A 72,089-nucleotide genomic window follows, 5' to 3' on the forward strand; every position below is an offset into this window, starting at 1 on the left:
GAAACTAGCCGTTAGAGTGCTTTTTCTGCCCGTTCTGAACACTCTGCGCAGCCTGACAATATGACCGTTGGTGGGTTGGAGTCGACTCGCGCGATCAGGAGTCGACTCGGCTGTAGCGGGAGTCGACTCAAGCTTTTCCGGAGTCGACTCAGCAACTGTTCCAAATTTGAATTAAAGTTGCCTTCACGACTGGAAGTCGACTCGTCTTGACCTGGAGTCGACTCGTCAACTTCTGGAGCTGACTTGGCAATTTTGGAGTCGGCTCATCCACTGAAGTCCGTGGATCCAATTTTGAATTTTGTCCACTCGAGTCGACTCGACTGTCCTGGGAGTCGACTCGAATCTCAGAGCCCGAACTCCCGATCCTCTGTCTTTTGGCTCGTCCAGTCTTGGAGTCGACTCGAACTTCCTTGGAGTCGACTCGGCTCTCAGTTTCCGAAAGATGGTCTTCTGCCTTTTGACGTGAAGCTGTCTTGGAGTCGACTCGAGCTGTCTGGGAGTCGACTCGAATCTCAGAGGTAGTAACTTGGTTTTCTGTCTGTCTTGGGGTCGCGGTGTCTTGGAGTCGACTCGCGTATTGCGGGAGTCGACTCGAATCTCAGAGTCCATAAAATGCTCTCTGACTTTTTCTTTGTGTACCGCTGAGAGTCGACTCTTGCTTTCTCTGGAGTCGACTTGCCACCTATCGGAGTCGACTCGCGTTCCACTGGAGTCGACTCGAATCTCAGACCCGAAAACTGTTCTCTGACTTTTCTGCCTGTGACTGCTTGGAGTCGACTCTTACTTCCTTGGAGTCGACTCGGTGAACATCGGAGTCGACTCGCGCACTTCGGGAGTCGACTCGCTGACAGGTTCTGAGTTGAAGCTTTCTGTCCTTCTGTCTGTTCTCAGTCGGAGTCGACTCGTACTTATCTGGAGTCGACTCGAGCTCGTGCCAGTGAACTTGATACGCTTGGAGTCGACTCGTGATACGCGGGAGTCGACTCGAGTCTCAGACATTGGTTCAAACAGACTCCTTAACTTATCCAAAAATTATGAACCAAGTCTTGGGACACTTAGACAGGATTTTCACTGAAACACTCAATTGAATTCATTAGTAATCAAAAGATATACTCAAATGCTTTGAGCTCATCAAAATCAAATGGGGTTTTAATCAATCACTCCAATTAATTAATCATCTTGGTAAAGCATTAATTAGTGATCCACAACGTTTTAATTGCAAAATTATTTTAAAACCCAATTCACCCCCCCTCTTGAGTTGTCTATCTGGGCAACACAAGCCAAACTTTTGGAGGCTATAACTTCATGCGATGCCCGGTTGAGATTATCATTTTTTTAAAAAATTGGGTATCTTTTTGAGATCTATAACTTTGGATCAACCTCCTAGGAGGTTAAATGGGACGAAATTTCATTATTTAGGCCCTAAAATGGGTTGGTCAAATCGAAACTTTTCTTTTCAAGAAAAAATTGACTGAACATTATCTTCGAGTCAGTGAAAAATTAGGCAGAATGACAGAAAGTAAAGTTAATGTAGAAGTCGTAATTTACCTCCTACACAATTTTAGTATTTTTTTAGTTATTTCTATTAGTCCTTTTTTTTTTTGGAGATTTAGTGCTATTCAAACTAGAAGAGGAATCCAACCCAAATTGTGAAAGGAATGACTTCACTAGTATTATAAATAAGGGCTATGTATCTCAATTTAGGAGGTGTGGGTCATTACTGAAACAAAAAGATTTAAACCCTACTTTGGCAATTTTTCTATCTTCTTCAAATTTTCTTTTAAGATATTCGAGTTGAATGGGTTGAGAAAAATCTTCCTTCTTCCCAAATCAGATTAAGTTGGTATTAGAGTATCGATCCACAACATCTATGAGGGTCTTAGTTCATGGTCCAGATGCATGAGTAATATAAGCAATTAGGAGAAGGGTTATCCATGCTTCAAGTATATCGAAGGACAAAGGTAAGTATGACTACTAGTTCTTTCTCAATATATGATGAGACAAAGAGATGTCTCACACAACTAGAAAAGAAGATTGCCCAACTCACCAAGATCATCTCCAAATTGGTCATACGTTCAGCACAAGCACCAATAACTCCTGTTGTGAAGCTATCTCTTATATCTAAAGATAAAGATCCACCATCTAAAAAGGAGGATGAGCAACCTTCATATACATAAAATATTTCTTCAATCGTTTAAAATTGAAGCTCGAATCGAGACCCCTGTATACAACAAGATTGTCGATGTAGAAAAGCTACATAACTGGCAAGACCGGTTAGAGACCTACTTTACTATCTATAGATACTCTAGTGTCTAGAAGGCAGCATATGCCCACCTCAGGCTTTCTAGCCATGCTCTAACCTGGTGAAATTCATACATGAGGAACGACGACATTTCTAATCTGACATGGAGCAAATTCAAGAGCCTAATTAAGAAATAATTCTACCCAATTGGCCATGAGGAGGATCAGCGATCAAATGGCAATACCTACGATAGAAGTATGATCAGCCTGTCTATAACCAAGATCCATAAAAAAGCAATCTCACTCAAAATCTCCATCGACAACATACAGTTTTCATGAAGTACATTGGAGGTCTCTATGAGAGCATCTGAAAGGAGCTGAAACTCTTCAAAGTTGAAAATATCAGTAAAGCCTACGTAAAGTCCATAAGGATTGAGGAGAAGAATCAACCTAAGGAGGGTAAGAAGCAAGCCGACACGACTCAGAAAAATTACCGCAATCATTATAACCTCCATGGAAACAGCAAGAAAAAGTGTTGGAACCTTCATCCCGAGCTATAGCCAAAGAGAAAGAAATAGAAGGATGATAATTCCAAAAAGAATGGAAAGATGGTTCTCAATGTTGTAGAGGTTTAGAAGATTCCTAAGCTTAAGCAAACAGATTCCAAAATAAGCTTAATGGCAAGAAAACCTACGACAGCAACTGAAGCAAATCTAAAGGTACAAGAGGAACTCTTCCATTTGATGATCTAAGTGAAGCAGAGTATCATTGAGACTATTGTAGATTCTGAAAGCCAGAAAAACCTTATCTGTAAAAATTTGATTTAGAAGCTAGGGTTGCAAACCAAACTTTATCCACATCCTTATCCTCTTGGTTGGATTCAAAAGAATGTTGAGTTGAATATTACCAAGTAGTATACCTTCAATTTTGCCATAACTAAGGGGTATATTGATGAGTAACTTATGAAGTAGTTTCTTTGAATATTTGTCATGTTATCCTTAAGAGCTCATACCTTTGGGATCGAGATACAGTCTTCCACAAGCAGCAGAGGAAGTATTATCTCATAAAGGATGAAAAAAAGTTTATGGTCAGTGCCTCCAGAATATAAGGTAACATCGATCTTGCAACTACTGCCCAAGCGAAGCAACTTGTTAATGTCTACAACAAGTTTGTGATGATGGTACAAAAATGTTATAGTATTTATGATAGGCCAAGTTTCTAATTCTTGCTTCCACTAACCGATTTACCAAAATCGAGATTGATGAGGAGTCACCATAGTCATCATTGACCATGAAGTCCACATGCGAGAGAGCAGAGCAAGTGGTTCGCTAAAACCCAAGAGCAAAGAAAAGTCAAACCAAAAACCATCTCGAAGCAAAGCCAGATGGTTCGACCACGAGATAAAGAAGCAGATGTTTTTCCACCTTCAGTTCTAATTTAGTAGGAACCATATCTCCTAAACAAGGAGAGCTCTGATGCAAAAGAATCTCCGAACTCGATCCAGACCACTTTGACCATTACAAACAGGGCTAGACATGGTCCAAAAGCGAAATCCGCTACATCGGAAACCATCGCAGGCCAAACTTTTAGAGACCATAACATAATCACATGATGCCCAATTGAGAAATTTTTTTTTAAAAGATCTACAACTTTGGATCAACCTCCTAAAGGGTTAAATCGGACCAAAATTCTATCGTCGGGGCCCAAAACAAGCTGATCAAACTGAAACTTTTCTTTTCAAAAAAGACTTTGATCGGACGTTATTTTCAAATTTCTGAAAAATTAGACAGAGCAACAGAAATCAAAGTTAATATAGAATTCGAAACCTACCATCTATAGAATTTTATTTTTTTAGTTATTTCTATTAGCTATATTTATTTTTAGAGATCTAATCCTATTCGAACTAGGAAAGAAATTCAACCTAAATTATGAAAGGATGGACCTCACTAGTATTATAAATAAGGGCAATATACCTAAGTTTAAAAGGTGTGCATCATTAATGAAAGAAAAGGAGACTCAAACCCTATTTTCACAATTCCTTCATTATCTTCTAATTTTCTTTTGAAAGATTCGAATTGAGCAAATTGAGAAAAATGATGGGTTTGCCCTGCCGGATTTACTAATATACAAGTTTTTTAACGAAAAAGGAAAAAATGATAAATAAAATGGCTGTTTGTCACAATTTTGACATTTCTATTGGGAATATGTTGTTGTTTAATCCGATCTGTCCATTTTGGTATTTTGTTTTGGTGTTTTTAATTGATCAACAAAAATAAATCTTTTTTTAAGTTTATTTTGGTTCAATGTTTTGACGGATCGTGCAGTGCAATTCAATTGATTTTTTTATTTTGACCGTATGTGTATATGTATGTATGTATGTATATATATATCCTATTTATTTTATTTTTGGGTTGCTAACTGAACAGAAAATCATTTGTCCACTGCTTGGTGTTGGATTTTGGACGATTTTGACAGTTCCAGAGGCTGTTTCTCCTTCTAAGATTGAGGTTCTTGGGTTCCAAGCGTCCATGGTTGACGCTTCCAACCTCCACCCTTTTCTTCTGCTTTGGTGCAGAAATCCCTAAACTCTATCATGCTTAATTTTGAACTTACAGGCCTACATTTAGGGCTGTTAACGAGCCGAGCTGCTCGGGCTCGGCTCGGGCTCGGCTCGGTAAAAGCCCGGCTCGGGCTCGGCTCGTTAGTCAAACGAGCCCGAGCCCGAGCCTAATATGAGGCTCGTTTACATCCGAGCTCGAGCCCGAGCTCGAGCCCGAGCAGCTCACGAGCCCAAACGAGCTTGGGCCTTTGGCTATTTGCTGAATGCTGATTGATTGGTCTCCCATGGCCATGGGCCCACCCGGCCAGCCCACTCTCCAGCCGGACCAGCCCCCACCGTCCACCGACCCAGATCGTGATCACCACCACTCATCACTCATCAGCTCATGCATGGCATGCCCTAGTCTCCAGGTCTCCTCGACTCCTCCTGTGACCGTCTCCCTCTCGAGTCTCGGCCGCCTCTCCCAAGTCCCAGCCCTCCCCCGATTTCGGCCTCTCCCTGTCTCCCACTCGACTCCCAGCCCTCCCAGCCCTTCCGGCGACGACCCCCTTCCGGCGACACCCTATTTTGAGCTTACAAATGTGAGATTGTCATTGTCACTCAAATAGCACAACATTTGTCCTAGTTTATATTATTATTGTTCTAATAATTTAATATTCTGATCTTAGGCTGTGCGAATTGGAGATCTGGAGCTGTTTAGGACCGTCGCAGAGAAGTTTGCTGGCACTTTCTTGAAACTCTTGTGCTTTCAGGAAAGCGTTACCTGTTGCCATAGTGCTTGGAGTTGCAGGGCTAGCTGGCTTGTATTTCTACCTCAACAATGCCTACTAGTGTGAGCAAGGAGCATCATGAGGCTCCTCTTTTCTTCATTCTGAAACTGGTCGAGTCAATATTAGTATTCATAATGTACTGTCATCTGTAACAACAGAATAAGTTAATGTACTTATGTTTCCAATTTCAAGTTGTGAGGTTTCTGTTAAACAAGCAACAAATGCAAATTTCAGTGATCAAGAAGATAAAACCAAGAAATAAAATTCAACTATCATATGATCTGAATGACAAAATATATGCCTGTCAGCTGAGAACTATGAGAGGTTAATGAGTTCATTTGCAAATATTTGCACATCAAATATTCCGAATCAATGCCATTTGAGGCAAGTAAAGCTGTATAATGAACTTGAATGAACTAGAAATGCACATACAGTGATCTAATAGTTCTATGCAACTCTTCTCAGGTTCTCAGGATGGAAATCACCTACTTCCCTCAAAAACCTTCTGAAGGTCATTCAATTTTCTGTGACAGATGGTGAATGCCTGTTTCAAGGAAACAAGAAACAGACCACCGAGCTCGTACCGAGCCCGAGCCCGAGCCCGAGCTCGGGCTCGTTCAGGAGCTCGTAATTGAAACGAGCTTTACGAGCTCGAGCCCGAGCCTTTGCTTTACCAAGCGAGCCCGAGCCCGAGCCCAATACAGAGCTCGTTACCGAGCCCGAGCCCGAGCTACTGTGAAACGAGCCGAGCCGAGCTTTCCCAGGCTCGGGCTCGGCTCGGCTCGTTAACAGCCCTACCTACATTGACGGAGCCGGCTGTCTTCCCAGGGATCACCAAAAACAAAATTATTCATGCTTCTGCATTTCATTTCCAGCCACTTACAGGAGTTGAATTAGAAACTCAAGCCCAACAGTAGCTCTACTTCACAGATGAAACCTGTAGATAGAGTTTTTAATTGATTGCAGCAGTTTACGGAACGTGTCACTTTTCCACGTCCTGTTTTTACTCTGTAGAACTCTTACCCTATGCTTTATCCCAGCTATATTTATTAACCAAAGCAACCCAATAGCAAAATGTAACCATAAAGACACCCTTGTCTAACCCAATATTAATCATTGTTATAGCAGTTCTACACGGTGCAATGTAACCATGAAATGCAGATATATCCAATTTATCCAACAAGGAAAAAAGATGCATTCGACTATATGCTGCCATATCTTGAATTATACAAATCAAAAAGGCCGGCAAACAAAACAATAGGTTATTTGAATTTAAGATCAGTCTTAAATTCAAAAAGGTCACCATGCACAAGCTGATTCTTGTCATTTGGAGGTCCAACTCAATCATCTGCGTATCACATGAAACTTTTTATCAACAAATGTAACACAGAGAGTGGCAATCTTTAAGGCTAATCAAAAACGAATGACCATAGACATCATAGCTTAGCAAACATGAAGACAAACCCCTAAGAAACTGAACAATAACAGAAACACTTTGACGACCCAAAAAACAGCCGGAAAAAAGCCAACGGATAGCTGGTGTCCTTCATGTTTCCTAACTACTTATAGCTAGTTTGAAATCTGTGTCAAACAAAATTATAAGCATGCCCAATCTGTTTACTCTGTTAGCAATTGGCTAGAAAGCTGAAGTGTCATTACACTCATCCAGGAAATAAGCAGCCATATAATTACAAACAAATTATATTGTTAATATGGCTGCATCCCACACCCAGACTTTGAAATACTTGCTATACAACAATGTGAGGGCCTTTCATCTCCTAAAAGTAATTGGAAATAAGCCCATTGAATTCACCATCTTTGTATGCCAATGATTATTAATACAACAACACATGCACCAAGATGATTTGCAAAACTGAGAACCACTGGTTTAATATCTGCCACCACTGCAAATTGCCAGTTGGATGGAAGTGGCTCATCACCTCTGGCCAAGATCTCTGCCCCAAGCAGACAACATTTGGCATTTTGATTCCCAAAAACCATATTCCATCTGACTTTAGAATGGCCTCTTGGACAAAGGTATCTGGTCTTCTGAGCAGATGATGCATCATGCCTCAACTGCAGTGACAACTTCCTCATCAGTCGTATCAGATGTTACAATCTCTTCTGCCGGATCTCCATCTGGAACTTCACTTTCTCGTTCATGTTTCTTTTCTGTAGCATGCAATAATTTCTCTTTGAGCTTCATCATCAGCTCTTCTCGGACACCTTCATTCTCTGCAAAATAGTGTTTAATGGCATCTTTTCCACAGAAGCTATGGCCATTAAAACTGTAGTAAGCACCACCTCCTTTCGTAATGAACTTGTGTTTGCAGCCTAATTCTATTATCTCTGAGTCACGGCTTATCCCCTTTCCAAATTCAAGCTCAAACTGGGCAGTCTTGAATGGCGGAGCATGTTTGTTCTTCACAATCTTCACTAGAACTTGGCTTCCTACAGTCTGCCAAAAGACCAATTCATGTCATAACTTTCACAGCACTAACAAGCAAATTAAGTTAAATTTAGGCAACATATGGATAATACAGCATACTGAAAAGAAGCATTTGGAGAACAAATTTTGAAACCAATATGTGGTGATATTCAAAGCATCGCATGGTAAAGAAAATTTCACATGAAGGCAGCATAATTCAAGACTTCAAAATCAAACTTGTTACATCTCATTAAAGGAAGAGATTGCATGGTACAGCACATGTAAAGTGTTATGTCTTCATGCGCACCAGAGATGCTATCATGAATGCATAAACAGGACTACTTTTGTTAATAGAGGAAATAAGAGATGTTTTGCATTTCTACATCAATCTAAATGTTCCAATGTCTATTTAACCTTTTACTCATGAATTAGCAAATAAATCCAAGGCCAGCTTGACTTCTGTCAGCTGATTGGCACACTGGGGTAGGGTTGTTAATGAGCCGAGCTGCTCGGGCTCGGCTCGTTAGTCAAACGAGCCCAAGCCCGAGCCCAATATGAGGCTCGTTTACACCCAAGCCCGAGCAGCTCACGAGCCCAAACGAACTCTAGTCTCTCGCTGAAAGATCTTATTTCAGCACCATAATTCATAAAAATCTGACCACATAGAGAAAAATAGCCTGTTATCGAGCCCGGGCCCGAGCTCGAGCCCGATTACGAGCCCGAGCCCGAGCTCGAGCTCGGGCTCGTTCTGGAGCTCGTAATTGAAACAAGCTTTACAAGCTCAAGCCTGAGCCTTTGCTTTGCCAAGCAAGCCCGAGGGCTCGTAATCGGGCTCGAGCTCGGGCTCGTTCTGAAGCTCGTAATTGAAACAAGCTTTACAAGCTCAAGCCTGAGCCTTTGCTTTGCCAAGCAAGCCCGAGCTCGAGCCTAATACAGAGCTCATTACCGAGCCCGAGCTTCTGTGAAACGAGCCGAGCCGAGCTCTCCCAGGCTCGGGCTCGGCTCGGCTCGTTAACAGCCCTACACTGGGGTGAGGTTCCAAGTTTGATTCAGAAAGGTGGTGCTCCCATTATTGTATTGAGAACTCATTTTTGTGTCCAATTTCAGAAGATAAAGTCCTCTCCTAGATTCACCAACTGAAATCCATATGGCAGTAGATGGGTATTATACACTGCTCTCTGTGTTCCAAGTTGTCATTCTCACAATAGTCAATTATACAGCACAACAGATAGACCAACTAATACCCCTTTTATCATATTAATAGCAATAACTATTGACAAAGTAGTCATTTACCTCCTCACCCTTCTTAACCAAGCCAATTCTTTTAATATTCAGGCGAACTGATGCATAAAATTTCAAGGCATTGCCTCCAGACGTAACTTCAGTTGGTCCCCCAAATCCTCCAAACGTGCTTAGCTTTGATCGCACCTACACATAGAAGAATACTCAGCCTTCTAAATGGAAGAAATCTTAGATGCAGTTTAGAATATAAAATCCAAATGAAACCAATGCCAAATGTCAAGAATGTGCCATAGGTGGGCAAATATGTAACAGTAACTCACTAAAAATGCTAAAGGTGGAAGAAATCCTGGATGCAGTTTAGATTAACAAAGCCAAATGAAACTAACGCCACATGTACCATGCGCCAGCAAATATGTAACAGTAACTCTCAAAATGTTGAAGGAAATTTTCAATTTTTCGTTATAAGTTAAGACCTATCCTCACTTTGCAACAGCTTTCCACTGTTTCAATTCCATTGTCATTTATTTGAAGCAAAATGAGTGTCCTATTTAAGTGTTAAAGTGGGGAGATCCACAGCTACATTGGAACTAATTTGCAATTGACAAGGTCAGATGTAGCTTAAATGGAGATCTACCATAATATGCAACGACTGAGAAATATTATGAACAGCTCTTCAAGAAACTATAAATCATAGTAGTTCGCAGAAATGACATGGCATCGCATGGCAGAATGGCAACAATGAAGTGTAAATGGGCAACATATAATGCAGTCTAATTCCTTGACGGTGACAATGTGATCGCTATTGAATTAGGAAACAATTGCAGCCATTGCCTAAAAGACTAATGCTTCTGAAAAGTGCAGTCCCAGCACAGGTAATATTTGAATCCTGGGTTTCATCCTAGAGCAACAACTGCAACATATTCTGAAAAAATTTAAGCGAATGCCCAAAAGATTTCTTTATATATGCACGAAGTTATTTCAGATTTAGACATTTTTATGAAGATTAATCTTGTAAGTGCTAACACGACATTCAGCTGTCACAAAAACAATTGAAAAATCAGGGTTCATGGCCTGAGAACTTGTGGTTAAGATCGGAGGCCACATTGGAGAAATGCAGAACTTTTGGCCAGCTAATCATGTTCTATAAAGTTTCAATAATATAAGACACAAGTTTAATGAAAAGAACCTGTGAAATGCAAATATACCACAGCACTCCAAAATAAATCAGATAAAGTTTTGCGGTTTGTTTATGTCTACACAGCCCTTTAACAATTTCATAAAAGAGACACAGAAGATAATCACCTGATTAATAAAGACCAATATAGTCTGAGACAGAGAGAGAGAATGGCTCAACTTGCGAAGAGCCTGACTCATAAGCCTTGCTTGAAGAGCCATGTGGGCATCTCCCATCTCACCATCAAGCTCACTTTTGGGAACAAGGGCAGCTACCTGCGTTCCACAGGAAAAATTTTTGATGAACATAAAAATTGTCCAAATAAGCAAAATTACATCAAAAAACTAATAGTCGCATCCACCAAACTGTTTTATTATTTATACCATTTACATGTACCAACAAGAAATCAGATCAATACATAGATGTGATTCAGTGATTGGATGGAGGTATTCAATAAATCCTGTCAAGACTTGAAAATCAATATGCTCTTTTAACTTAGATGATTCATTTTATGCAGTGTCATATTAACATAATGTTCAGTGTATCATTTGCTTTGTATCCGATACTGTATCCCATATCATCTACAGAAGTTTTAAAAATTGTTGGCATGTGGCACCTTAATGCATGATACATTGTTGCGCAGCAATGCCCAAGCTATACCTGACAGGAAAATAAAACTACACTATACTACGGAAAAACTTCAAATCAGCGAACAAATGCACCACTAGTACAAGTTAGATTAAATGGCTAGGAGACAAACTAATACTTCTTACCATTATTTAGACAGCTAGACCACGCTAGAAACAGCAATTTTACTTTGAAGTTCACAAACTAATGTTACAAAATCAGCAAATGTATAATTTGAATTATATTTTTCAAGTGGTTCCACCAATGAAGCCAGGTGCCAAACTCGTAAGGCTCATAACCAACTAAGAAGTTTCACATTGTACATCATACAATATCCCTAAATCATGATATTGTAGTTTGACATGCAATAGGTGTTTCAAATAAACGCATCTCTTTCAGATGTCAAATGATACTAAAGTGGTTTTCTATCCTCAGGAACAAATAAACTTCAATGTTATCATTCAATCTCGAAGAATAATAATCCCTTACCAAGGCTTTCTAAAAATGCATATCATGAGAAACCAAATTGTCAATCATTATGGCTAATATTAAAGTAAATTATTACTGCTACTTTCTTAGCCTTAAAACAAACTGAAACAGTTCAGGCAATTCCTCCGTGCTACAATGTGAATGAAGCAAGCAGGAATCAGCCAAATGAACAGGTGTCTATAAGATTCATTCCTATTTATGAGACCTAACAGGTGTTCAAGCTCAACTGGACCTTCTTTGCCTAGTCCAAATTCAATAAAGCTGATGTTACATGCACCACTGCAAGATAATTTGGATTTTTTTCTGAAGGCAAAGGTTTCAACTTCGAGGATTTCATATACCAGCTCCAGTCCCTTACCACATGTCCTAGACATGTCATAAATTGTTGTATCATTTTATTGCAATATTTAATACTATTTTTTTGTTATTATTGCATCATGAATATCGATGAAATATGATGCATTTCCAGTTCTGTCCTTTTACCAGCTAAAGAATTTAGGCAGGTGAAACTGTTCCTCAGGTTCCAGATGAAATATGATGCATTTCCAGTTCTCTCCTTTTACCAGCAAAAGAATTTGGACAGGTCAAACTGTTCCTCAGGTTCCAGAATCTCAACTATGGGCAGGTCATAACTAATCCAGTTAGAATCCTAGACATCTTCGGCATACCAACACATAGCAGCAGAAAGGGATATAAGATAACATAAGTTAGTTCATAATGTGTTATCCGAGGAAGATGTCATTTCATGCTCAAACTAGAAATAAAGGGCAGCATGTTATCTTTGAGTTAATCAGAAAAGCAAGTGAATTTTTTGGGTTATCACTTGTTCGTAAAATTCCATGCCTAGGTAAATAATAATTAACAAGATTGTAGATCCAGTGAATCCATATTATAAAAACCAGGATATAAAGCAAATTACACTTTCAAAACAAATTTAATTGATACAACAAAACAAGAAGCCATATCCTATAAATTTAGCAGAAAAAGGACAGTCCAGTGCATGAGACCCCCACCACTACGGGTCTAGAAAGGGTCAGCTGTGCACAACCATACCCCATGTGTAGAAAGACTGTTTCCGTGTTTCGAACCTGTGATCTCCAAGTCACAATGGAATAACCTTACCGTTGCATGAAGGCTTACCCTCTATATCCAGTGAATTTAATTTAAGAAAGAAAAAAAAAGAAATTGTACATGGAGGCAAAACTGGATTGTGAAGACTTTAAGTAAATAACCAGAAACCTCTCAACTTACACTATCTAAAACCACAACATCAATAGAACCACTCCGAATTAGGGTGTCTATGAGACTAAGTGCCTGTTCACCACAATCTGGCTGTGAAAGAAGTAAATTATCAATTTTTACACCAATAGACTCCGCCAATGCTGGATCTAGAGCATGCTCAGCATCTACAAAAGCACAATAACCTAGAAAAAGAAGATGAAAGAAAGAACAAAGTTAATACATGCAGAAAGTACATACCATTAAATCTTTTTAAATCTGAAATATCTAAAAAGCCAAGAACATCTTGTTAAAATGCTTTAGTTGGTTTTCCCACATCAAAACAATTAGAGTATCCAAAAAGAGAGATATTCATAATCCATCCATATGGTCATTTTGCATACCCTCTATATAAATGTACTGAGACATGTCTTGTGCATCTATAGGTCTATTAAACTTCTTCGACAAAGAAAACAACTACAACAAAAGTCATCCATTACAGCAAGTGAGAATCTTGTCAACAAACTCTAAATAACAAACCGATCCCCTTCATCACAACTAATATTTTTTTACAGAATGGAGAGATTAGCATTCATATTCACTTCTCATACACAATATGCAAGGTTCTCCTTCAATTAGAACCTTTCTCCACTTTCGCTCCAAATATAGAGGTTCATTTTCATCGTAAATCTACATGGTAATTAAGGACTTAGACCCTGGCAGGTTATCTTCTAGAAACCAATATTTGATTGTCTAAGTTAGCCTGTTTGTGAATTACTGCAGAAGATGGGAGAGAATCGCAGCCAATTTGAGAGAGAAACCAAATCCTCAACATTACCTCCAGTCTTTTGTGCTTCAGCAATGACATGAAGTGCAAGAGTTGTTTTCCCAGAAGCCTCTGGACCATATATCTCAACAACACGTCCCTGCAAAAGGCCATATCAGATGAGCAAATTACATTAAACAGAAATAAAAATGGTATTACAAAGATAAATAATAGATTTTTTCATTGTGCATATGTTTTGAGAGAGTGGGAGGGAAGACCAAAATGGTATAAATTACCCACATTCAAATACTTGGGGATGCACCACCCAGGTTTGGACATGGGACCTCCTCCAATTGGAGGGGTATAAAAACTGGAGCATTTCCAAGATCATAAAAAGAGAGAGCAAATAACTAAAGGAGACAGTGAAAAGAGCATTTCTATTGCCAGATCAGCCAGTATAGATTCAATTATAAATGAATAATTAAGGTGGCACATAACAGAAGAACGTAGACCAGAAGGAAGAATCGCAACAAGATAGCAAAAAGAAATGACACAATAGAGATATAAGCAGCAAACTTTAACTTGCCGCTTTTGGTCATTTATGGAAAAAAAGAAATCAAAAAAAAGAAAGATTAGGAAGAATAAATGGACAAAAAAAGAGATTCTTGGAAACCAAAAGCATTTCACGTCAAAAAAAAAAAATGATTGATATGCGGCAAAAGAAACTCAACCAGGTCCTCACCTTGAATTTAGGACAGACTGTACAGACTACAGACCTTATGCATGATCATTACAAATCAGAACACAGAGTGCAAATAAGATTAGGACCAGCAAACTTTAACTTGCCACTTTTGGTCATTTATGGAAAAAAAGAAATTAAAGAGAAGAAAGATTAGGAAAAGAAAATGGACAAAAAAATAGATTATTGGAAACCATTCACATAAAAAAAATGATTGATATGTGGCAAAAGAAACTCAACCAGTTCCTCACTTTGAATTTAGGACAGACTGTACAGACTACAGACCTTATGCATGATCATTACAAATCAGAACACAGTACAAATATTTAGAATTATTATCTATTACTTTTAGAAGTCTAGTTTGTATTATATGCTTACTCTAGTACGGCTTTTGTAACACTAGATTTGTCGAGTGTTTCTTAACAGTTGGGTAAAGTCTAAAATATGCGTAATGGAATTTAACAAAAGAAGCACTTCCATTTGGGTTATTCAACAAAAATTTTGTAGACAAACAGGTGTAGAATTAGAAGCAAGGATGACTTATTTTGAGGTAAAAGAATTGGCCTGGGCCAGAGCCAAAATGGTGAATTATTTTCTTATGGTAGAATATACATGTTCTCCCCACCTACTACTTCTGCTCGGTGTTTCTTAATTTCTTCGCAATCAACGATGACATGTTATAGAATTAGCATGACATAGTATTAAAACGACAGTCTCTTTTCTTCCTCTAACAACTAGAATCATTTACAAAAACTTCACAAAGCTTATAAAGATTATAACAGAATATGATACCTGAGAAATGGAAAATGATGGCAACATTATGACAGCATGGTCCAGGAAAATGGCAACTTCAAGAAACAACTTGATACATTATAAATATTATAAATGTTTCCTCCCTCTCCAAGAAAATCCGACTCCTCAAATTTTTCAATCAAAATTTGGACAGAAAATAATTTGCCAATGATCAAATGGACATGTAAGGCAAAACATTCAACACCTCAGTGAGGCAAGCATAAGCTTCAAGGTGTAAGGCATATGCCTCATGTTTTTCTTATAATGTTTTGATCTGTAAGAAAAGCAAAACACTCAACACCTCAGTGAGGCAAGTATAAGCCTCAAGGTGTAAGGCATATGCCTCATGTTTTTCTTGTGATGTTTTGACCCGTCAGAAAAATAATGTAAAAACAAGGAGATAATAGATGTGAGTACTGTGTTGACTTCAACAGCAGAGTTTGAAAAGAACCGCATTGTAAATTCCAGAAGTGCATAAGCTTTACTTGTTTTTATATGTCAGCACATCTTGCATACTTTAAATCTGAACTTTGAGTTGAGACGTCATGCAACAATATAAATAAGACCCATATCTTTTCTTCTAGTAGTTGTGAAAGTAATCACAGCCAAGCATGTATACCTTATACAGGGCATTAAAGTGCAAAGTCTACGCCTTACATGACCTACTTAATTTGATACACCATGCATTATAAAATCACATGCATAAGCTTCAAGGCATTTTTGGAGAGCCATGCCTTGAGGCATGAGGCAAGACAAGCCTCAAATAGACCTTCTGCACAATGGATTTCAAAACTTGAACCCCTCATAGAGAAGTTATCCTCTATGTCTAATATGGAAGCTATATTCTCCATGAGAGAAAGTTATGCTTCATTCATGATATGCTAATATCAGTCATCTCTAATTAATATAAATAAACAACACCTCCTTTCTATTTGCCTTGCCACAAATTACAATATGCAACCTGCCATACCCCAAGGTGGTTCTCCCAGCTGGAACTAGAAGACCATATCCTAAATCTAAATTTGTCCATATAAAACAACCTTGGATTAGGGATCGCTTTGCCAATGTTTCAATTCAGAAGTAATCATTTCTTTAGTAGCACAGAACATTGAGATATTTTTAGATTCTATTGCTAATTGGAATAACATAGAAGATTAGTACTAACCAATGGAAAGAAGTTTCAATGTGCAAGTTAGAGGGACAGATTCAATCAGGATGGACCCAAGAGTATAATGAGTTATAGACATGGTCTAAAGAGCTGAAGTAAATCTTTAAGGTTGATTTTTTCCTCTCGATTATTCCCAATCTTGAACTGAATTTTACCAAACTTGTCCAAGTAAGGACGACAAAAACTGATATATAAAAAATCTGATAACTCAGTCTTGATTAAAGAAATTTAAAAAGAAGAGGTATCAAGCACTCAATCATAAAGGAGCATAAACATATCTTTTCTGAAAATGTCACCAATGTTGCATTTAATCTTTTAACTTGAAATGTGCCACACCAAAAGGGAGCTCAATGAAAACATTTGTCATGACTCCTAACAACTTCCAAGCTTAAGTCAAGCAAAAGAAACGAAGTCCTAAATGTACATTTTGAGAAGAACCACATAATTTCTCTTCAAACTGCCATCAAAGGTGAGTCAGGATTATTGAAAATATCATTAATGAAAAGGACAGATCTAGTGCTGTTGCTTATGGTATCACTTATGGAAGATATAGGAAAGGTCACTCTATCCAAATGCTCTGGTAGCAAAAGCCTAGGTTGCAGCGACACAGACTGATTAAGCAGCAATTACATGAACAAGAAAGATTTCTGATTCAATCAGGGCATTAAACGTAAATGAATGGCTGTATAACATACATATGCATAAAATATACAGTTCATCACAAAATGGTGGTATACCTATTATAACATTGGCTACATAACCATAGTGCTATCGGTGCATATGTTACATATATTGAATAATATATTACTGTCCACTATCCACTTACTAAGTTTATTAGTTCACCTTTCAAATTCTCATTATCAGTAACATGGTTTCAAAGCCTTTCCCTAGGTCACTTTTATAAACTCATACGGATATTGCAAAACTGACTCATCATTTGTCAGCCTCTATCATTCAACTGAGTATCAAATTGTTTTCTTCAAGCCTTGACCTCCACCAAAGCCAATCGTTGAAGCATCGCTAAAATTTGACGACCTATTGATGGTGAGACTGTAGAAATTGCCTTCAAGTCTGGATTAATTATACGTGTTCTGTTCTTTTATTTATAGAGTTCATCCCTTGGTCTAATCAGCACCAGGTCACTAAACTAGGATCCAACAAATAAATTTTCAAGTCATTTACTTCTAGCTGCTGATTAAGAAGAAACTACAATTTCTCAACAACCAAGTTATCATTTCGAGAGTTGGACTATTCCAGCAGCAAGTTTGATGAACCATAATAGTGTTAAAACTGAGCTTTTCTTCATTTCAGAGAATGGTCAAGAATGCAGAAATTAAAATAACTTTGCAAATACTTTCTTTAAAATTCTTAAGCTAATTGGGAAGTTTGAAAAACAAGCATATTGGAAGACCTTAATAAATAATATCTTTCAATATTTTATGATACTATTTTCTCTACATATCCCCATAGTTCTTTTTTTCTCCCTCATGCCGATTCAAACACTTGGACCCATGTCCAAAATCAATTTCGTTTGTATCCATGCAACAATGCTAATTTGTAAATTTTATGTTGTTTGTGGCAAGTGAGTGATTGTCATCTTCATTCATGATGCAGGAGCAGCAGGGGTCGACTCATGTGTAGCGGGGGTCGACTCATTGCTTTCATAAGTCAACTCGTGTTTAATGAGTCGTCCTTTGATCCTGGCAGCATGACAAAGTTGGTTTTGAATTAATTCTGGGAACAATATATGATTAATCAACCAGCATGCCATATACCATTGGAAAGCCCTACGCCTCTAGTTTCCAACGCATCTGATCTCATGCCATTTGAAGATCCCTAGAGAAAGTTATGGCATTTTTACTACAGCACGTCTGGACTAGCAGCGCTCAGCGAAGTGCATTTAATTTGGTCTTTTTCCAGCACATAGTTTCATTTCCCTAAGTATCTTTTGGTATTTCTAAATATTGGAACATGTAACAAGACTCCCATCAATGTGTTTCAGCGCTATTTTGTCTTACCTATGATTGGAGGAATGTTCCAAGATAGCATATAAAACTGGTACATGAATGAAATGAAAGAGGAGAGTTGTTATTTTTCAGAATTTCTTTCCAGCAAGCCTTTCTTACTTTTGTGAGTTGAGTGGCATCCTCCTACCAATCAAGCGCGTGGCTTGGTCGCATCGAGTGGCATCTGCGAATAGTAGCGTCGAGCGGCATCCGCTACCCTTGGTTGAGTGGCATCCCAGGATCATCTTTTTCCTTGGTTGAATTCTTTTGGTTTGGCCAAGACTTGCAGGCTTCAGCCTGCATCAAATTGGTATCATAGTAGGTTTTCCTGTTGTGGTGTCCTTTATTTCGAAATTGTTCGATCTTCTTCGTATCTTCGGGTCCTCTACAATGCCTCCACGGCGTCAAAGGAATCCTCCACGACGTCAAAGGGATACGGAGCGTGATGAAGTGCAAGCTGAATTTGATGCATTACGAGAATCAAATCAAGCATTGACAAACATGATAAATAAACTTTGTCAGCGGATTCAAGCTTCACCCACTCGAAGCCATAGAAGTCAAGAAAGTAAACACAATATCTTCTTCAACAACCACAACCAAAATGATCGTTCATCTTCTTCCAGTTCTGTTCCAAAATCTGGTGTCGCTGATCAATGGTCCATGGAACGCTTGACCCGTGCTTTAGAGAATACTGATCAAAGCATCCAAGTTCAAGTGCAAGACTTTGATGGCAAACTTGATACTTATGGCTATTGTGACTGGATGGCATCTTTAGAAGCTTTCTTTGATTGAAAATTTCTTACAGATGAGAGAAAGGTGCAGTTCGTGGCTACGAAGCTAAAGGGTCATGCTCTAATCTGGTGGCAACAATATCAGCGTAGCAGAGATCGAAGAGGAATCCCAAGAGTCAATACCTGGGCTGAGATGAAATTGAAGCTTGATAAGAAATTTCTTCTCCTGGATTATTCTCAAACTCTCTACCAAAAGTTCCATCAGTTGCATCAGCATGTGGAGCAATCTATTGGTGATTATACAGAGGAATTCTACAAGCTCATGAGTCGTGTGAGCTTACAAGAATCTGATGATCAATTGGTGGTCAGATATGTGAGTGGACTGAATTATAACCTCAAAGACGAGCTGATGATGCATTCGCTTCATTCTCTGGAGGAAGCATTTCAAAAGGCATTGAAGGCAGAAGAGAAAATAAAATGGAGTTCATACCGAAAGGGTGAAAGCTCAAAAGGGGTGAAAGAGAAGGGTAAGAAGTTGGCTCCTATCTCTGAAAAACAAACCCAACATCAGGGTGGAGGGAGTAAGGAAAGTGGGAAGTTTCATTCATCTTCCAACAAATGTTTTCGGTGTGGTGAATCTGGGCATAGATCCTATGAATGTCCAAAGAAGAAAGCTGAATTGCATCTCGTGGAAGAAGATGAAGAGCCAATTTATGATGAAGAGTCAGAGGTTGATCTTAATGAAGAATATTGTGAAGGTAATTGTGATGTGAAAAGTCTTGTAATCCGGCAAGTGCTGACTGTTCAAGAGACTGATAGATGGTTGAGGCATAACATTTTTAAAACCTATTGTCTTTCTTATGGAAAGAAATGCATCTTGATGATTGATTCGGAAAGTTGTGAGAACATGGTGTCAAAAGTAGTAATAGAAAAGCTGAAGCTTTCTTGTGAACACCATCCAAAGCCTTACAAGGTTTCCTGGTTCAAAAAGGGTGGAGAAATCATGGTGACTCACAGATGCAAAATAAAGTTTGTTGTTGGCAAGTATGAAGATGAAATTTATTTTGATGTGCTGCCCATGGATGCCTGTCATTTGCTTCTTGGCAGACCATGGCAGTTTGATAGGAATGCTTATCATGATGGGAAAAAGAACACTTACACTATTATCCACAACAAAGTGAAATATGTTTTGACCCCTATGAAAGACATTCCAAATAGTGTGCCTTCTTCGAACCAGATCAGATTATTATTTTACAAGGAATTTGAAGAGTCCTACAAAAAAGATGGTATTGTTTATCCTCTGGTTGCTGCAGAAAAAAGTGAAGAACTTGAAACAGAAGTTCCGGACGAAGTTCGAGGCTTATTGGATAGATTCAAAGGCTTAGCTCCTGCTGACCTTCCTGCTGGTTTACCCTTACTTCGAGACATTCAGCATCGAATTGATTTCATTCCAAGTGCTATTCTTCCTAATCTGCCTCATTATAGAATGTCTCCTAATGAGCATGCTGAATTACAAAGGCAAATCATTGATTTATTGCAAAAAGGATTGATTAGAGAATTACTTAGTCCTTACGCTGTCCCTGCCCTTTTAACTCCTAAGAAAGATAAAATATGGAGAATGTGTGTAAATAGTAGAGCTATAAACAAGATTACAATCAAGTATAGGTTTTCCATCTCTAGACTTAATAATATGCTGGATGAGTTGGCTGGTGCAAAGGTGTTTTCTAAGATTGATTTACGGAGTGGTTATCACCAAATCCAAATTAGAAAAGGTGATGAGTGAAAAACAGCCTTTAAAACCAAAGATGGTTTGTATGAGTGGCTGGTTATGCCATTTGGATTATCAAATTCCCCCAGCACTTTCATGAGGCTTATGATCCAAGTTTTGAAGAACTTCATGGGGAAGTATGTTGTGGTGTATTTTGATGACATCCTGATTTACAGCAAGGATAGTGTACAGCATGTGAATCACCTATCCAATGTTTTTAAAGTGCTCCATGAAAACCAGTTGTATGTGAATATGAAGAAGTGCTCTTTCATGACTAATCAAGTTGTATTTCCAGACTATATTGTTAGTGCAGATGGCATGAAGATGGATGACGAGAAGGGAAAGGCTATTCTTGATTGGCCTACGCCTAGAAGTTTGACTGATGTGAGAAGCTTTCATGGTTTGGCATCATTCTACAAGAAATTCATCCAACACTTCAGTACCATTGCTGCTCCAATGATGGATGTTCTAAAGAAGAAGAAATTTCAATGGACCAATGAGGCTGAAAGAAGTTTCCAAGAGTTAAAGTCCAAACTTGTTGAAGCACCGGTCCTAGCACTACCAGATTTCTCTAAGCCATTCCAAGTGGAATGTGATGCTTCCAAAGTTGGCATAGGAGCTGTTCTCTTGCAAGAGGGAAGATCTGTTGCTTATTTCAGTGAGAAATTCAGTAATGCAAAGCTGAAGTATTCAACCTATGACAAGGAGCTATATGCAATTGTTCAAGCCTTGCGGCATTGGGAACATTATCTTATTGGTGTCAAATTTGTGCTCTATTCCGATCATGAAGCTTTGAGATTCTTGAAGGGCCAAAAGAAGCTAAATTCTCGCCATGCTGGTTGGGTATCATACCTTGAGAAGCTTTCTTTTGTTCTACACCATAAAGTCGGTTCATCAAATAAAGTTGCTAATGCTTTGAGTCGACGGCATAGTTTGTTGACAACACTCTCTTATGAAATTACTGGCTTTGATCTCTTACCAGATTATTATGTTGCAAATCCATTCTTTAAAAGGGTGTTGCAGAATTTGAATAATGAGAAGAGTAAAGACTATTTGCTGATCAATGGCTATTTATTCAAAGGCAATCAACTTTGTTTGCTGGAGGGATCTTGGAGATTATTTGTTATTGCAGAATTACACGCTGGCGGACTTGGTGGACATTTTGGAAGGGACAAGACTGAAGCTCTTGTGAAGCTGCGATACTTTTGGCCTACCCTGAAGCGTGATATTTCTCGGTTTGTGCAAAATTGTCTTGTATGTCAAAAAGCCAAAGGGGGAGTCCAAAATACTGGTTATTATCAGCCCTTATGAGTCCCTAATGCTTCCTGGAAAGACTTATCAATGGACTTTGTTCTTGGTTTGCCTAGAACACAGCATGGGTTTGATTGCATTTTTGTGGTGGTGGATCGATTCTCCAAGACGGCTCACTTTATACCATGTAAAACCTCTACTGATGCATCTCACATAGCTACTTTGTTTTTCAGAGAAGTTGTTCGTCTACATGGTGTTCCAAAGTCCATAACTTCAGATCGTGATGTAAAGTTTGTTGATCACTTTTGAAGGACGCTGTGGAAACTTTTGGAAACTCGACTGCAATTCCCTAGTGCTTACCATCCTCAGACCGACGGACAAACTGAAGTAGTGAATAGATCCCTGGGGAACTTGCTGAGAAGCTTAGTGGGAGAGCACCCAAAGAAGTGGAAATTTGTCATTCATCAAGCTGAATTTGCTTATAATAGTTCAGCCAGTCGATCAACGAAGAGCCTCCATTCAAAGTTGTCTATGGCAGAAATCCAAGTCATGTTCTTGATCTCTTGCCACTACCAAATCAAACAAGAGTATGGAAGCTGAAGAGTTTGCTGAGCACATAAAGGAGGTTCATAAACAAGTTCGACATCAACTGCAGCAATCTACTCAAATGTACAAGTCACAAGCTGATGTTCATCGAAGGAAGTTAGAGTTCAAGGAAGGAGATTTGGTCATGGTATATTTGAGGAAGAAAAGATTTCCTACAGGTAAATATAATAAGCTGAAACAGAGAAAGTTTGGACCTTGTCGGATTCTGAAGAAGTTGGGTCCAAATGCCTACCGAATTGAACTGCCTGAAAGATTTTCAATCAGTCCTACCTTCAACATATGTGATCTTTATCCTTATTATGGAGATGAGGAGAAGATTGTGTTTCAACCAAAAGACTTCGAGTGCTGCCTCTAATCCTCCGCGTGAGTCTGTTGATGTTCTAGATGTACGTTCTATCACGACTCGGCATGGCACTTATACACAATACTTGGTCCATTGGCAAGAAAAGCCACATTCTGAGGATGCATGGATTTCAAGTGAGGAGCTTAAGAAATTGGATAATCTGCTTTGGAAAGACCTGAATTCCAACTCGAAGGCGAGTTCTTTTCAAGCTGGGGAGAATGATGCAAGAGCAGCAGGGGTCGACTCATTGCTTTCATGAGTTGACTCATGTGTAGCGGGGGTCGACTCATTGCTTTCATGAGTCGACTCGTGTTTAGTGAGTCGTCCTTTGATCCTGACAACATGACAGAGTTAGTTTTGAATTAATTCTAGGAACAATATATGGTTAATCAGTCAGCATGCCATATACCATTGAAAAGCTCTACGCCTCTAGTTTCCAACGCACCTGATCTCGTGCCATTTGAAGATCCCTAGAGAAAGTTATGGCATTTTTACTACAGCACGTCTGAACTAGCAGTGCCCAGCGAAGTGCATTTAATTTGGTCTTCTTCCAGCACATAGTTTCATTTCCCTAAATGTCTTTTCGTATTTCTAAATATTGGAACATGTAACAAGACTCCCATCAATGAGTTTCAGCACTGTTTTGTCTTACCTATGCTTGGAGGGATGTTCCAAGATAGCATATAAAACTGGTACATGAATAAAATGAAGGAGAGTTGTTATTTTTCAGAATTTCTTTCCAGCAAACCTTTCTTACTTTTGTGAGTTGAGGGGCATCCTCCTACCAATCAAGCGCGTGGCTTGGTCGCATCGAGTGGCATCTGCGATTAGTAGCGTCGAGTGGCATCCGCTACCCCTGGTTGAGTGGCATCCCAGGATCATCTTTTTTCTTGTTTGAATTCTTTTGGTTTGGCCAAGACTTGCAGGTTTCAGCCTGCATCAATTCACTTAAAGCATGCTTGACTATTTTTTTCTTTGCTACTCCTCATTTCATGGCATTATTAATGGTCTTCATTTGGGATTCTTGATTGAAACGTTATGGGCACTTCGATCTTGCATTGGTCATGATTCACCCTTAGTTTTCATTTTTTTTCCCTCAAAACTTCTAAAGCCTTATTGAATCATTTGACAGTTCTTGCCCTGTCTTGCATCATTCAAAGTTCTGCACATTCTTCATTCTTGTTTAGAGCTTTCCTTTTGGTGAATCAAGTGTTTTAACACATTGCTTACAATATTCCACCATCTTTCTTCACAAATAAGTTGTATGTGAAAGATCTTTTTCATGACTAATTGATATGTCTACATCTTCCTACCACTACATAAAGACCCTCCCATTGCTGTCCCTGAGCTCTCAGGGCCATCATTGACACATGCCAGATTTTAGAAGAAGATACATAGTTGATGGTGATTGCCTATTCAAGTTGTTTACCTTTTTTTTAGTAGCTCTAACTTGCACTAGGGAGTTTTTTGTTTTTTTGTTGAACTACTTGTTAAATACTGCCCCACACGACCATATAAACTGTATGAAGTTCTGTGTAAGGTAGTTAATCGGAACTAAATATAGGCTTTTAAATGAACCTTTCACCCTTTTTGCAATATTTTATTCGTATTGTTTGCATCACCATCAGCTTGGCCATATTAAATTCTAAATTTGGTAAACTACTACATTCTACCATTCTTTATCCTTTCTTATAATATATTATGGGAACTTCAAGTTGAATTGTTCTAACGACTTGGGTTGCAACATACTGACTTGCCCAACCCCTCCAAAGGAAGGTATATGTAATTGTGCTTTCATCATCTGACAATAGCACACATTTTAAATGGCTTTGAATTTCACACTGCCAATTCCAAATTTGTCAAATTTGACACTATGGTCCATACATAGCTTGACGCTGTTTTTGATGTATTTCATTCAAATTTGGTGAAAATCCCACTCTCATTTTTACTTTCTTCCAACATGTTGTTTCAATTAGCATTGCCTATGACCCATTCATAAAACAGAATTAAATCACAAACAGACAATAAAATTCATAGAAGTATCCACTTGCTATGGCTCCCCCCCTGCCTTTCTTCCCATAAGGTTATTCTCACCATGGTGTTTTTACTAATTATTACCAACATCAAGCTTTCAAGAGTTTCTTCTATCCCAAATTTAGTTAAAACCTCCTAAACATTCTCGCATCATATCATCAATTGTGCTTGCTTTATATCCTTCACTTTGTTAAGATACTTTACTATAATCCTTCCTTGAAACTATCAGATGTTTCCTACTTTGTCACGTTTAAGCAAATACCACATAATGCCCTTCTCTCCTTCATGCTCAACCCTCTGCATCCTTTTCATCCCCCACTTTACGGCTCATGTCTTTGTTAGGACCTATAAATAGTAATATGAAATTGATGGATGTGCTTAAGGATGTGCTTGCCGTTATTCCAAATTCCACAATTGAATCTTAGTTTAAAGACCCTACCTCCCTAGCCCCCATCTGCTACCCCCCAACCCCAAACAATACTGCTCCTTTCGATGTTGTCATTCTTCAAGAGTTTGACGGCTCCTCGTTCACTGCAACTTAAATTTGTGGTGCCTCCATGTAGCGATTTCATTTCCATCAAATGTAACAATCAAGAAAAGGTTATCAGCATTCAATGGCAGTATAATGATGTTCTATGTTATCTAGACCTTTCAACTTAACCCAAACCAGACACTTAAACAAAAGAATCCGTAGCCTAGACATGCAGATGCATTGGAAACACAAGTCCAAATCCATGTGATATAGATGCTATTGTTCCTTCAAAGGATCCATCATTTCCTCCTTCCTAGCTAAAAGAAAGCTCCCAAAGAAAACTAAATAAAAAACTACAATGAAATTAGCTCCTTCCTTTATATGTGTAAACATTCACTGCCAAGTTACCATTAACATACTATACCTGTATAGCATAAGTGCATCAAGCTACCAATACAACAGACACCATATTAGCCGTGGACTTTGGAGAAGCAACTGCATCTTCTGAATTACCAGACAAATATACAACCTCAAAATTCATAGGCAAATTGAACCACATCTACAAACACAAGTCCCAACTTTCAACAAGAAAATCCAATAAATTTAAGCTAGCTGACCTCATATTGTATGAAAAGTTAGAATTATACTTAGAATGACATATGAAGTTAAATTGATTGCATGCATGCATGCATGCATTCATGCATATATACATAAACGGTAAATGCATACATACATTCATACATGCATACCCATATATACAACATCAATATATGTGCTCATATCTATGCATTTATTTATGCATGCATGTATGTAATTTAAGAACTCCCACCTCCGTGGAAAGGGAATTAATTGTCATATTGTTTTACATGTGCTAAATAGAATTTTCATTTTACTAGAAAATTGTATCAGAAAAAATATAATTGACATGCCTCAGTCTTAGAAAGACAAATACAACATTCAATTAACTAAAATCACCTTAGGAAGTCCACCAATTCCTAATGCCAAATCCAAAGAAAAGGATCCTGTAGAAACAACAGGAATTTCCCTAGGAGCATGAGAGCGACCAAGCCACATTATTGCACCCTTTCCAAATGAAGCTGTAATGTGATCCAAGGCTTGCTGTAAGGCTAGATCCTTTTTAGAGAGATTTTCCATGCTAGACTCACTTCCACCGGACTTTGATTTCCTTCTCCCTAGAATTAGTAAGAATAGCAATTTAGGATCATCTCAACAAAATGATGCAACAACATGATGCACGCCAATAGTCTAGGAAGGAAGAATAATCACAGGATTTGCCGACAATTTCAAGCATAAATGTGTAAAAAAACTGCATTATCACTATTCTGGTAACATGTACAAGATATTACAAGCAACATTGTCAATAGGGTTCATCTAATATTAACACAGAGGTGGCTTTTATGCTAATCAACAGTACATATAACATTTCCACTAACATCCCTTTAGCCCACTCGAGAATATAGTCCGATGGTGTGCTAGTAAGATACTCACGAGCAAGAAGGAAAATGAGGTTTCAAAAAGAAAAAAATAACAAGTAAATAAAACAGTTTGTCAGAACCTTATCTTGGCATCAGAAGTATCGAGAAATGAATTCGTGCATCTTAAACAAAACAGTATAAAATAAGTATCAACAAAACAGAATAATTAGTTGATAATTTTTTCCCGTATAATCTTACATCAAGAGTGTCATCTACATTTTGTATATCTACATCTTTCTTTATTTGGTCCTAAAAAAATTGCAAATCAATAGTTTACATAAATACTTATTAGGTGCTTATATAAATTTCATATACATAGTTATGTAAATTTAATGTTCACATTCTAAATTTTGCTTTTATTGTAAAGATGATCAATTAAATTTAGATGAAAACATAAATTTACGATAAAAGTTTGCACAAAAAAGCCATAGTTATCAGTTTCTCTTAGCTGGGAACTAGTTTAAGTCATAAGAAAGCAATTTTTATTACAAATATGAATATATATATATATTTTTTTTGGTAAGCCGGATAAATCATACCATTCTAGCATGATTACATCCAATGAAATAAAAAAAAAAAGAAGATGACGAAGAGAGGGTGGAGCGGACTCGTAGCCATCACAAATCTAGCCACCAAAGTGTTGTGCAACATACGAGACAACCCAATCAGCTGCCATGTTCGCCTCTCAGTATGCATGCTTGACCTAGGAGGCCACACAGTCCCTCAATAGGTTATGGATGTCCTGCAACAGTTGGTGCTCATCACCTACCCTGGCGTGGCCCTAAAGCCACCAAATCATAGTTGCCGAGTCCCCTTCCAAATGAATACAATCCGACCCCAAAGTGACCCACGTGTGGGTGATCCCTTCCCAAGCAGCTCTAAGCTCGGCTCTAGAGACAGAACTGTTAGAGTCGACTACCCCCCACTGCGATCAATATGGAATCGTATCTCTAATCACAAATCCAGCACCTCCTCTTTCCCCATCCTCAGAGATACAAATCCAGCACATCCTCTTCCCTCATCCTCAAACACACTACCATTGAAGTACAGCTGGAGAAAGCTTAGGGATGGAGGTTCACAGGAGACGAATATCGTCTGAGTCACTCTATGATTGAATGGGGGCTCCAAATGTTCTTAGTAATTCTAGATCCTCCGATTGTTTGAGCCTGAGCGAACTCATCTACAAGAAGCGCCCTTTCAGCCACAGTCCTAAGACTCCGCCTCTATCCCGCAAACATCCTAGCATTCTTAGGGATTAATTTCTAAATGCTCCTGATCGATGGATCCATCACGAGAAACGGTGATCGATCTGATGAGATTAGTGCACAGATCACTTAATCAAATGGATAAGTCTCGAGTCCACAGTGTAAAGACACTGGAGTGATTGTGCAAGTACTTGTTAGAGAACAAGGTACTGAACGTGACCAAAGAAAGTAGTCACATGGATGTCTATCCACTCGTCAGTGACTACTTATGCTGCAGTTGTATGACCGGTCCTTTGACCTGCGATGCCTCAGCTATTCACTGTGAGGTTATTGTAGTTTGACGAGCATGCGAACTTGGTGATGGGGACATCAGCTAGGTCCCCATTTTATTTGCATATTTGTTTATTTTTATTCCTGGGTTTATTTGTGTTTAGGGTTTATTTGTGGTTTATTTTATTCTGGGCTTATTTGCATTTTTAGGGCTTACTTGTGGGTTTATTAGAATTTATTTCTGTGTAAGGGGATTTATGCAAATTCTGTACTTTGGCCCTATATATAGGGACCTCTTTTCATGATTAGGGTTTAATGAAAGATTAACAATTTTCTTCCCCACGTTTCTTCTTCCTCTCTTTCTCCTTCTCTTCTCCTTCTTTTCTTTTTCTTCCTCCTTCTCTTCTCCCTCTTCTTCTGTTCCTGATTTAAAATTGCAACGTGAGTACATTGAAACCACTGAAGTCCACCTTCCCGGATTTGGTTCTACATCAACTTGGTATCAGAGCAAGGCTGGTTTTGCCCCTGCTGCCAAAGCCCCGATCCATCTCCCGGCTACTTCTTCCAAACCAAAAAAAAATAAAAAAAAGAAAAAAAAACTTTCTGTAGCCGAGAGAGGAGGAAGAACAGCAGCCCCTGTGTCGGATTCTCCCTGCCCGTCGGCGCACTTGATCCGCCGCCGCCATCAGTCGCCGCCGCTTCCCCCACCACCGGCAAACACTGTCAGCCGGTGTATGGCCGAGCGCCGACGGATTCCCGGATTCCTGTGGCCGCACGAATACTACGCCGTACGTCGACCACGGACACCGGAGCGCGTCGAAGGGCCACGTGTGACTCCCGCTGCCGGAAAGAGGAAGAGCGTCGCCGACCTATTTTCGACCTTGTCCCTCGGCACTGTCGACGCACCCGCCGACCACCGCGCACAAGGAAATCCCGGCCGCCACCACGACCAGCCGCCGCCTGTCGCCGCCGACAACGGAGCCACGGCTGCAGTCTCCGTCGCCGTTCCGTTCGGCCGCTCCGCAACCACCGCCGAAGCGACCGGAATGCCCTCCCGAATCGATCGGGAGGTTGAAGAAGAAGTTACGGTAACGGGTCGGTTCTAAACCCGTTACCCCAACCCGATAACCCGGGTCTTCAAAAAAAAAAAAAAAAAAATCCCGTAGGATCACGTGACCTGCATGTGTTCCCAAAAAAAAAAAAAAAAAAAAAAAAACTAACCTCTGTGACTGTCTCTGCCGAAGGAAACCCTAGGGGTTTCCGCCGCTTCCTTCGCCGCCGTCGCCGAGCTCAGCCTGCAGCGCCGCCTCCAGCCGCTCCGCCTTCGTCACCTCCACAGTCTCCGCCGTGCCGCCGAACCCCAACGAGTCCACTGCCGCCGTGCGACGCCTCCTTCGGGCGCCTCTTTCCCGCGGCCGACCGCCGACGATCGAAGCCGACCGTCACCGAGCCCCGACGACGCCCTCCCCGCCGAGCCGCACCACCTGCATACCCTTCGCCGCCTCCGTCCGCGCCGTCTCCTGCCACCGCCTCGCCGTCGCCGTCCCCGCCGCTTCCGCGACCGCCCGATTGCCACCACCACTGCATCCTTCCCCGCGCCCGTGTGCTCCACCACTGCCGCCGTGCGCCGTTGGCCGCTGCCTACTCCGGACGGACCGCTTGCAGCACCCATCGCCGAGCCTTCGTCCGAGCCACTCCCATCCAGCCCTCATCCGCAATCAGGAACATCCAGGTTGCCAGCCGAGAGGTGGCATCAGGCCACATCTGAGCCCGACCGGCCTGGCCCAATTGTCCTCGGCAGGCCGCCAGCCCAGGCTCGTGCACCGTGATTTGAGTGCGGCCCAAGGCCCTTGGCCGCAGGCCCTGTTTCAGGCCCAAACCAGAGTGTTCTTCAGCCCATTTCGACAGCCCAGGAAGCTTTGTGCTGTAGATGCAGGTCCACAACTCCAGCTAGCTCTGCCCGGCGCCAACTTCGTGTTCGAGACTCCACGAGCAGACGATTCTGGTCAACTGCATTCACCACAGGTAATAGGTTCTTCCTCCTTTGGGCTTGCTTATCTAAATATGTTCTAGTTCTCTTGCATGACAGCCCTATTTTGAAACTTATTTTTTTGTCAAACTGCAAAACCTAGAACATTTTCCACCACACCCGTCCTACCTACCAATTAAATCTAAATATTAAATTAGCACACCTTAGCGACAGGACGTCATCAACATCCATAGATCAGATTACTTTCGGACTTTGAATGACTGTAAAACGTGTTTGCAACCTAACTTCTTATAGTGACTAATTTTCTACTTTAATTCTGAAATAACCAAAGTACAAATTAGTAACATTTAATTTTAAGTTACTTTTGTGAAAAGTTGCTGATTTCCGAATTCATAGTAGGTTGCATTAGTGGGTTGCATCAATAGGTTGTCCTGCATCACATTTGGACAATTAGGGTTCATTAGTAGCATTGCATATCATATCACCAACTAGAGTAGTTCCTGTATGCCCACCCGTAGTGGTAGAGAGTACCTCCTCACTGACTCTCAGACCCCTTTATCCACCATGGACCCCAGAGTTATACAAGATATTCTGGAACAATTAGCTGCAATACGAGCTGATCAAGACGAATTCAAACGTGAGATCCGTGCTCTAGTACAACACCCTAGGACTCCGGAACCATCAACCCCAATCGCAGCTTATCCCGAGTTTAGTTTGACCACACCACCTGCAGCTTTTCCCCATCCTCCTAGGAACCAACTTCCTCCTGATCACCAGCGCGATCTTGATGAGCGACCACTCCGTACCGTACGAGTAGATGCCCCCACATTTGCTGGTCAATTAGAGCCGAGCGTGTACCTTGATTGGAGAGCAGCCATGGACAATTATTTTGAGTGGTACGATATGACTGAAGATAGAAAAGTACGGTTTGCCAAAATGAAGCTTATTGGGCAAGCTCACTGGTACTGGCATAACGTTGAACATCGGCGTGAGACCCAGAGGCTTCCACGCATCACCACTTGGGAGGATATGAAAGAAAAACTGAATGAGAAGTATCTGCCATTCTCTTACCGACAACGCCTTATGGATAGGTGGCAAAAACTAACTCAAGGAACTTCAACTGTTGCCGATTACATTGCACGATTTGAGGAGTTTCACATGAGGTGCGGTGTAATCGAAGAGGAGACTGTTACTCTTTCTAGGTTTCGAGCAGGACTCCGTGAGGAGATTCAGAAAGAATTGATCCTTCGAGAGATTACTACCCTTGGCCAGGCATACCAATTGGCTCAAGACGTGGATAGTTTTTTACGAGTCCCTGTGGTGAGACGTACCGACTCTCGGTTCTTACCCCCAGGAGCCCGACCTAATCAAAGCCATCTCCCACAATCCAGACCACTCTCCAACCATCCTTCCCAGCCCGGTTCTAGCCAAACACCGACTAGGACGTTCCCGGTGCCTGCTCAAAGTACATCAACTGATAAAGGAAAAGGCATATTAGGGTCCAACCCGCCCTTAAGAAACCAAACCCAGTGTTTCAGGTGCCAAAAGTTTGGCCATATTGCGTCCCAATGTAATGCCAAGACCTATTTAATGACTGAACTGGAAGCAGGAACCCAGGATACTGAATGTGTCGAAGAAGTCTATGAACCAAACATCGAGGATTTTGTAGATGACTTTGGAGACGAAAAGACCGGATTAGAGTTTGTTCAAACTGAATACCAAAATGAGCCCACTGATAGGAATGACCAAAACCATAGGCTCCATGTGGTTAGGTGCACACTAGCCCAAACAAAGACCGAACAAGACTGGCGAAGAACCTCCCTATTTTATACACTTATTAAGATCAATGGTAAAACATGCAAAATCTTATTTGATAGCGGGAGTTGCATCAATGCCATTGCGTCTGGAGTTGTTTCTCGCCTTGGCCTGAAATCTACCCCTCATCCTAATCCATATAAAGTAGCCTGGGTAGATAAGACGTCCATTTCGGTATCGGAAAGATGCCTTGTCCCGATTCAATTCCTATCTTATAAAGACGAGATTTGGTGCGACTGCCTTCCGATGGACGTAGGTCAAGTCATTCTAGGAAGACCTTGGTTATACGATAGGGACGTCACACTTCATGGTCGGTCAAATTCGTGTAGCTTTGTGTTCCAGGGTCGGAAAATTATACTGAATTCATTGCCTCCTAGAGAACCCGGCCCTGAGAAGAAGGGTGCTACACCACAAAAAGATGAGTCACTTCACATCATTACTTCGAAAGAGGTAATGAAAGATATCGAAAGCCATTCACCTGTGTTCGCCCTTGTGGCTAGAGTTATCAATGTGGAGTCAAATGCCGAACATCCGGCCGCCGTAGTTCCTCTGTTGGAGGAGTTTCACTCTGTCTTTCCAACTGATCTTCCAGAGGCACTCCCTCCAATGCGTGATATCCAGCACGTAATTGATCTCATTCCTGGAGCGTCACTGCCAAATCTCCCCCACCATAGACTCAATCCAAACGAGCACACTGAACTGAAACGCCAAGTTGACGAACTCGTCACTCGAGGGTATATTCGTGAAAGTGAGTCCCTGTGCTGTACCTGCACTCCTCACTCCCAAGAAAGATGGCTCTTGGAGGATGTGTGTCGATAGCCGTGCTATCAATAAAATCACGGTTAAGTATCGTTTTCCCATTCCTAGGCTGGACGACCTTTTAGACTATATGTCTGGTGCTACAGTTTTTTCCAAGATCGACCTAAAGAGTGGGTACCACCAGATTCGGATTCGCCCTGGGGATGAATGGAAAACTGCATTCAAAACCAAAGATGGACTCTACGAATGGTTAGTAATGCCTTTCGGATTAACAAATGCTCCAAGTACTTTTATGAGGGTGATGACACAGATCTTTCGACCTTTCTTGAACAAATTTGTCGTTGTATATTTTGATGACAGGTTAAACTCAAGAGCTCCATCTCTCACACCTAAGGCAGGTTTGTGAAGTCCTGCGGAAAGAAAGCTTCTTTGCAAACCCTAAGAAGTGTGCCTTCCTGACTGATCACGTCACTTTCTTAGGATTCGTAGTGTCTTCAAAGGGTGTCTCCGCTGATCCAGAAAAAGTAAGCGCAATAGTCGATTGGCCTGAGCCCAAGACCTTAGCCGAAGTACGTAGTTTTCATGGTCTGGCTACTTTCTATCGTCGCTTCATTAGGAATTTTAGTTCAATAATGTCTCCCATCACAGATTGCATGAAGAAAGGAGACTTTATCTGGACTAAGTCGGCATCCCAAGCATTTAAAGATATTAAGCATAGGATGACCGAAGCACCTGTCTTGCGCCTCCCTGATTTCACTAAGGTATTCGAGGTCGCATGTGATGCCTCTGGCGTTGGCATAGGTGGTGTGTTAAGCCAAGAAGGTCACCCTGTCGCGTTCTTTAGCGAAAAGTTAAGTGACGGCAGGTTGCGTTATTCCACCTATGATAAGGAATTATATGCGGTAGTGCAAACTTTGCGACATTGGCGACACTATTTGCTACCGCAAGAATTTGTCCTGTATTCAGCCCATGAGGCTTTAAAGTATCTCAATTCTCAAAAGAAACTAAACCTTCGACACGGCCGATGGATTGAGTTTCTACAAGCCTATACTTTTGTGCTGAAACATAAAGCTGGAGTTGAGAATAAGGCTGCTGATGCGCTCAGTCGACGGATCTTCCTCCTCTCCATGATGAGCACTGAAGTAATTGGTTTTGAGAGGATCAGGGAACAATATACCACCTGTCCCGATTTTAGTAATGTATACCTGACCTTACGAGATGGAGTAGAGAGAGAGCACGATGATTTCTTTTTACAAGATGATTATCTCTTTCGCTCCGACCGATTGTGTATTCCTCGAACTTCTTTGAGAGATTTTCTAGTATGGGAAGTACACGCTGGAGGACTGTCTGGGCATTTCGGAAGAGACAAAACCATTGAGATGGTGGAAAGACGTTTCTTCTGGCCGAGTCTCAAGAGAGACGTGGCCAAAATCGTCACTCAGTGCCGCACATGTCAACTAGCCAAACAACGTAAACAGAACACTGGGCTTTACACTCCACTACCTGTTCCTGATTGTCCATGGCAAGATGTTAGCATGGATTTTGTGTTAGGGCTTCCACGTACCTCGACCAAACAAGATTCCATTTTTGTAGTAGTGGACCGGTTCTCTAAAATGGCTCATTTTCTCCCATATTCCAAGACTTCTGATGCTTCTAGGATTGCGAAACTCTATTTTGACGAAGTCGTTAGACTCCATGGTCTCCCTAAATCTATTGTGTCCGATAGGGATGTTAAATTTATGAGCTATTTTTGGAAAACTCTTTGGCACATGATGGGTACCAAATTAAAATTTTCCTCTGCCTATCATCCCCAAACTGATGGCCAGACCGAAGTTGTCAACCGAAGTCTAGGGAGTCTTCTCAGATGTCTGGTAGGTGAGCATACTAGGACTTGGGATCTCGTGTTACCAACTGCCGAGTTTGCATATAATAGTTCGGTCAATAGGACCTTAGGCATGAGTCCTTTTGAAGTGGTGAATGGCTATAAACCTAGGCAACCCATAGACTTGATTCCCATGTCTCATCAACATAGAGTCTCTAAGTCTGCACAATCATTTGCTTCACACCTGCATTCATTGCATCAGGAGATCAGCAAACTTATTCACTCTAATAACTTAAAATATAAATCCCTTGCTGATTTGCACCGACGTTATAAAGAATTAAATGTAGGCGATTCAGTCATGGTAAGAATTAGACCTGAACGACTTCCTTCGGGGACGTTCAAAAAGTTGCAATCTCGTAGTGCGGGACCGTTCAAAGTCCTAAAGAAAATCAGTTTGAATGCGTATGTTGTAGATCTTCCTGAAGACTATGGGATTAGTGCGACATTTAATATTCAAGATTTAGTCCCATACAAGAAATCAACATTCATTCCTTCTGACCCTTTTGTTGATACACCCACTGTTGTTGATCACCCTGATCTAGCACCTGCTAGTGAGCCTCCACCTCCACAGTTTCATGCACGCAGAGAACACATAGAACATATATTAGATGAGCAGGTTATATCTACCAGGAGAGGAAGCTACCAACGTTACCTTGTTCGGTGGAAAGGTCGACACGAATCAGATGTGTCGTGAATTTCGCGAGCTGAGTTGCAGCGCCTTGACCCGGATCTTCTGGAGCAGTACGACAGCCGACCCGATCTACACTCGACGGGGTCGAGTTTTTCTCACCCGGGAGGAGTTGATGGGGACATCAGCTAGGTCCCCATTTTATTTGCATATTTGTTTATTTTTATTCCTGGGTTTATTTGTGTTTAGGGTTTATTTGTGGTTTATTTTATTCTGGGCTTATTTGCATTTTTAGGGCTTACTTGTGGGTTTATTAGAATTTATTTCTGTGTAAGGGGATTTATGCAAATTCTGTACTTTGGCCCTATATATAGGGACCTCTTTTCATGATTAGGGTTTAATGAAAGATTAACAATTTTCTTCCCCACGTTTCTTCTTCCTCTCTTTCTCCTTCTCTTCTCCTTCTTTTCTTCTTCTTCCTCCTCTTCTCCCTCTTCTTCTGTTCCTGATTTAAAATTGCAACGTGAGTACATTGAAACCACTGAAGTCCACCTTCCCGGATTTGGTTCTACATCACTTGGGCCCTAGCCATTTGGGTCCTTGTTGTGCGGATTAGCTGCAGTAGGTTCATTTTGGAATAGGGTTGCATCTAGATGGGATCTATCGACCTTGATAGATTAGAAGTAATCCTATGTGATTTATGTGACTAAGTTCGATAAATTTCTGGCCAGATATTTTGGTAAAAGAGTTTTCCATATCTCGAACTAGAAGTCGAATAAATTTGACAAATGACGGACGTTGGAGTTTGACGAGTTATCCATAACCTCCGTCCTGTCGGGATCCATGATAGAAGAACTGTACCATACGCTAACTACACCTAAAATTTCAGACATTCCATTCTGCTAGATTGCCACCACATAGTGCTAGGTATCACTAGTGGATTGTCAGACTCGAAGGCATTCACTTAGTGATCAATGAACCCTAAGAGTAGAACTGAAATTGTTTCAGTCCACTGAAAGGAGTTTCAGTGATATTGAGATGGAGATCTTAATATGTCTCACTACCAGACAGAATAAAACCTACGGGGTCACATACATAGAGGATTTGATTAGTTAGACTATCATAATTGTGATTTAGAATCACGATTGATGTCCATTATCAATATAATTGGTGATTGAATTAATCTACTAATTAAGTGGAATTGATTGCAATTGGATTGCAATTGGGCTAATTTAATGAGCCAAATCAAATTGGGTTCGACCCAAATTGAGTTGGGCTCATGATTGGGTCAACCCTGATTACATCAGGATATATGCCTTAAGTCATGTTCACACTATGCGGATTTTAAAATCCACATGGCATCGTAGGATGAAAATGCATTAAGTCGTGTTCACACTATGCGGACTCTAAAGTCCACATGTCGTTGTAGGATGCATGGTGCCCCATCTAATTCTCCTATTGTGATTAGGAGTTAGCCTAATTAAGGGACAAGTCCTAATGTCATTAGGACTCAACTATGGCGCCATGAAAGAGGTCCAAGCCCAATGTGATTAGGCTCAAATCTCTAGATCCAAGGACACATGTCATGCATTGATTTGAGGCGCCACCTAAGTGGATTCTAATCCACATGATCATGGCGCCATGGACACTTGGCATTGATCCAAGGGTGGGCAGTTATGAAGAGTTTATCTCTTGTCATGATAAGCCTTGAAAAAATCCTAGAACATCAATTATAAAAGGGGCATTGGAGGCGTGTGAGAGGATGAATTGGAGTCTCCTCCTCCACGCCTCCTCTCTCTTCCTCTCCTTCTCTTCTCCCACAGCAGCAAGGAGGCATTCTTCTTCCTCTTTCAAGGTGCCATTGGAAGCATGAGAAGAGAATCCACGAGAGGAGCCCACACGCCAAGGAAAGAAGGGGTCTTTCCTTCCCACACCCAAGCCCTCTCCTTCCTCCACAGCAGCAAGAGGCCCTCTTCATCCTCTTCTTCCACGGCAGCAAGGCAAGGAAGATCCACGGTGCAAGCTTCCTCCTTTCTCCTCCATCGCGAGCAAGGTTGAAGAAGAAAGAGTTCTTCTTCAAGAAGGTATGTTGCTGATTTTTCTTAATCATCATTGATAGTTATAAGAGATCTCTGCAAGAAGCTAGCACTCCAGTGAGATCTGATCTCAGATAGTTAAGTCCTCGTGTGGATACCTGTAGAGGCCGGACGTTTGTGCGGCTCCAACAGGAACCTCCAAAGATCATCAGGCTGCGGTATTTATCCACCTGCACAAAGTTTGAAGATGGGATCTTTGAATCTTTGTTTCTAATTTTTGTTTCAGTTTTTATGATATTTAATCAACCTCTTTCAGATCCTAATCTCCCCTCCCTCATGAGTTCAAAGGTCTTCTGGATTTGGATCTAAAAAAAATTTTTAACTCTACGATCCGTGACGCGTTCATACGATGAACGACGTCCCATGCGATATTCCGCTGCGATCATCGCATCGTGCGGGGCGTAACTCAACAGTGGTATCAGAGCCACGTTTTTGGAAGTATTATTAGGATTTAAGGATTGATTAACACGTTTTTAGATCTGATTTTAAAAGATTATGCTTGCTAAAATTTTCTGCATGCTGAAATTTCAGGTTGCTGAAATTTTCAGCATGCAGATTTCTTTTACTTTGATCTTGCAACTTGTTTTTAGAATTGCAATTAGATTACAATGTTTAAAATCAAGTAATGCATTATCTGAAATTCAGAGAATAGCATAATAGATTAAAAGTTTCAGATCTGAAAAATATGAATGAGATGCATATAGTATTAATCATGTTTAAGCCTATGTTTAAAATTAATATATGCATGAGATGTATGTATAATTTAAACAAATTTTATTTACATGAGATGTGAATAAAAATTTTAAACAATAGGTCATTTACATAAGATGTAAACTGAAATAATTATGTCAATTACATAAGATATAATCATATAATATATGAAAGAGTTTCATATTTACATAAGATGTAAACATGAACCAATGTGACATTTACATAAGATGTACATACATGACATATAGTATGGAGTAGATTATTATATTAGATGTAAATTTCATGAGACCTAAAACCTTCCTAAATCAGTCGAGAGTGAATAATACATTGAGCTAGTCCTACTTGGATAATTGATCTAATTAGTGTCTAGGAAAGCTTAAAGGTGGTTACTTAATTAGGACCTTACTCTCTAGTAAGGGAAGCCTCCCAGCTGCTTACCTGGCCAATTGTTCAATTACCTTCTATGGAAAGCTCAAAGTTGGAATCACTAAGACTAGATTACCCAATATTAAGTCAATTGATCTTTCACCGTAGTAGAGTTGCTAAGATCTTTCCGGCGTTGATTTGTCTCGGCTGGACACAATGGGCAAATTGCATCGGGGGGCTGGACCTCTCTATTGACATGTGATGTTGTGTGGTAAAGATGGGGTTGGATTCCAATAACTGTTAGGTAAGGACCCAATCACAGCTTTATTTTCCGCAGGATATACGGTGGGTCTGACTGAACCAATGAACGGGGCCAATAACTGTTAGATGAGGACCTTATGACTTGGAGACCAGATTAGCTATAATTTGCTTATGAAGCATTGTACAAGAGTTGTACACTCATCGTCTATATGTCACCAATAACTGTTAGGTGAGATGGCATATAGATTGGTGGAACTACAGCACCCCACTCGAAACACTAAGTCATAGGTTTCCGTATCTTTACCAGAGGAGTATGAGAGCTCCGAGAAATAGGAGGATTTGATCCACTTTTGTTTTAAAAGTCCCTAAAACAAATTAATGTCAATTGCAAATTTCTAATTAAAATCTTTACTCTCTGCAGATGATAATGGCTTCCAACTTATTAACTCGAATCCTAGATAACAATAGGTTGACCGAACCAAATTACAAGGATTGGCTCCGCAACTTGAAGATTGTATTGAGTTGTGAGAAGATAGCATATGTTCTAGACCATAAACTTCCAGTGTTACCAGCCCGTCCAACCCATGAGCAGCGTGAGACGCATTCGAAATGGTTGGATGACGACAATAAGATTAGGTGCTACATTATGGCATCTATGTCCAATGAATTGCAATGCCAGCATGAGAACATGAAGACTGTCAAGGACATACTTGATCACCTACAAGAGTTGTATGGTGAACAAAGTCGCGCAGCGAGGTTTGAAGTGTCCAAGAGGCTCTTCAAAGCCAAAATGCGCGATGGGCAGTCTGTCCATGACCATGGTTTGACCATGATCAAGGATCTTGAAGAGCTTGAGAAGCTCGGCATTACCATGCACAAGGATTTGCAAACAGATTTGATCCTGCAATCCTTGCCATCTTCATATGGGCAGTTTATTGTAAACTACCATATGAATAAAATTGAATGCACCAAACTTGAATTATTGAACATGTTGGTAACAACAGAGAGAGCCTTGAAATGTTCAAGGGGCACAGTTCTCGCTGCCGAGCTGGCTTCTACTTTCAAAAGAAAGTCTACTGGAAAGAAGAAGAAGCCTGCAGAAGACCGAGAAAAAGCTGAAGAAGGAAGTTCCTAAGAAGGCCGAGCCCAAAGGAAAGTGTTTCCATTGCAATGAAGACGACCATTGGAAAAAGAACTGTCCGATCTACATGGGAAGTCTAAAGAGCAAGAAGGAAGATACGCCTTCTGAAGGTATGTCTAATATGCTCATTACTGAAACTAATCTAACGGTTTCTTCTATTTCTAGTTGGGTTATAGACTCTGGTTGTAGTGTTCACTTGTGCACTACCATGCAGGGTCTAAAGAAAAGTAGAAGGCTTACGAAAAGTGCGGTAATCCTACGGATTGGCAATAGAGCAAGAGTTGCTACTATTGCTGTGGGCACATTTCCTTTGCAATTACCGCCAGAATTTAGTTTGATACTTAGAGATTGTTATTTTATACCTAGTGCTAGCAGAAATTTGATTTTTGTATCTTGTCTAGCATAGGAACATTTTGAATTTAATTTTAATAAAGATTACGTTTCCATTTATTTGCGAAATAAATTGTTTGGACGTGATTTTATGATTGACGGTCTCTATCACTTACATATAGATGTATCTGTGAATGTATCTGAGCAAACAACAGTGAGTACCATAGGATCCAAAAGATCTAGAGATGAGATAAACCAAAAGTATTTGTGGCACCTCAGGTTTGGTCATATAGAAGACAGAATTAACAAATTGGAGAAACATGGGCTTTTAAGCTCATTGACTTCTGAGTCATCCAATTTGTGAATCCTGCCTTCAAGGAAAGATAGCCAAATTATCCTTTGTAGGACACGAGGAAAGGTCCACTGAGATACTTGCCCTAGTACACACCGACGTATGTGGCCCATTCGATGTGCAGGTTAGGGGTCAATATTTCTACTTTATTACTTTTACCAATGATTACTCACGATATGGTTGTCTATCTTATGAGACATAAATCTAAAGCATTTGAAAAGTTCAAAGAATTCAGACATGAAGTAGAAAAATAGACAGAAAAACTCATTAAGGTTCTTCGATCAAATCGAGGAGGTGAATACCTTAGTAGAGAGTTTCGTGATTATCTCAAAGAGAATGGTATAGTTTCACAATGGACACCTTCTGGTACACCTCAACTCAACGGAGTGTCAGAGATGAGGAATCGGACCCTATGGGATATGGTCAGATCCATGATAAGCTTCACTGACTTATCCTTATTTCTATGGAGAAATGCCCAACTTACAGCTATCTACATATTGAATAGAGCTCCCTCTAAATCCGTTCCTACCACACCGTTTGAGACATGGCATAGTAAGAAACCGAGTCTTGGTTATCTCAAGATTTGGAGATGTTCGGCCCAAGTCAAGCGACAACAGGCAGACAAGTTAGGGTAGGACAATTGGTGCTCGTTTCATAGAATATCCTAAAGAGTCATTAGGATACAATTTTTACATCCCAAAAGATCACAAAATGTTTGTGAGCCGACATGCCATCTTCTTAAAAAAACAGTTTATCCTTGATAGAGGCAGTGGGAAGAAAATTGAGCTCGAAGAGAAAGTCTCTGAAGAGCAACGAGCAATTGAGCCTAGTAAACCTATTCACATTGAGCCAATACATTAAAAACCTCGTCCACTTTGTAGATCCAGTAGAATCTCCCATCCTCCTAAAAGATACTTAGGTATGCTTACAGAGGAAGTAAAAGAAGAGTTCCTCATGGGAGAAAGGGAACATGGTGATCCCAAAACCTACAACGAAGCGATATTAGACATCGACTCCGAGAGATGGATGGAAGCAATGAAGTCAGAGATAGACTCTATGCATTCCAACCAAGTTTGGACCTTAGTAGATCCACCTGAAGGAATAATACCTATTGGGTGTAAATGGACCTACAAAAGAAAATTAGGTTCGGATGGCAAGGTAGAGACCTATAAAGCATGGTTGGTGGCAAAAGGTTATAGTCAGCACGAAAGCATTGACTATCAGGATACCTTTTCACCGGTAGCCATGCTGAAGTCCATTCGAACGTTGCTTGCTGTTGCATCTTATCATGATTATGAGATTTGGCAGATGGATGTGAAAACTGCATTCCTTAATGGATATCTTAAGGAAGATATCTATATTGAGCAACCTCTGAGTTTCACTTCCAGTGATGGTGATCACAAGGTCTGCAAGCTGTAAAGATCCATTTATGGATTAAAGCAAACATCTCGGAGTTGGAATACTCGTTTCAACGATGTAATCAAATCGTTTAATTTCATCAGAAACGAAGAGAAACCATGTGTATACAAAAAGGTCAGTGGGAGGACTATAGTATTCCTCGTACTTTACGTGGATGATATAATCCTGATTGGGAATGATGTTTCCATGCTCACATCGGTCAAATTATGGTTGTCTAAGGAGTTCTCCATGAAAAACCTAGGGAAAGCATCTTACATTTTGGGGATTAAGGTCTACAGCGATCGATCTAAGAGGATGCTACGCCTATCACAGAAATGTACATAGAAAAAGTGCTGAAGAGGTTCAGCATGGAAAATTTTAAAAGAGGATTGTTACCCATAAGGCATAGGATAAATCTCTTCAAGAAGATGTGCCCCAAAATATTTGAAGAGATTCAGCGCATGAACAGGATCCCTTATGCTTCGGCAATAGGGAGCCTCATGTATGCCATGCGATATACTCGACCTGATATAGTACATGCTGTGAGTGTCACGAGCAGATATCAGTCGAATCCAGGCGAGGCGCACTGGATAACTATAAAAAATATCCTTAAGTACTTGAGAAGGACTAAGGATATGTTTCTGGAGGAGGATCTGAGTTAAAAGTAGAAGGATGCGCTGATTCAGACTTTATGACTGATCCTGATGATAGAAAGTCTATATCAGAATATGTATTCTTATGCAATAGAGGATCAGTAAATTGAAAAAGTTCCAAACAACCGATTATTGCAGATTCTACCATGAAAGCATAGTACATTGCCGCATCGGATGCTGCGAAGGAAGCGTTTGGTACAAGAAGTTTGTCGAGGAGCTACGTGTCATGTCATCAGATGCCATAACCTTTTTTCTGCGACAACGGCGCCATAGCCCTGGCCAAGGTTCGCTGTACCGGTCGGTACCGAGCGTACCGTACCCGTACCGATGGGTACCGGTATCGGTACACCAATGTCGGTACGGTCGGTACTGAGCGTATGGTACCGTACCGACACTCAGTACGCCTATACTAATGCGGCACCGGTACGGGGTTCGGTACCGGTACGGCGAACCTTGGCCCTGGCTAAAGAGCCCAGATCTCACCAGAAGTCCAAGCACATAGAGAGGCAATTTCATCTAATTCGTGACTACCTCGAAAAAAAGTATGTAGAGGTGCAGAGAGTAGACTCCACTGATAACGTGGCGGACCCATTCACTAAGCAGCTGAGTCAGTAGAAGTTAGAAGTCCATCTTGAGAAGATGGGGCTTAGATACATATCTGATTGGCTTTAGTGCAAGTGGAAGATTGTAATTTGAGGCATAAATTTGTAATTTGACTCTTATTGATTAATAAGATTGGGCAATTTGTTATTCATTCATGTTTGTATATGTCCATGAATCGTCCAAGAAATTAATAAGATGATGATACATATTCTCAAGAAGTTGAGAATTTGATGCATGTGTCATTAGAGATTAATTTCTAAATGCTCCTGATCGATGGATCCATCACGAGGGACGGTGATCGATCCGATGAGATTAGTGCACAGATCACTTAATCAAATGGATAAGTCTCGAGTCCACAGTGTAAAGGCACTGGAGTGATTGTGCAAGTACTAGTTAGAGAACAAGGTACTGAACGTGACCAAAGAAAGTAGTCACATGGATGTCTATCCACTCGTCAGTGACTACTTATGCTGCAGTTGTATGACTGGTCCTTTGACCTGCGATGCCTCAGCTATTCACTGTGAGGTTACTGTAGTTTGACGAGCATGCAAACTTGGGCCCTAGCCATTTGGGTTCTTGTGGTGCGGATTAGCTGCAGTAGGTTCATTTTGGAATAGGGTTGCATCTAGATGGGATCATCGACCTTGATAGATTAGGAGTAATCCTATATGATTTATGTGACTAAGTTCAATAAATTTCTGGCCAGATATTTTGGAAAAAGAATTTTCCATATCTCGAACTAGAAATCGAATAAATTTGACAAATGACAGACGATGGAGTTTGATGAGTTATCCATAACCTCCGTCCTGTCAGGATCCATGATAGAAGAACTGTACCATACGCTAACTACACCTAAAATTTCAGACATTCCATTCTGCTAGATTGCCACCACATAGTGCTAGGTGTCACTAGTGGATTGTCAGACTCGAAGGCATTCACTTAGTGATCAATGAACCCTAAGAGTAGAACTGAAATTGTTTCAGTCCACTGAAAGGAGTTTCAGTGATATTGAGATGGAGATCTTAATATGTCTCACTACCAGACAGAATAAAACCTACGGGGTCACATACATAGAGGATTTGATTAGTTAGACTATCATAATTGTGATTTAGAATCACAATTGATGTCCATTATCAATATAATTGGTGATTGAATTAATCTACTAATTAAGTGGAATTGATTGCAATTGGATTGCAATTGGGCTAATTTAATGAGCCAAATCAAATTGGGTTCGACCCAAATTGAGTTGGGCTCATGATTGGGTCAACCCTGATTAGTGAATTGCTAGATTGCCACCACATAGTGCTAGGTGTCATTAGTGAATTGTTAGACTCGAAGGCATTCACTTAGTGATCAATGAACCCTAAGAGTAGAACTGAAATTGTTTCGGTCCACTGAAAGGAGTTTCAGTGATATTGAGATGGGGATCTCAATATGTCTCACTACCAGACAGAATAAAACCTACTGAGTCTCACACATAGAGGATTTGATTAGTTAGACTATCATAATTGTGATTTAGAATCACAATTGATGTCAATTATCAATATGATTGGTGATTGAATTAACCTACTAAATGTTAATGGGTTAATGGAAGAAGAATTAAGAGGAATTGATTGCAATTAGATTGCAATTGGGCTGATTTAATGAGCCAAATCAAATTGGGTTCGGCTCATGATTGGGTCAACCCTGATTAGATCAGGATATATGCCTTAAGTCGTGTTCACACTATGCGGATTTTAAAATCCAATGGCATTGTAGGATGAAAATGCATTAAGTCGTGTTCACACCATGCGAACTCTAAAGTTCACATGTCGTTGTAGGATGCATGGCACCCCATCTAATTCTCCTAATGTGATTAAGAGTTAGCCTAATTATGGGACAAGTCCTAATGTGATTAGGACTCAACCATGGCGCCATGAAAGAGGTCCAAGCCCAATGTGATTAGGCTCAAATCTCTAGATTCAAGGACACATGTCATGCATTGATTTGAGGCGCCACCTAAGTGGATTCTAATCCACATGATCATGGCGCCATGGACACTTGGCATTGATCCAAGGGTGGGCGGTTATGAAGAGTTTATCTCTTTGTCATGATAAGCCTTGAAAAAATCCTAGGCCATCAATTATAAAAAGGGCATTGAAGGCGTGTGAGAGCATGAATTGGAGTTTCCTTCTCCACGCCTCCTCTCTCTTCCTCTCCTCTTCTCCCACGGCAGCAAGGAGGCATTCTTCTTCGTCTTTCAAGGTGCCATTGGAAGCATGAGAAGAGAACCCTAGAGAGGAGCCTACACGCCAAGGAAAGAAGGGACTTTCCTTTCCACGCCGCCCTCTCCTTCCTCTTCCACGGCAGCAAGAGGCCCTCTTCATCTTCTTCTTCCACGGCAGTAAGGCAAGGAAGATCCACGGTGCAAGCTTCTCCTTTCTCCTCCTCCATCGCGAGCAAGGTTGAAGAAGAAAGAGTTCTTCTTCAAAGAGGTATGTTGCTGATTTTTCTTAATCATCATTGATAGTCATGAGAGATCTCTGCAAGGAGCTAGCACTCCAGTGAGATCTGATCTCTGCAACGGAAACCTCCAAATATCATCAGGTTGCGGTGTTTATCCACCTACACAAAGTTTGAAGATGAGATCTTTAAATCTTTGTTTCTGATTTTTGTTTCAGTTTTTATGATATCTAATCAACCTCTTTCAGATCCTAATCTTCCCTCCTTCATGAGTTCAAAGGTCTTCTGGATTTGGATCTGGAAAAATTTTTGAACTCTACGATCTGTGGCGCGTTCATACGATGAACGACGTCCCGTGCGATATTCCGCTGCGATCGTCGCATTGCATGGGGGCGTAACTCAACAGTCCAATCATATGTGATAAGCAACATAGGCAGCACTGACTCCCCTCGCATTAGTGACAGGTCTGCTGAGAGATCCCTGCAGGTAAGCGAGGAAGGTTGTGACCGAAGTCGGAGACTGCAAGAAACCTCAGCCGCCTCCGATTAGCTACCACACCTAGAATGCCCTCGGGCAACGAAATAGCACATGCTCAAAGGACTCCTCTACATTCCGCAACCCATCACAGGTAGAGTGGAGCCTCACACTCCGTCTGCTCAAAACTCCTCTGGTCGGAAGGAGGCCCCATGCAACCTTCCAGAGAAATAAAGCAACCCAGGGGTGAACATGGAGCCTCCAAAGCCAGCCGCCATCGATCAACCGAGATGCCTCAACTCTGTACAACTCTCCAAGGTCACTGGCTCTTACCTTGGATATGCTTGTTGAACTCCAGGTCCTATCAGGTCCTCCTCCTAGGAACCGACACGGCTAAAATCCTCTCTGCCAATTAATCCTCAAAAATGTGTTGAACCTTCACTGCATCCCATCTCCTCTCCCCCGGACTGAAGAGATCGCACACCCTAAAGCCCGAACTCTCCACATCAACCAAGGTTGGTCACAGCCAAATAGGAAGATCAGACAACCAGGTATCATTTAGTACATCTGTCGACTAGCCATCATCGACTTCCCACCTAATTCAAGCAGTCACCTCTGGAGCACGAGAGCACCTCCCGCCATATAAAGGAGCTACACCAATCAGCTTGGAAGTCTGGTGCCATGCCCAGTCACCGTACTTAGCTCTCATCAAGGAGCTCCGCAGGCCATCCGGCTCAAGCAAGAACCAAGCGACATGTCTGGCCGCCATAGCCTCCCTCCTCATCAATAAAGAACAGATACCTAGACCCCCGCAGCCTAAGGGCTAACGTACCACCTCCCAAGCAACAAGATGAAGTCCCCTCCTACCATCCTACACTCCCCATATGAAGTTCTTGAACAGCTGCTCCGCCTTCACCAGCGGAGCCTTGGGCATAGTAGTGTGAGCCAGCAAGTAGACCGGGGTCGAGCTAACCGATCTCACCAGGTTCACCCCACCCATCATAGAAAGTGGTCTCGCCTCCCACCCCCCAACCTCTGTCTAATGCCCTACTCGATCTCGCTGCACCCTGTCGTTCACAATCGCCTCCCTACAATGGGTACACCTAGGTACCTCCAACAGCCAACCTGCTCTCCTACACCCAGGATCTCCTTGATGCCAACCTTGAGATGCGGCTTAATCTTTGGGCTAAAATGGACTGTTGATTTGGCTAGGTTGACCCGCTGACCCGAAGCAGTACAGTAGTCCTCCAAGATTCCCCGGATCGTCTAAACGTTCTGTCTCGTGGCTTGGGCAAGGAGCATGCAATCATCCACAAAGTGGAGGTGAGAGATCGACTTGGCATGCAAGGTAGACCTATAGGCCGCAAGAGTATACGTCAAGGTGGCAACACGGAGGGCTCTAGATAAAGCATCAGCATAAATAATGAATACATAAGAAGAAAGAGGGCAACCTTGCTGAAGACTGATAGTAGAGTAGAAGAGGGTCGTAAGCGTTTCACCAAAATGGCGAAGGACAGATCCTGAATGCAGCCCATGATCCACCGGATCCATACCTCATGGAACCTAAAGCTCGCCAAGGAAAAGGAAAGAAAGCTCCAACTCATCCGATCATAGGCTCGCTACATGTCCAGCTTGACCGCCATAAGACTCCGTCGACTCGGAACTCTTTGAAGATCATGCATGAACTCCTGAGCAACCAGGATAGTGTCAAAAATGCTCTAGCCTCCCACAAAGGCCCCATGCTCGGGCCTAATGAGTCTGGAAAGAATCCCTCCGAGTTTGGAAACCATGACCCTTATAATAACCTTATATAGAATGGAGCAAAGGCTAACGGGTCTGTAATGACCCGACTCAGTGGCATCCTGCCTCTTGGGAATCAAAGTGACAAAGGTTATCTTCCATTCCAAAGGCATCAAGGATGTATGGAAGAACTGTTGAATGGAGGCCACATCACGCTAGACGATAGCCTAGTTCCTCCTAAAGAAGAGAGGAAAACCATCCAACCCTTGTCCTCCGTCAGCGACTAGATAGCCTCCTGAACGTCCCTGGTCGTGATCGGCCTGATGAGATCTCCATTCTCGGACTCCGAGACTCTCACCTCAAGCGCTGGTTTGAAAGTAGGGCTACAACACTCTCCGACTGGGCACCACCTTAACCTAAAAACTACAGCAGCTCTCGGCAAATACTCCCCGCATCCTCCGTCATCTGGCCACTATTCTCCATGATACTCCGGATCCTGTTCCTCTATCTCCCGACAACTATCGATTGATGAAAAAATTTGGTATTCCGATCACCCTCCAAGACTCGCTGCCCTCTAGACTTCTGCCGCCAGAGGGTCTTCCGTTGGCACAGAAGCGAGTGATGCAGAGAGAGACAATAGAGCCTTTAGTCTCTTCCAGTCTTCTGGTAATGTCCCCCACCTCCTCCTTGTTCTACCTTTGGTGGCGGCATTTGAGTAACTCTAGCTTACGAGTCACCCTGTACATCACATCCCCCCATACTGTCATACGACAAACCTTCCTACCAATGTCCCAGAAGAGCGAATACGAGAGCAAGATTTTTTCAAAGTGGAAGGGGCTACAATAAGGGTTAAAACATCTGATGAGGAACAAGCTGTGGTCCAAACCAATGCGGGCTAAGTGACAAACATGATAGTCCAGGAAACATTGGACCCACTCCACCCTGGAAAAGGCTCTATCAATCCTCTCCTAGACTCTCGTTCGCCCCAGTCGGCTATTGCACCAAGCGAACCTCGGACTAGTGAACCCCAGATCCACGATGCCATTGGTCTTGATAAAGTTCCAAAACTCCCTGATCTTGGGCTTTCCTAAGAACACCCCCCCCCCCCCCCGGGCTTCTCCTACGGCCCGTCAATGCAGTTGAAATCACCAGCCACCAAGGTGGGAATGCCCTGCTGAACCATGCAAGACACCTCACTCCACAACTCCCGATGCACCTTGTAATCCGTATTCGCATACGCAGCAGATAAATACTAAGGAACACCATTACTTTCAGTAATCACCAATGATAGCTTGCTGGTTACATCTACGAAAGATGTCAAAAGTGGCAAAGCCCAACCTCCACACCACCACAATGAACATTCAAATCACTAAATTAATCACTCCATTCAATTTGTTTTATGATCTAAACAAAAGCAATGGAAAATAATGTCAAGTAAAAAAATATTCTTAAATATATTTTTGAGTAGTTGAATAAACTAATTACAAAAGAATCCAAACTAGATTCAATAATAAAACCCAAACCCATGACACCAACAAAAAATGATTGATTTATAGGCTTTCTATATAGATATAGCTGCATAATACAAACTTGTTTGCAACCATAATTATATATAAGGTGAATATCAAAAAGGAACAACATAAGTAACTTTGGAAGGCATGCTTCGTAAATTAATTGAAGAAGAAGAAGAATCTGGACCCGACAAACTTGTTTACAACCATAATTAAGGATAAGGTCGTTTTTTGATGTAAATATTTAAAGATAAGGCCAATATCAAAATGGAACAACATGAATAACTTGGGAAGGAAATGCTTAGTAAACTAATTGTATCAAAACAAAATGAATGGAAGGAACAAAACTTTCCCTATCCAGATTGTTTTCACTACCTTGGTTCTATCACATTATATGGCCCTCATAGGCGTAACAGGGGGCTAGGAGCGGGAGAGATGAAGAACTGCTTACCGCTGCTGGTAGCATCATTGGTGGCTGGAGGAAGAAAACAAAAAGGCAGGCAAGAGAAACATGCCAATATAGGAATATGGGGAAGGTGGGGAAGGTGAGAAAGGTAAGGATGTTTAAGCAGCCTGAAGCTAGGTGCCCCAGCCAATTAAAGCACCTAGGCACCCGCCTAGGCAACTAGGTGGGCATCTTTTACAATACTGGTGCTATCTCTAGCTATAAACTGAACTCCAACACCTATTATGCAGACTTGCTTTAACAGTAATGAAATAATTCAGAAAAATAAATTCTACAACAAAGTACATATTATGATCTACCCTTGTATCAAACCTTGTCATCAAGAGTCATGAAGACGCATATGCAAGCATCTCAGCTGTGGTTTATGGAACATATGCACATTGCATAAGTAGAAATAGCACTGGCTAAAGGATAGTTTATTCTTTAAAATCCTACTGGAAGTGTTTGCGTCAAATCTGTGTACTTTCACGTCTCCAGATTTAGCTAAAGCAGTGTAGATTATAAAGAAAATTCTAACGCATTCATACACAATAAATCACATAATATCACTATTTGCTTTTCGTTTCCTATATTGGATAAAGTTGTCAATTTATTGCCCTTTATATACTCAGGTTTTATGGTTGCTCCTTTTGTTCACTTGTTATAGGTGCATTAAGAGATGACCCTTGGAGAAGTTAATTGTAGTTTTGCTTGGACATGGACACAAGAATGGGTTTCATCCATGTTTCTAAATGTTTGAACCGAACAGGGGAATAAAAGAAGATCTGGGGATACACAAAAAAATAATTTTCAATAAAATACATGGTTTCAGTATTGTATAAAAGAAAACATTAAATGACAATATCTGTTAAAGTCCTCCAATATATATATTTCTCATTCAAACTTCCCAATAAGCTTGAAGATTTTAGAAATATGACATTTCACAGTCATTTTAGTACCAAATTTTTTACCAATCTATAAAAAGAACAAAACCTCACTTTTAACATTATTATGCAACTCAAATTCATAAATAGAATAGTCCAACTCTATCAATTTCAGAAAGCAGCAGTGATAAAAAACTGATAAGTATCCAAGTGTCTAGAGCTTATCCGATTCAGATGCATATCTAACATGGATCCCAGAGGCCGGATACGAGTGACCGAATAATGTAGGTAAATTGCAAATGTAGTATAGGTCGATGAGAACAGAAGCAAATGAATATTAGGGATGATTTTTCAAGGAACCTGTAGAGGATATGGTTAATATATTGATTGAACCAAAACAAAGCAATCACAATGAAACATCAATTGGAAACATATATGGGTCATGGGCATTAAAAACAAGGGACAAGAACATCTCTATCTAGATAATTATGCGTGGTATTATTGTACAGTAATGAAGATATATCTTGATTATCTTAACAAGATAATATTGGGGTGAATGAAAGTAAAGAACAGACAATAATATTTAAAACTAAGATCCATGATATTCTGACTTTCATCATTCATTTGTAAAAAGGGACAAATTGATAAGGTGACATCAATGCATGACAATATGATGAGTTCTGCCAAAAAGACGATGTTAATGTAGATATGTGGTGAAAACCAAGAAACCGCAGGAAAATAAAAAGTAATTATAGAATCAAGGGATGCACAAGAGAGGTATTTTGAAATACGTTAAAGTGTTAAAGAGAAGAGGAACAAGTGAAAATGAAAAACACTTATAATGCTGAAAAAATGGTCTTGAATTACCAAATAATTGGGATAATCTTGTTTATATTTTGGACAATAATTTTCTCTAAATCGTATGAAATAAGTTGGGCAAAAATGATCGCACTTTTGGATAGTTACGTGAAAGTCATATGCCAATAGTGCATGTGCTTATCACATAATTGTCCAGAAGTGCGATCATTTTTGGATAGGAAGGCTACATGCGATATAAGTGGCGCACAAGGTTTAACGAACAACAAGAATATGATTAAGGATTGGTAAAAACAAAGAATACTAGAATTATGCCCAACAGGGAATAAAGTGATGAAATATAATTGATGTGGAAAAAACATAACAAGATGGGAGAAAATGAGGCAGACAAACATTGGAACAGTGATGAGAAAAGAGGTAATCCAAAAGAAACAAAATGCATTCAAAAGACAACTGAAAGTATCCATTGTATGGAAGACATGGCATATACTACAGATTAAATACATAAAAACCTTAACAGAAGTAACACCAATTGATTGGAGTAAAGCTAAGAGTATTGATACTTATAAATATAGCAGAATTATAGAATTATACTCAAGATAATATTTCAGATACATGTTAATGTAAAATATGCTATGATGTTACTCATAAATCATGCCACTAATAATCCTGACCAAGGTTCGCCGTATCGGTACCGAACCCCGTACCGGTGCCGCACTAGTATAGGCGTACCGAGTGTCGGTACAGTACGGTATGCGGTACGTCAAACGTACCGACATTGGCGTACCGATACCGGTACCCATCAGTACGGATACGGTACGACCGGTACCGACCGGTACAGCATACCATGATCCTGACAATATTCCGAATGGATATATTTCGATTCTAGGCTTGTTAGCAAGCACATTAGAACCCGAAGTTATGAAAAGGAGATCACCATAACAATAATGCCCATATGCACCCATGCAGTGGAAGTGGAAGAGAAAGAAAAATAATAGATGTCTGCTTGTTGCAGCTAGCAGCACTTGTGGATGTGTAGGCACGCTCAGATTAATACAATGCATGGATTCCATACCAAAAGAAAAAAAGAAAATCTAGCAGTAAATGACAATAATCCATCTATCAAGATCAACAAAACCATAAGATACAAAAGAAAAAAAAAATCTAGCAGTAAATGACAATAATCCGCCCATCAAGATCAACAAAACCATAAGATACAAATATCCAGAAGTTAATGAAAGGAGTGGTTGTTGAACATACAAAGTATAATTTCTAGTTGATGACAAACACTCCATAACGAAAAAGAGGAGAACAAAAATGCATCACCTCTAGCAGAGAAGTTGCAGAACTGAAAGGTGGACCCCATGAACCCTTGCCTATAAATCTGCCCATCAAAGCATCAGAAAGAGAAAAAGAAATGTTACAAAGCAAATATCTCAAAAAGCATACTAGTTTTGTGGCTTCAGATTGTTAAAAGTTGTTGATAGAAGAATTGTTTCAAAACTAAGGAATGCATTTGCATTACTGAAAAAAGAAAGCCTAGTTTTCCTTGGGCCCACAATGAGACACCTCTTGATCTTCCTCATCGGAAACTCTTAGTATTTGTTCCTCCATGTAAAATTATTAATGTCCATGTTATTTATCATACAAGAAAATCACCATCTACAAGTGCAGCTACTTGAATAACATGATTTAAAAAATGGAGAGAAAAAAGCATTTAATCAAGTCAATTACATTACTAAAAGACCATACTCTCCAAAATGATTGGTTCCTCAGAACTTCAAGGGAACAAATCTCTAGAATGGCACCATCCATGAAATCATACAAAGGGGAATTCCAATAATAACTCAACTTTTGCTACCTTTGGTGTAGGCATCTAAAGTAGGAGCTTACCAAAATCATAGATAAATTTAATTGAAACCTCATCATATCACCGCACAAAAAGATTGCTATGTCCAAACACTCAAATAAACAATGCCTTAAAATAACCATACCTATGACATTACAAATCTATATTGCCAAAAAACAACAAAAACCCATTCATAGTGAGAAAATTCTCTCTAAAGCCCCCATCTCTCACCCTCCCATCCTCACCCATTTGCCCCAACTCTTAGCACCACTTCTTATTGAAAGGAGAATGAGAAGAAGAGGAGGTCCTCTCCTGCAAAATCTAGCTATTCCCATTTACATCTTTCAATCTAGCTATGCACAGTAGATCTAGTCACATAGACTCAACCTAAAAGAAGGAGAAGAACAAGAAGAGGAACTCCATTCTTTCCTATCTAGCCATGCCACCACTCAATTGCCACAAACCTTTTATTTCCTTCAACGTCAATTCCCTCCATCACTTAAGATGGTATTGCCTTGTTGTGCTCATCTAAAGCAACCCCACTTGACACCACAGGTTGTTGGCGCATGACAACCATCATGACAAATGAATCAATATGTATCCTTTTCCCAAGAAAAGAATCTACTACTAAGGACTCTTGTTTCTATTTATTAAGTAGTTAGTTAACTCAACTTGGCGGTTCAATTCTAGTCATCGGGTCAAACAGGTTTTCAAAATTTTCAGGTTTTGAGAGGATAGCATTTGAGAAGTTAGAGTTAAACAGGTCATAAAACATTATTAGATATTAGCGAAGTATGGATAAAAATGGATCAGATTATATCCGCCTGGATACATTTCAGTGTCAACATCCATTCTACTCTTAGAAGCAAATAGCTGGAGCCTTTCGTCATCTTTGAGTCTTTGGTCGTCCTCATATAAATGACTAAAAGATCCTCTAGAATTAGTTCAATTAATCTGATAATTAATCCAAATAAGAGTCCTAAAGAATATGATAGATGTTGCTCTTTTTTTGATTAAATGTGCACCTCATATCCCTTTCTCTCTCCCATTTCCTCACATCCTATAACCCCCGCTACATCAGCCTTTTCACTCTTAAACTATTTAATTATATCAAATATGTCTTTAATTACTTTGGTTAGAGAGATTAGCATCTCTCTCTACTTCTCTTTCTGTTCACCAAATCTCCTAGCCAACCCACATCTCTTTCTTAGAAGCAATAAACATCTTAAATATTCTAGTTACAACGATGACCTCTATCTTCCATCAAAATAAAAGGGAGAAACCCTCTATGTTGCATCTACCACAAGAGTCATTTTTCTTCCTTAAAATCTCATACTACATGTAGTCAAGCAAGAGATTATAATATCCATACACAAATGTATTTGCGAACGAAGATGTCAAAATCTCTAACTCCATATAAAGATATGTTGTTTTCCTTCCAAAATAGAAGTTCAATAAAAAACATTATCAATAAAAAGACTTCCATGAGCATTGCATGTAACATGCGTAAGGTAATCATAGAGAACAGGGTTTGCCATTTGCAAAGCATATGTATTTTACTAGTCTATCCAAATACGGATATAAATTTTAGCATCAATCTTGTTGTTGTGGCAATAAATGAACTAAGGTTACATGGCGTGGTCAAATTTGTCCAGCTCATAACCCATGCGACAAGCCAGGCACGCTCCGAACTCCAAGGCACTTTGGTTGGGACCTCCAAGCCAACCTGAAGGCTGGGTTGAGCAGAATAGAAGCAGTCGACCTCTAAAAACGAAGTCTCTTAGCTCATCCCAGCAACCTCGGCAATCAACCCAAGTAGAGCAGAACCTCCTTGCTATAGAGGTAGCTCGATCCCTTCGCCAATAAGCGCACGAGGCTCCAGCAATTCCAACACATGCCAGATGGTTAGAGCATGTCCTCGGGTTGTTGGGCCACGTCAGCGGATTGATACAGCACGTTCCTAAATTTGTTGGGATACGATCCGCAGAAGATTCAGGATTCTGACTATAAATATATCCTGAGTCCCCCTATGAAAGGTAAGGAAAAGAAGAATAACACTCTATTGTCTAATGTCTCAATTACTTTACCAACATTATTACTTTTTTCTTCCTTCTCACTTCTCGCCAAATAACCCTCTTTGACTTAAGCATTGGAGGACCCGACCGGAGCCAATCCAGCAAGCTTGCTAACCCTTGCTTATTGCCTCGTAGGTCGACAAACGCAATCCGAGTCGGCGTCCCAAGATCGGCGTCATCTATGAGAGAGAAATGAAGGAAAGCCATAAAACTTAGAAGAAACAACCACCAAGAAGTTATTATTCTAATGGCTCTCTCACAGCTCCCCAAGATCTCAATCTCCTCAACCGGCGTAGGACAATACTTGTATTTATTAAAGAAATTCAAATATATATTTGGTCGTTATCTAAGTACATGGTTCCATTTGCAACTCCATAACTCTCATAAATTCCATAGGGAAATAAGTGACAATGTCAACATGCCTTTAATCTCTTCATGTGGTGGATTGCATACTCAACAATCAATTTTTTAATCCAAAGTAGGTAACTTAGCAAAGCTGTTAGAATCCACTAAAAGAGTTAGGTGGTTAATCATTGAGTCATTTCTTTCCATTTTTTGTGCAATGATTTGTTTAGAAAAAAAGTAAAAGAAAATTAGAATTCTTATTTACCTTTCTTTGAGTCAATAGCAATCCGGACATGCATGATGCATGTTTAGAAAAATAAATAAAATAAAATAATTATTGGGAGACATCATCTTGGTGGACTGAAGAGAGAATACATTTAAAATTTAAATTCGTAATAAGGATCATGAAAATTGAAAAAGATAAACAAAAAGAGAAAAATAATTGATGAGTAAGAAGATGGATGCCTGGTTGATTGAAGAGAGAGCACCCCTAAATTGTTCAGATCTAAAATTAGAAAGGGAATCGTTATGACCAGAGAGATGATAATCAAGGTAGTTGGCAAACAAAAGGATAAAAGAATAAACATCTTATATTTGCTATGTATAAAAGAATAAATATCTTATATTTGCTATGTAATGAACAGGCCATTGTCAACATGAAGTTTCAGATAATGTTATTCTAAGAAGCTAAGTGCATTTTTGACAATAAATTTGATAGATGCAATCTATTGGCATATTTCTCTATCATTTAATATATAGTAAAGATAAATAATAAAGTGAAACAATATCTTATCTACAAAATTTACTTAACCAATTTATGTCTGTATTTGTATATATAGCAAGGTACACTGAACCGGTACCGGTAGGCGTACCGATCGCCTACCGGACCGGTTCGAGACCGGTTCGTACTAAAACCGATCCGGTACGAACCAGTCTTCTATTTATTTTTTTTTTTGGCTCACATCCGCGTGCGGACGCGGCAGAAAAAAAATTATTTTTTTGGTTCACGTCCGCGCGCGGATGCGCTAGGGCTGGCCTGTGGCATTTATGACCCACGCAGGGCAGCGCCCCCACGTGTTGCCCCGCGCGGATGAATTGGCCCGCGCGCCCGTGCGAGGGCGCTGCCCCGTGCGGGCAGGGGAACCACGCGCGGTGCGATTCCCAGCGCGGGGAATCGCGTCCGCGCGCGGTGGAACCGCCAGCGGAATAACTCGGGGCGGGGAACCACGCGCGGCCCTACGCCCACGCGGGATGCTCTGCCCCAAGGGAGCACGTGGTCCGAAACTGACACTAAAGCGCACGCACGCTGTGGTTTAAAAATCCACAACGCATGCGTTGTGATTAAAAAAAAGGTACCGGTGCGGTGCGAACCGGCTGGTTCCCACCGATACTGGCCAGTACGCGACCGGTACGTAGGCGGTATGCATGCGTACCGATTGGTACCGGCCCGAGACATCCTAAAACCGGTTCCCACGCTGTCCGGATACTGGTTCCAAGCTGGACCGGTCCGATATGGTTCGGAGTCCGATATGGCCCGAACCGGCTGGTACGGACCAATTCGGCAGACCATGATATGTAGTGTTAATATCTAAACCATATGTATATCCATAAAACAAATATAGCTTTGAATTTTTGCATCTGACTAATATCCATATCTAAATTTGTGTTTGCAAAATAAAAAATGGACATGAATATGGATATAGATACTCTGATATTCCATCCATATGGATGTGTTTCCGCCTTATACCAAAGTGGTCACTGATAAGATTGTATGATGAGGTTCTACGTCGAGAAAATGATAATATGCTACCAATTTTCTTTTTTTTTTTACCCAATAAATTACTTTTTATGCTGCTTTTGTACTGCAGCTTTAACCATCAACAAAACAAAAAATTAAGAAAAACAAAATAAAGCAAATGAGAAGGAGAAAATAAAACAAATTCGATGCAGTACCCAGCTGCCAACATACTGCAGCCACTGTTTAGAACCTTGAGCAGATCCCAAACTGTTAATCGACAGCTCCATCCTTCTGCAGCCACGATTACAAAAACAAAAAGGGAAAAAAAAAAGTCTCTTTAGTTTTTTGTTAGATCATTAAAAGCCCAGGTCCATGGCACTTGAGTGGAGGCATTTCTAAACACTTGAACTTTCAATCAGATGCATTTCTTCTTTTAGCCTTGTTTCCTTCCCCCATTTTTTCAGTACATGTCCAACTAAAGCTCATTCCTTTATTTTCTTCCCTGTATCTAATTCAAACATGGGAAACTGTTTCAATAGTCTGAACTCCAACAAGAGAACCCAACTCAAGTTCCCCTTCGTCCTAGCACCATTAAATCGGCTCTAAGCTTACATCTTGATTCAGGATTACTAACTAAATCAATAGAAATCAAATAGAATCTCCATTTTCACTTGAAATCCCATCAAGAAACCGCTTAAAAGATTCCTTTTGATTGAGAATAACGCTAGCACACTGTTCTGAACAAGATTCAAGCTTAAAAACCAAAAAGGACAACCTAATCGACAACAAGACAGCAAAAGCACTGGGAATCACCAAAAGGGACTCAAAGAATCCAGAATCCTTATCGAGGCGGGAGAGGCCGAGAAGGCTTACCGAGCCGGGACGGCGGACGAGGCGAAAGAGATTCGACGCCATTGCCGGGACCTCTCGCCTCGATCGCTGCGCGAAGAGAAGTAGAGTAGAGAGATGAGATCGAAAACCCTAAATGCTTCCCTCCCAATTGAAGACTTGAAGCCGTCTTTTTTGCACGATGGGAGCCGACATAACGGTTCATAAACAATTGCCGATACGTCATGCGTTTTATGACAGCTTGCAAGGAGTCGGGTTCGGTAGCGCGGTTTAAGATTGAGCCATGTTGAACCCGTGCTAACCCCACAGAATCGGACTGCCATGCACTCATTTGAGAACTGCCAGCCCTAAGATCCATCTCAAATTGCTGAGTTACGGTTTGCAGAGCCGATTCATTCACCCATCTATTTATACTATAAAGACGAGAGGAGAGGGGAAAAAACAATTTTAAAAACAGAAATAGGACTTTCTCAACCCATGAGCTCTTAAAAGTGAGAAGCAGAGGTGAACTTTAATGGTAGTCGGTCGGTGGATGGTATCTCTGGATGTGTGGAAGTTGTGATCAAAAACTGTGGGGGCAGACTGATAGCCGCTAGTGGTTGTCGCATACCAGGGCTTACCGTTGTTAGAGCAGAGCTGCGGGCTGCTTGGGAGGGCTTACCCTATGTGAGGAGGGTTTTTGGTGCCGCTCGGATGCATCTTGAGGGGGACTCTTCTGTGGTGATCGATTGGATCTAGGGGTGGACAGGTACAGTGACGGTCATCCATTCATCCTTGAGATCAGGAGACTGGCTCAGAAAATGGGTGATTTTCATGCTACGCATGTGTACCGGGAGGCGAACAGAGCAGCTGATTGGATCGCCTCCTACGTCGCCCGGCATTCCAGAGAGCTTTTTTGGACATCAGTAGCTGATAGTCCCACTTCGTTGTTTTCTTTACTTTCTTTTGATATGGCTGGATTTACTCAAGTTAGAGTTTTATGAACTGTCGTTTCTAAAAAAAAAAAAAACAAAAAAAAACAAAACAAAACAAAACAAGAAGAAGAAGAAGAAGAAGAAGGAGGACTTCACAACAGCAAAGCATGAGGACAAAGGAAAAAGAAACTTGAAATTTTATAAGTCAGAAAATATGGATTTTCTAGTTGGACCTTGCATTGTAATTACAAACATGGACTCCAAATAGTATTTTTATGAATGTTTTGGATGCATGTGTTTTCGTGTATATGGACCGTTTGACTCTATCTATACAAGATTGTGGTTCTTAGTGGCAGAAAAGCAGAAGTTAAACCTATAAAGCATTTTTACTAATCTATATGAAGAAAAAATATGAAGCAAAAATATAGGAAATAGAACCTGCTTTGTAGTGGAGCACCCCACATATATGCGCACTGTGTTTTGTGACCTCTGCTTCTTCCTTTGTCTAGTCTTCCAAAAGCCGAGAAACATTTTAGTGTCTTCCTCTCTATCTTCTATTTAAGTCTGAAATCTTCTTCCCTTCATTTTTGGAAACATATTTTCCCTCAATGAGCAGCGGTATAGAATTTCATCGCCTAGGTATTCTCCGCATATTAGAAACTTATCTTCAAGCATCAAGTGGGATATGGAAAACTTTATATGATGGAACTTACATTACTAATTGTTAAATTAGTGAATAGCACTTGAATTGATACTATTATTTAGTCTGATGTTTCAGAAAATTAATTCTTTTGTCGTTATATAAATAATCTACAAAAAGATTATTTCAATTTAGGATATCCTACTAATGCTGAGTTTGTCCATGACAAGTTTCTTTCTAAGTCGATTACTAAGAACCAGTTGCTAAAAAACTAATTGTGGCACTAAGTAAGAGGAAGCAAATTATAGGAAAATAAAAACTTGATGTAAGTTGGCTAGTGACAGTTGGATTGCAGTTAAAGGTATGCCTATTTCTATTAATCGAACCATTACACTTCAGTTCATGTAATTTGGTCATGACGGAAGTATCCTTTGACATTTTTCTTTCCTTCGTTTTTAGTATCCTGCTTGTCCTAATTTGGTAGCTGCTACACTTGCTCAAACCCTTGAGTTGCTCCTTTCTTATTTTTGTCTCCACCCTTGGACCTAAATTTTATTTTCAAATGTGATGCCTATGTCGTGTATTGGAGTTACTGGGGCAGCTCAGTTGTAAACTTACCATTTAGATACTCCATATAAAGTTATTATTGACAATGTTTGCAATATGGTGCCAATCAAAATATTTGCATTCATCCCCAAGCTAAGGAGCTCTAACTCCTAATTGTAGCCGATCATATTGACGACATGGTCAATCATGAACATATCCTCTAGCATCATAGTGTTTATGAGCATCCTAAGAATGCTACGGCGTGCTAGCTTTTGTTGTCCACCAAATATCTCCTAAATATTGAATATGATATATGAAGCAATCTTGAACTTCTCATTTTCTGACCCTTGCCCTTTTTTGAGCATGGTCCCAGTCCTCAAGTGCTTCTATTTGCTGATCCGTGAGGTTAACACCATTACGATATATTGGCCTACCTTCTGTTAATACGTAATTTAAGTTGTCCACGGTTAACACTAAATATAACTTACGTCTTTAGGTGTCGTAGTTAAGACCAACTAACTTATCATTTATCAGAGTTTCCATCAGGGGATTAAAACTACGTACCTAAACTCATTTCTCCACCAAGAAATAGTAATAGTAAGCCAGATCAATACATATAAAATATATACATAGTTACAGACAAAATTCTATATGATCAAGTTTATAACCATATAGTTCCACTCTATCAGAGTCTGGTACAATTTCTTAGGGACGACTCAATGCATTTAGAGGCCTAAGACGAACTCACTAAGAATTTTTTTAAATAATAAAAAAAATTTAATAAGTGCAAAATACTTCATAAATTTTATTTAAAAATAATTCATCTAGCTTTTTGAAATACAAAATAACTAATCAAACTTTTATACTCAAGATTCATTAATACTATTTTCAATCGATAATATAACTAATCTATTTATTCTTTCTTGTAACATAGTTGACCGCAAATAAGATTTTATCAACTTTAATTTTAAAAAACTTCTTTCAGCAGAAGCAACTGTTACAGGTATTGTTAACAATATCCTGTAAACAAGGCATGCATTTGAAAAAGAATCTATTTTTTTATAAAAGTTAAAGTATCAATAGGGTACTAGTTTCTATTTGTAAAATTTTTGTAAAAACTTTTCTCTAAAAACAGATCAAGACCATCAATACCAGAATTAGGGGTGGCAATCGGATTGGGTCGGGTCGGGATGCAGGTCGGGTCAAAAAATTGTAAACCTAAATCTGACTTTCAGAAATTACAACCTGAACCCAACTTTTTTACTAAATAGGTAACTCGACCCGACTCATTTAACCTGTTTAATAAACATGTAATCAGTTTAAATTGTTTAAACAGCCCATCTGATCCGTTTAAACCATCTACACTGCCCACCCGACCCCCTCCCCTCCCCGTTCTCCCCTCACCAGGGCCCTCACCTGTCTCCCCTCACCAGGGCCCTCCTCATTCTCCCCTCCCCATCCTCCCCTCCCCTCCCCATTCTCCCCTCACTCGGGCCCTCACCTATCTCCTTTTTTTTTGGTAAAACCTCACCCATCTCCTCCAAAACGCCACCTTTCCTACTTCATTCGCCGCCGGCAGCCGCCGCCCACCTCCCGGAAGCCCCGCCTCGGAAGTCAGAAGATCCCACAACTCCAACCATGGCAAGCCCTGGGCCGTCGACCCACGTGTCTCCCTCTGTGGCCACCACTCCCTCCTCCGCTCCTCCGACGATTCTCTGGATCTCGATGAAATCCTTCGACCCTTGGCCCCCTCCTCCGACCCCGACGCCGGCTGTGCCGTCGTCGTCGTCAAGTCCCTCCTCACCGACCTCCTCGACATCATCGAAGGCCTGGCGTCCCCGGATCTTCCGCTTCTCCTCGGCATCATCAAATCCCATGAAAAGCTCATATCTAAGGCGATAGCCGGAGGGGCGACGACCAGAGGGAGACCTTCGGCGGCTCGGCAGCTAGGGGAAGAAAGGGAGAGATGGAGGAGGGAAAGAGCCGTTGGATTTCATCTGGTGATCTCATCTCCCACTTCCAGCCGTTGGATCTTGGAATTGTTAGCCTCTATCTGTTTTATTTGGGATAGAATCAGGCTCAATATGGCCCATATATTAAACAGGTTATATGGGTTAAACGAGTCAGACATCTAAAACTGTATCCGACCCAATTAATAAACAGATTAAACGGGCAATCTATTAACGACCCGAACCTGTTTAGGCCAAACCCAAACCTATTTATGGTGGGTGGAACACGGGTCGGGTTGGCGGATTGGATCATATTTTGCTATCCCTAATCAGAATATTCATAATGCTTTAAAAAGTTTGCAAGATTAAAACCATACTTTTTCAAATCATCTTCATTCAAAGATTTTAAGTTTATAAAATAAAACAAAAACCAAAAATATGTTTATATATGGTTGTTAGAGTAAGTGGCTCATATTGAGTGGTACACTAGTATTCAAACGGAATGGAGTGAAGCGACGGTTGTCTTTGTTAATTTTTCTTCCTTTCTCTCTCTCAATTCTTTCCACTGTTCTTCGTAGATCCCTGCGATTTTTTTGGGCTGCCGTAGGGTTCTGTTCTTCACATGCAGGGTTCAGGGGTTCACATCACGTGGAGGGATCAGGGTTTGTGGGTGTCTTGTCTCCTCTCTTCCAAAAGCCGAGAACAAACAAAAAAAAAAAATTCTTTTGTGGGAGGTTTTTGCTTCACATGGGGACTCAAAGGGATTTTTTTGGTGGGAGGCTTTTTTTTTTTTTATATAGTAAAACGGCGTTTCATATTGCTCTTAGATAAGTACAGCCAGTTACATCAGCAGAAAGAAAATAAAACAGAGCATCAGGGACATCAGTATCTCTAGTCCAAATAAACTCTCCAGAATGCCGAGCAACAAAGGAGACAACTCAATCAGCTGCTCTGCTTGCCTTCCGATACACATGTGGTGCATGAAAGGAATTTGTCTTCCTAACCAATCTGCGGATCTCCCGAATCAGTGGGTGGCCATTCCCAAATCTATCCACTCCTCGTATCCAGTCAATCACCATAGAAGAGTCGCCCTCCAGGTAAACCCCATCTACACCAAGTACTCTCCTCGCATAAGAGACGCCCTTTCAGGCTGCCCGAAGCTCCGCCTCAATAGCGGTCGAACCAGGGGTGCATCGGCCTTCTGTCGCAATCAACCTGCCAAGCTGAGATCACAAACAAAATAATAAAAAAACAACTCACCTCCTTCTTCCTCCTTCCTGAGTGAGTTTCCCTATTTGCGACGACTCCCATGGAGGAAAGGGAACGACCATGACCAAGGGGGAGAGTGTTAGATGTATGCCCTAGAAGCCAATTTGGCTGACACATTGTTGATTCTAGGGACATAATTTTGTACTTGACTGTTTATTATTAAATAAATAAAAGGCATCTTTTCATTCATATTATTTATGTGTCTATGAATCGTCCAAGAAATTAATAAGATGATGATACATATTCTCAAGAGTTGAGAATTTGAGCCATGTATCATTGGTGATTAATTTCTAAATGCTCCTGATCAATGGATCATCACGAGGACGGTGATCGATTCGATCAGTGCACAGATCACTTTCCTTCTGGATGGACGAGACTTGAGTCCACAGTGTAGGGACACTGAAGTGATAGTGCAGGTGCTTGTTAGAGAACAAGGGTACTGAGCGTGACCAAGACAAGAAGTCACTTGGATGTCTATCCACTCGTCAGTGACTTGCTTGATGTTGCAGTAGTGTGACTGGTCCTTTGACCTGCGGTGCTTCGGCTACTCACAGTGAGGTTATTGTAGTTTGACTGCACACATACATGGTCTCTAGCCATATGGGTCCATGCAGTGTAGATTGGCTGCAGTAAGTTCACTGTAGGAGTAGGGTATGCACCTATAAGGAATCTATCGACCTTGATAGAAGAGGAGTGATCCTATGTGATTTGTTAGACTGAGTTCTAAGACCTTGGCCAGGGCAGTAATATAAAGTGGAAAAAGAGTTTTCCACTATCGAACTCAAGTCGAATAAATCTTAACATATGACAGACGATGGGGTTTGACGAGTTGTCCATGACCTCCGTTCTGTAGGGATCCACGATAGTAGGACTGTATCACATGTTAACTGCACCTAGAGGTTCATCATTCTATTCTGCTGGGTAGCCACTACATGCTGCTAGGTGTCACTGGTGGATGGTGGGACTCATAGGGATTATCTTGATGATCGATAAACCCTAATGAGTTGAGTTGGAATCGTTCCAACCCATTGAAAGGAGTTTTCAATGATATAGTGATAGAGATCACAATATATCTCACTACCAGTCAGAGTAGAACCTATGGGGTCACACACACTAGAAGTATTAACCGATCCGATGGTTGAATAGTGATTATGAATCACGAGTAATCAATTCGATTGATATTCGGTTGAAGAAGGAACAAAGGGAATTAATTAATTGGACTTAAACACAAATCCTACTTCGGGTAGGATTCCTAGAGTCCTAATTGGATTAGGACTGAGAATCCTAGTTGGAGTAGGACTGGGATTCCTACTTGGAGTAGGATTCCAACAACCCTAATGAGATTAGGAATTTTGAATTAAAATTGGATTCCTACTTGGAGTAGGATTCCTAGAAATCCTAATTGGATTAGGACTTCGGATTCAAATAGAGTCCTAATTGGATTAGGACTAAAATTAAATACATCCTAATTGGATTAGGATTCCTTAAGTCTAAATTAATTATTAATCTAATGAATCAACATGACTCCTAATTGGATTAGGATTGAAGAGTTCAATTGAGTCATGGTTCATTCAAGTCCTAATTGGATTAGGACTAGCATAGATTGAACCCAAATTGGCTAATCCTAATTAGATTAGGATTAAACCATGAGAGAGGCACCTAATCCTCTTTGGAAGAGGATTAGGTTAACCAAGTAAGAGGGGCATCAGCCCCTCTCCACTTGGCTAGGGCGACATGAAGAGAGGGGGCCGGCGCCCCCTCTTTGGTAAATTGTCTTGGAGCTCCTAATTGTTAGGAGCTCCACTCCCTTTAAAAGGAGGACTAGGGGCCGGCGCCCTAATAAAAATTGAAGCCTCCTCCTCTTGCTGCCGCCACCCTCCCTTCTCCTCCCTTGGTTCAACCGCAAGCAAGGTGCAAGGGAAAGAAGAGCTTGGCGACATCCCTTCTTCCTCCTCTTGGCTTCAACGCATGAGAAAAGAAGAAGGCTGCGAAGGGCTTTGATCTTCTTCCTCTTCTTCATCCTTCTTCTTCCTCCTCTCAAGTACAATCAAGAGTTGATTGAAAGAGAGGAGATCAGCCATCAAAAGAAGTCTTTGCAAGGGAGCTAGCACCCCGGGAAGACAAGAAAGATTTGATCGGTCCTCTACTTCGTGTGGATACCCGTAGAGGCCGGACGTTTGAACGGCTTCAAGCGAACCCTCTTCCAAAAACCACGAATTCAGATTTGTGGTGATCATCTACCCGCGCAAGGTGAAGATCTGATCTTCCTAATGGTTTTAAAAGTTTTAATTCTTACCTAATTACGAAAGGTCTCGAAACAACGTTCATGCGATGAACGTTGATCCCGCACATGCTCCCCCTTTCCGCTGCCATCTGATTTTTGTTTTGAAATATCAGCGGCATGGGCGGGTTTCCAACAGTGGTATCAGAGCCTAGGCTTCGTAGATTAAGGTAAGAATTAAATATCTAAAGGCTTATTAGATCTGAAAATTGAATGATCATGCATGCTGAAAAATTCTGCATGCAGATTTTTCAGGGGTGCTGATTTTTGCATGCTGATTTTTATGTGATAAAAAGATGATTCTAATTACATTGTTAATGGGATTACAAAGTTTAGAATCTGTTAGCATCCCTCATATGCCATGAAAATTTCGAAATAATTTTCAGATTGCAGCGGAAAAACATATGCGGGATCCGTTCATCGCATGAACGTGTTTTAAAACCTTTCGTTTGTAGATAGATTAGAATTAAATTATTTTAAACTATTTTAAAATCATTAAGAAGATCAGATCTTCACCTTGTGCGGGTAGATGATCTCCGCAAATCTGATTTACGTGGTATTTGATCAAGGCTCAGTGGAAGCCGCACACGCGTCCGGCCTCTACAGGTATCCACACGAAGTACTGACTCGATCGAAGCCTTTGGATCTCACCGGGGTGCTAGCTCCCTTGCAGAGATGGCTATGGATGGCTGAAGTCCTCTCCTTTGAATCAACCTTTGATTGGCTTGAGAGGAGGAAGAAGAAGGAAGTGCCAAGGAAGAAGAAAAACAAGGTTGTATGCAGCCTTTTTCTTTTCCTTGCACTAGAACCAAGAGGAGGAAGAAGAGGATCACGCCAAGCTTCTTTTCTTCCCTTCTCTATTTTTGCTGAGAGGAGGAATGGGAGGGGAGTATTTCTGCCGTGATCACAAAGAAAAAAGGATTAGAGGAGGGGCCGAACCCCTCCTCCTTTTAATTCTCCATGGGATAAGGATGAGCTCCTATTTTTTAGGAGCTCACCCTTATCCATTTAATTCGGCAGCAAGGAGGGGGTTTTGCTCCCTTTTTTTTACTTCTCATGCAAGCAATCAAGGGGCCTACGCCCCTCCCTCATATCCCCATCAATTGATCACTTAATCAAATTAAGTAGCAAGGTGGTTTGGGTCTAATGCATGAGCCCAATCCTAGTCAAAATAGGATATGTATGAACCCATTCCAATTTCCTCCCAATCCTAATCTAATTAGGACTTAATTGAACCATGACTCTATTGAACTCTTCAATCCTAATCTAATTAGGAGTCATAAAATTAATTAAATTAAATTTAAAATTAATTAGGACTTAAAATAATCCTAATCTAATTAGGACTTATTAAATTTCAGCCCTAAGACAATTAGGACTTTAGAAATTCTATTCCAAATAGGATTCTAATTTAATTTGAAATCCTAATCCAATTAGGACTCCAAGGATCCTACTCCAAGTAGGACTCGTGATCAAGTCCAATTAATTAAATTTAATTAATTAAATTAAATTGCAATTCGATTGCAATTGTTCCTTCTTCTAGCCACTAACTCTTAGCGGGTTTTCATTTATCAATCTAATTGATTATTTGTGATTCCTAATCACATTCAACCATTGGATCGGTCAATACCTCTAATGTGTGTGACCCCATAGGTTCCATTCTGACTGGTAGTGAGATATATTATGATCTCTATCACAATATCATTGAAAACTCCTTTCAATGGGTTGAAACAATTCCAACTCAACTCACCAGGAATTATCGACCATCGAGATGATCCCTGTGAGTCTCACCATCCACCAGTGACACCTAGCAGTATGTAGTGGCCACCCAGCAGAATAGAATGATGAACCTCTAGGTGCAGCAATCGTATGATACAGTCCTTCTATCGTGGATCCCTACAGATCGGAGGTCATGGAAAACTTGTCAAACCCCGTCGTCTGTCATATGTCTAGATTTATTTGACTTGAGTTCGATAGTGAAAAACTCTTTCTCCACTTTATATTTCTGCCCTGGCCAAGGTCTTAGAACTCAGTCTAACAAATCACATAGGATCACTCCTCTTCTATCAAGGTCGATAGATTCCATGTAAGTGCATACCCTACTCCTACAGTGAACTTACTGCAGCCAATCTACACTACAAGGACCCATATGGCTAGAGACTATGTATACGTGTAGTCAAACTACAATAACCTCACTGTGAGTAACCGAAGCACCGCAGGTCAAAGGACCAGTCATACTACTGCAACATCAAGCAAGTCACTGACGAGTGGATAGACATCCAAGTGACTTCTTGTCTTGGTCACGCTCAGTACCCTTGTTTTCTAACAAGCACCTGCACTATCACTTCAGTGTCCCTACACTGTGGACTCGAGTCTCGTCCATCCAGAAGAAAAGTGATCTGTGCACTGATCGGATCGATCACCGTCCTCGTGATGATCCATTGATCATGAGCATTTAGAAATTAATCACCAATGATACATGGCTCAAATTCTCAACTCTTGAGAATATGTACCATCATCTTATTAATTCCTTGGACGATTCATAGACACATAAAAAATATGAATGAAAAAGATGCCCATTTATTATTCAATAATAATAAAGTCAAGTACAAATTTATGTCCTAGAAGTAATAATGTGTCCGCCAGATTGGCTTCTAGGGCATACATCTAACAATCTCCCACTTGCACTAAAGCCAATCAGACATATATCTAAGTCCCATCTTCTCAAGGTGGGCTTCTGTCTTCTGCTGATTTAACTGCTTAGTGAGCGGGTCTGCCACGTTGTCCGCGGAGTCTACTCTCTGCACCTCGACATATTTCTTCTCGAGGTATTCGCGTATGCGGTGAAAGCGCCGCTCTATGTGCTTGGACTTCTGATGAGACCTTGGCTCCTTAGCAAGAGCTATGGCGCCATTATTATCGCAGTAGAGTGTGATGGCATCCGATGGCATTACATCTAGCTCTGCAATGAATTTGTTGAACCAGAAGGCTTCCTTTGCAGCTTCAGAGGCGGCGATATACTCAGCTTCCATGGTAGAATCAGCAATGATCGGTTGTTTGGAACTCTTCCAATTTACCGTACCACCATTGCACAAGAACACATATCCAGATGTAGACTTTCTATCATCAATATCAGTCATAAAGTCTAAATCTGTGTATCCTTCTATCTTTAACTCCAATGCTCCTCCAAAGACCAAGAACAAATCTTTAGTTCTTCTTAAGTACTTAAGAATGTTCTTCACAGCTGTCCAGTGCTCTTCACCTGGATTCGACTGATATCTGCTAGTAACACTCACAGCAAGGGCTATATCAGGTCGTGTACACAGCATGGCATACATGAGGCTTCCTATTGCAGAAGCATAAGGAATCCTGCTCATGCGTTGAATCTCTTCAGATGTGTTGGGGCACATCTTTTTGGAGAGATGAATCCCATGCCTAAGGGGTAATAGACCCCTCTTGGAGTTTTCCATACTGAACCTCTTCAGTACCTCCTCTATGTACATCTTTTGTGATAGGCCAAGCATCCTTTTAGATCTGTCCCTATAGACCTTTATCCCCAAAATGTAGGATGCTTCCCCAAGGTCTTTCATGGAGAACTCTTTTGATAACCAGAACTTGACCGAGGTTAGCATAGGAATATCATTTCCTATCACGAGGATGTCATCCACGTACAGTACGAGGAACACGACAGCACTCCCACTAACCTTCTTGTAAACACACGGTTCCTCTTCGTTCTTGATGAACTCAAACGATTTGATCGCATCATTAAAACGAGTGTTCCAACTCCGAGATGCTTGCTTTAGTCCATAGATGGACCTTTGCAGCTTGCAGACCTTGTGATCACCATCACTGGAAGTGAAACCCAAAAGCTGCTCCATATAGATATCTTCATCAAGATATCCATTCAGGAAAGCAGTTTTCACATCCATCTGCCATATTTCATAATCATGAAATGCTGCAATAGCAAGCAATGTTCGAATGGATTTCAGCATGGCTACAGGTGAAAAGGTCTCCTGATAGTCAATGCCTTCGCGCTGATTATACCCTTTCGCTACTAGCCTTGCCTTATAGGTCTCTACCTTTCCATCCGAACCTATCTTCCTTTTATAGATCCATTTACATCCAATAGGTACTATACCTTCTGGTGGATCTACTAAGGTCCAGACTTGGTTGGAATACATGGAGTCTATCTCTGACTTCATGGCTTCCAGCCATTTCTCGAAATCGATATCAGATATCGCCTTGTCGTAGGTATTGGGATCCTGTACATGTTCCCTATCTCCCATGAGGAACATTTCCTCGGTGTCCTCTACTAGTATACCTAAGTATCTATCGGGAGGATGGGAGACCCTACTAGATCTACGAGGTGGAGGAGGTACTACGTGTACTGGCTCTGTATGAATAGGTTCTATAGGATCCATGACTCGTTGCTCTTCAGAGACTCTCTCTTCAAGCTCAATTTTTCTCCCACTGCCTCTATCAAGGATAAACTGTTTTTCCAGAAAGACGGCATGTCGGCTCACAAACACATTGTGATCCTCTGAGATGTAAAAATTGTATCCTAATGACTCTTTAGGATATCCAATGAAACGAGCACTTATGGTCCTAGGCTCTAACTTGTCCGCCTGTAGTCGCTTGACGTGGGCCAGACATCCCCAAATCTTGAGATGACCAAGACTCGGCTTCTTACCATGCCATATCTCATACGGTGTGGTAGGAACGGATTTAGAGGGAACTCTATTCAATAAATAAATTGCGGATAATAAGGCATCTCCCCAAAGAAACATAGGTAGATCAGTGAAGCTCATCATGGATCGGACCATATCCAATAGAGTCCGATTCCTCCTTTCTGACACCCCGTTGAGTTGAGGTGTACCCGGAGGTGTCCATTGTGAGACTATGCCATTTTCCTTGAGATAATCCCGGAATTTCCCACTAAGGTATTCTCCTCCTCGATCTGATCGAAGAACCTTAAGGATTTTTTCAGTCTGTTTTTCTACTTCATTTCTGAACTCTTTGAACTTTTCAAAAGATTCAGATTTGTATCTCATAAGATACACATACCCATATCGTGAATAGTCATCGGTAAAGGTAATGAAGTATGAATAACGACCCCTGGCTAGCACATCGAATGGGCCACACACATCAGTGTGTACCAGGGTAAGTATTTCAGTGGTCCTCTCCCCATGTCCTACAAAAGGTAATCTAGCCATTTTTTCTTGAAGACAGGACTCACAAACTGGATATGACTCAGAAGTCAATGGGTCGAGAAGCCCATCTTTCTCCAATTTGTTCATTCTGTCCTCTCCAATATGGCCAAGCCTGAGGTGCCACAAATACTTCTGGTTTATCTCATCTCTGGATCTTTTAGATCCTATGGCACTCACTACTTGCTCAGACACATTCACAGACACATCAATATGCGAGTGATAGAGACTATCAATCATGAAACCACGTGCAACTAATTTATTTCTGAAATAAATAGAACAGCAGTCTTTGTCAAAGGTCAAAACATGACCATCCTGTGCTAAACACGAAACAGAAATCAAATTCCTGCTAGCAGCACGGACATAATAACAGTCTCTAAGCAATAAACTAAATCCAGACGGTAATCGCAGAGGGTAGGTGCCCACAGCTACAGCAACAACTCTTGCCCCGTTGCCAACCCGAAGGGTCACTGCACCTTCCGCCAGCCTCCTACTTTCCTTTAGACCCTGCATAGTAGTGCACAAATGAGCACTAGAACCAGAATCTATAACCCAACTAGAAGTAGAAGAAACCGTAAGGTTAGTTTCAATCACGAGCAAGTCTAACATACCTTCAGAAGGTGTGTCTTTTTGGTTCTTCAGGCTCTCGAGGTATGAAGGGCAGTTCCTTTTCCAGTGGCCGTCGACGTTGCAGTGGAAACATTTTTCCTTGTCATTAGCCCTTTTTTTGTGAACTT

General features: G+C 40.7%; 1 protein-coding gene across 1 annotated transcript; it reads right to left on the bottom strand.

Moving 5' to 3' along the window:
• Nucleotides 1-7,167: 7,167 nt before the first annotated feature.
• On the bottom strand, nucleotides 7,168-58,754 carry RECA2 (recA DNA recombination family protein). Its single transcript, XM_039114819.2, has 8 exons — nucleotides 58,574-58,754; nucleotides 53,020-53,077; nucleotides 26,401-26,618; nucleotides 13,588-13,675; nucleotides 12,783-12,955; nucleotides 10,544-10,690; nucleotides 9,293-9,427; nucleotides 7,168-8,029 (listed from the first exon to the last, which is right to left on the bottom strand). Exons 1-8 carry the CDS (start codon nucleotides 58,613-58,615, stop codon nucleotides 7,637-7,639), a joined length of 1,254 nt encoding a protein of 417 aa, XP_038970747.1. The 5' UTR covers nucleotides 58,616-58,754; the 3' UTR covers nucleotides 7,168-7,636.
• Between the last annotated feature and the right edge of the window lie 13,335 nt (nucleotides 58,755-72,089).

Source organism: Phoenix dactylifera, chromosome 16, assembly GCF_051530095.1.
Source record: "Phoenix dactylifera cultivar Ajwa chromosome 16, Ajwa_hap1_PhDact_Kaust_v1.1, whole genome shotgun sequence".
Taxonomy (NCBI): Eukaryota; Viridiplantae; Streptophyta; class Magnoliopsida; order Arecales; family Arecaceae; genus Phoenix; species Phoenix dactylifera.

Bases quoted from the DNA above. Each gene is read 5' to 3' on its own strand.
- RECA2 (XM_039114819.2), bottom strand. From the start codon at position 58,615: ATGGCGTCGAATCTCTTTCGCCTCGTCCGCCGTCCCGGCTCG. The intron at 26,619-53,019 runs GTGATGCATTTT...TACTAATTCTAG, and splicing joins CTGCAACTTCTCTGCTAGAG to GGAGAAGGAAATCAAAGTCC. The intron at 10,691-12,782 runs GTAAGTTGAGAG...TGTGGAACGCAG, and splicing joins ATGTTGTGGTTTTAGATAGT to GTAGCTGCCCTTGTTCCCAA.